This window comes from Oncorhynchus gorbuscha, unplaced genomic scaffold, assembly GCF_021184085.1.
Source record: "Oncorhynchus gorbuscha isolate QuinsamMale2020 ecotype Even-year unplaced genomic scaffold, OgorEven_v1.0 Un_scaffold_3335, whole genome shotgun sequence".
In the NCBI taxonomy this organism is placed as follows: Eukaryota; Metazoa; Chordata; class Actinopteri; order Salmoniformes; family Salmonidae; genus Oncorhynchus; species Oncorhynchus gorbuscha.
Window position 1 is genome coordinate 1 of NW_025747600.1, and position 50,955 is coordinate 50,955.

The following is a 50,955-nucleotide window of genomic DNA, read 5'->3' on the forward strand; positions in this document are numbered from 1 at the left end:
AGGTGTGAGTGATGCTCTGGGATCGTCTCCGGTCAGTAGGTGTGAGTGATGCTCTGGGATCGTCTCCGGTCAGTAGGTGTGAGTGATGCTCTGGGATCGTTTCCGGTCAGTAGGTGTGAGTGATGCTGTGGGATCGTCTCCGGTCAGTAGGTGTGAGTGATGCTCTGGGATCGTCTCCGGTCAGTAGGTGTGAGTGATGCTCTGGGATCGTCTCCAGTCAGTAGGTGTGAGTGATGCTCTGGGATTGTCTCCAGTCAGTAGGTGTGAGTGATGCTCTGGGATCGTCTCCAGTCAGTAGGTGTGAGTGATGTGGGATCGTCTCCAGTCAGTAGGTGTGAGTGTTGTGGGATCGTCTCCAGTCAGTAGGTGTGAGTGTTGTGGGATCGTCTCCAGTCAGTAGGTGTGAGTGATGCTGTGAGATTGTCTCCAGTCAGTAGGTGTGAGTGATGCTCTGGGATCGTCTCCAGTCAGTAGGTGTGAGTGATGCTCTGGGATCGTCTCCAGTCAGTAGGTGTGAGTGATGCTGTGAGATTGTCTCCAGTCAGTAGGTGTGAGTGATGCTCTGGGATCGTCTCCAGTCAGTAGGTGTGAGTGATGCTCTGGGATCGTCTCCAGTCAGTAGGTGTGAGTGATGCTGTGGGATCGTCTCCAGTCAGTAGGTGTGTTGATGTACATTAATAGACTGGTGTATTATGTGATGATATAATGGGGTTTCAGAAAGAGCGATACATCCAGATCAGCAAGGTGGACGACGAGGGAGAGGAAGAGGAGGGAACGGGCAGAAACAGGAGAGAGAACAGGTGACGTTCCTTCTACCGTTTTTTTCAACAACAAAAATAGAAGCAAACCCAACATTCCAGAACATTTCTCCCTGTGGTGTTCTAGATGGATAGTAGATAGCGGTCTAAACACAGTAACTCCAGAACATTCCTCCCTGTGGTGTTCTAGATGGATAGTAGATAGCGGTCTAAACACAGTAACTCCAGAACATTCCTCCCTGTGGTGTTCTAGATGGATAGTAGATAGCGGTCTAAACACAGTAACTCCAGAATGACACGACCAGTTGAATTTTCTTCTACTGTATCTAAAAAGCAGACTGTACATTTCTTCTTGAAATGTTCCAAACCTTCACCCCCCCTGAAGAAACACGATCAGGAGGCAATGTTTTGAATCTGGGAGATTACTTGTCCAGTAAGAGACATTCCTTTGTAGTTTCTTTGCAATGTTTTGAATCTGGGAGATTACTTGTCCAGTAAGAGACATTCCTTTGTAGTTTCTTTGCAATGTTTTGAATCTGGGAGATTACTTGTCCAATAAGAGACATTCCTTTGTAGTTTCTTTGCAATGTTTTGAATCTGGGAGATTACTTGTCCAATAAGAGACATTCCTTTGTAATTTCTTTGCAATGTTTTGAATCTGGGAGATTACTTGTCCAATAAGAGACTTTCCTTTGTAGTTTCTTTGCAATGTTTTGCTACGTTTCCTACTGAACATGACTCTCGTCAAACCTTCCAGGAGGAGCTGAATGACGCTGTGGGATTCTCCAGGGTCATACACGCCATCTCCAAATCTGTGAGTTACCCTGACAACCCGGTATCAAATTTTTTAGTTTTAATCTGTATCTTTTGTTATGTTACGATGTACAGTATATGCCAACTGCCTTTGCAATCCACCACTGAAACTATAAGGAATATTGTAGTTGAGTGAGTTCTCCTTTATCTCTCTTTGGGCGCTATGCCTTTAGGATGGGACTCATCTCTTTCCCCCCTCTCTCCAACCCAGGGAAAGTTGGTGGTTGGCCACAACATGCTGCTGGACGTCATGCACACCATCCATCAGTTCTACTGCCTACTGCCAGAGGTACAAAACACGCACCATTTTATATATGAACACAGTGGTTTATTTTTATATATTTTTAAATTTCACCTTTATTTAACCAGGTATGCCAGTTGAGAACAAGTTCTCATTTACAACTGACCTGGCCAACATAAAGCAAAGCAGTGTGACACAACAGTTACACATGGGATAAACAAACATACAGTCAATGAAACAATAGAAAAGTCTATATACAGTATATGCAAATGAGGTAAGATAATGGAGTTAAGGCAATAAATAAGCCATAGTGGTGAAATAATTCATATTTAGCAATTAAAACACTGGAGTGAAAAGATGTGCAGAAGATGAGTGTGCAAGTAGAGATACTGTGGGGCACAAAACGGATGGCACTGTGATAGACTGCATCCAATTTGTTGAGTAGCGTTTTGGAGGCTATTTTGTCAGTGACATCACCGAAGTCGAGGATTGGTAGGATAGTCAGTTTTACGAGGGTATGTTTGGCAGCGTGAGTGAAGGATGCTTTGTTGCGTAATAGGAAGCAGATTCTAGATTTCATTTTGTGAGTCTAGAAGGAGAGTTAACGGTTTAACCAGACACCTAGATATTTGTAGATGTTAGAGCAGTCCAGAGTAGTGATGCTGATGGGTGGGGCAGATGCTGGTAGCGATCGGTTGAAGAGCATGCATTTAGTTTTACTTGCATTTAAAAGCAGTTGGAGGCCACGGAAGCAGAGTTGTATGGCATTGAAGCTTGTCTGGAGGTTTGTTAAGTGTCCAAAGAAGGGCTAGAAGTATACAGAATGGTGTCGTCTGCGTAGAGGTGAATCAGAGAATCACCAGCAGCAAGAGAAACATCATTGATGTATACAGAAAAGAGAGTCGGCCCGAGAATTGAACCCTGTGGCACACCCATAGAGACAGTCAGAGGTCCGGACAACAGGCCTCCGATTTGACACACTGAACTCTTTCTGAGAAGTAGTTGGTGAACCAGACGAGGCAATCATTAGAGAAACCAAGGCTGTCGAGTCTGCCGATAAGAATGTTGTGATTGACAGAGTCGAAAGCCTTGGCCAGGTCGATGAATACGGCTGCACAGTAATGTCTCTTATCGATGGAGGTTATGATATCGTTTAGGACCTTGAGCGTGGCTGAGGTGCACCCATGACCAGCTCTGAAACCAGAATGCGTAGCAGAGAAGGTATGGTGGGATTCGAAATGGTCGGTGAGCTGTTAACTTGGCTTTCGATGACCTTAGAAAGGCAGGGTAGGATAGCTATAGGTTTGTAGCAGTTTGGGTCTAGAGTGTCTCCCCCTTTGAAGAGGGGGATTACCGTGGCAGCTTTTCAATCTTTGGGGATCTCAAACAATACGAAAGATGTTGAACAGGCTAGTAATAGGGGTTGCAACAATTTGGGCTGTAATTTTAGAAAGCGGTTCCAGATTGTCTAGTCCTGCTGATTTGTAGTGGTCCAGATTGTCTAGTCCTGCTGATTTTGTAGGGATCTGGATTTGGGTGAAGGAGAAATGGAGGAGACTTGGGAAAATTGCTGTGGGTTGTGTAGGGCTGTTGACCAGGGTAGGAGTGGCCAGGTGGAAAGCATGGCCAGCTGTAGAAAAATGCTTATTGAAATTCTCAATTATCGCAGATTTATCGGTGGTGACAATGTTTCCTAGCCTCAGTGCAGTGGGCAGCTGGGAGGAGGTGCTCTTATTCTCCATGGACTTTAGTGTCCCAGAACTTTTTGTAGTTTGTGCTGCAGGATGCACATTTCTGTTTGAAAAAGCCTAACTGCCTGTTTCCTAACTGCCTGTGTATATTGGTTCCTAACTTCCCTGAGAAGTTGCATATCGCAGGGTCTATTCGATGCTAATGCAGAACGCCACAGAATGTTTTTGTGCTGGTCAAGGGCAGTCAGGTCTGGAGTGAACCGAGGGCAGTCAGGTCTGGGGTGAACCGAGGGCAGTCAGGTCTGGGGTGAACCGAGGGCAGTCAGGTCTGGGGTGAACCGAGGGCAGTCAGGTCTGGGGTGAACCGAGGGCAGTCAGGTCTGGGGTGAACCGAGGGCAGTCAGGTCTGGGGTGAACCGAGGGCAGTCAGGTCTGGGGTGAACCGAGGGCAGTCAGGTCTGGGGTGAACCGAGGGCAGTCAGGTCTGGGGTGAACCGAGGGCAGTCAGGTCTGGGGTGAACCGAGGGCAGTCAGGTCTGGGGTGAACCGAGGGCAGTCAGGTCTGGGGTGAACCGAGGGCAGTCAGGTCTGGGGTGAACCGAGGGCAGTCAGGTCTGGGGTGAACCGAGGGCAGTCAGGTCTGGGGTGAACCGAGAGGGCAGTCAGGTCTGGGGTGAACCGAGGGCAGTCAGGTCTGGGGTGAACCGAGGGCAGTCAGGTCTGGGGTGAACCGAGGGCAGTCAGGTCTGGGGTGAACCGAGGGCAGTCAGGTCTGGGGTGAACCGAGGGCAGTCAGGTCTGGGGTGAACCGAGGGCAGTCAGGTCTGGGGTGAACCGAGGGCAGTCAGGTCTGGGGTGAACCGAGGGCAGTCAGGTCTGGGGTGAACCGACCGAGGGCAGTCAGGTCTGGGGTGAACCGACCGAGGGCAGTCAGGTCTGGGGTGAACCGACCGAGGGCAGTCAGGTCTGGGGTGAACCGACCGAGGGCAGTCAGGTCTGGGGTGAACCGACCGAGGGCAGTCAGGTCTGGGGTGAACCGACCGAGGGCAGTCAGGTCTGGGGTGAACCGACCGAGGGCAGTCAGGTCTGGGGTGAACCGACCGAGGGCAGTCAGGTCTGGGGTGAACCGACCGAGGGCAGTCAGGTCTGGGGTGAACCGACCGAGGGCAGTCAGGTCTGGGGGGGTGAACCGACCGAGGGCAGTCAGGTCTGGGGTGAACCGACCGAGGGCAGTCAGGTCTGGGGTGAACCGACCGAGGGCAGTCAGGTCTGGGGTGAACCGACCGAGGGCAGTCAGGTCTGGGGTGAACCGACCGAGGGCAGTCAGGTCTGGGGTGAACCGACCGAGGGCAGTCAGGTCTGGGGTGAACCGACCGAGGGCAGTCAGGTCTGGGGTGAACCGACCGAGGGCAGTCAGGTCTGGGGTGAACCGACCGAGGGCAGTCAGGTCTGGGGTGAACCGACCGAGGGCAGTCAGGTCTGGGGTGAACCGACCGAGGGCAGTCAGGTCTGGGGTGAATCGAGGGCAGTCAGGTCTGGGGTGAACCGACATGTTTTTAACGGGGCATGGTTATTTAAGATGGTGAGGAAAGCACTTTTAAAGAATAGCCAGTTATATTCTACTGACGGAATGAGGTCGGAAACACAGTGGTTTAGAAGAACCTTGTTTCTTTTCTATTTGACAGTCTTTTTCTTTCTTCCCCACAGGACCTGAATGACTTTAAAGAAGTCACTCAGTGTGTCTTCCCCAGGTAAATACATTCTGCTGTGTCAGGGTTTCGGTGAGTCTTCCCCAGGTAAATACATACTGCTGTGTCAGGGTTTCGGTGGATCTTCCCCGGGTAAATACATTCTGCTGTGTCAGGGTTTAGGTGGGTCTTCCCCGGGTAAATGCATTCTGCTGTGTCAGGGTTTAGGTGGGTCTTCCCCGGGTAAATGCATTCTGCTGTGTCAGGGTTTCGGTGGGTCTCCCCCGGGTAAATACATTCTGCTGTGTCAGGGTTTCGGTGGGTCTCACCCGGGTAAATACATTCTGCTGCGTCAGGGTTTCGGTGGGTCTTCCCCGGGTAAATACATTCTGCTGTGTCAGGGTTTGTGGGGTCTTCCCTGGGTAAATACATTCTGCTGCGTCAGGGTTTGTGGGGTCTTCCCTGGGTAAATACATTCTGCTGCGTCAGGGTTTGTGGGGTCTTCCCTGGGTAAATACATTCTGCTGTGTCAGGGTTTGTGGGGTCTTCCCTGGGTAAATACATTATGCTGTGTCAGGGTTTGTGGGGTCTTCCCTGGGTAAATACATTCTGCTGTGTCAGGGTTTGTGGGGTCTTCCCTGGGTAAAGCCATACTGCTACTACTTCTCTATGGGCCGTTCTGGCTCCGACAAGGCTTACCACTACTTTGACCTAACCTCTCTGGGAGTCGGTCTATTTATCTGGTGCGCTGTTCATCTAGAAACCTCTCCAGTAGCCCAGAGGTTGGAGAGGGGGACCAGCAGCTGGAAGAGCCGGCGACACACATGGGAATGAACTGGCAGCTGGAAGGCTGCTGCTCTGATCCCTCTGATCCCATCTCCTGCCATTGTGCAAAGCACTTAACCCACCACGTTTTTCACCCAGGAGCTCTGCTCTGCATCTGACTCTGTGCCCCTCCCCCTCAAAGCGGCGCCCCTTCCCCTCAAACGCGGCGCCCCTTCCCCTCAAACGCGGCGCCCCTCCCCCTCAACGCGGCGCCCCTCCCCCTCAATGCGTGTGTATATCTGGTGCTGTTGTTAAAGACAGATTTTCCTCTATAACCAACGGACCAAGTATCTTCTCTATTGTTTCCTCAGGCTGTTGGACACCAAGCTCATGGCCACTACGCAACCTTTCAAGGTAATACTATTTCCAGTATTTAGATGTCTGGTTAAAGGATGTCATAGCCTCCCGGGTGGTGCAGTGGTTCAGGGCCACCAGAGACTCTGGGTTCGCGCCCAGGCTCTGTAGCGACCGGGAGGTCCTTGGGGCGACGCACAATTGGCCTAGCGTCGTCCGGGTTTGGGAGGGTTTGGCCGGTAGGGATATCCTTGTCTCATCTCGCACCAGCGACTCCTGTGGCGGGCTGGGAACAGTGCACGCTAACCAAGGTCGCCAGGTGCATGGTGTTTCCTCCGACACATTGGTGGGACTGGCTTCCGGGTTGGATGTGTTAAGAAGCAGTGCGGCTTGGTTGGGTTGTGTATCGGAGGACGCATGACTTTCGACCTCCGTCTCTCCCGAGCCCGTACGGGAGTTGTAGTGATGTGACAAGATAGTAGCTACTAACAATTGGATACCACGGAATTGGGGAGGAAGAAGGGGGTAAAATTCAACAACAAAAAAAGGATGTCATGAAACCCCCTGTGGAAGTCTGAAGAATATTCATTGTGCCTTTGTTATTTGAACCCTTCTAGGAGTTGATCAACATCACGTCTCTAGCAGAGCTGCAGAAACAGCTGAAAGAGAGCCCCTTCAAATCTCCTAAAGTTGGTAAGAGAACATTTACATTTAAGTCATTTAGCAGACGCTCTTATCCAGAGCGACTAACAAATTGGTGCATTCACCTTATGACATCCAGTGGAACAGCCACTTACAATAGTGCATCTAAATCTTTTAAGGGGGGGAGGGTGACGACGACTACGCCACGTTTAAGGAACAGGAAGTTATTTCAGAAGCTAATCTAACAAAATAACTTCATCACATGAACTAAATCATATAGCTTTGAACATAATAGAAATGGTGGTACATTTTGAGTACAAAATTCTAACTTACTCAACTTTATACTCTCTATAGTCCAGGTCAAGATTCTACAGCAATGGTTCTCAACCAGGGGTACTAGGAGCCCCTGGCGGTACTAGACCTATCCACATGGGGTGCTTGAGAAGACTCCTAATACCATAGGCTTACTGTTAAAATGCTAGAGTGAGTTCTTCGGGTGTACTCCGGACAGAGGAAATTATACTTGGTATTTTAACCGAGGTTGAACCATTTTGATCTGTAGGACCTGTGTAGATACTGTGATGCACTGGTATTCAAAGTCTGGGAAGTGACCCCCAGGGCAACTGCAGTGGTATTCAAAGTCTGGGAAGTGACCCCCAGGGCAACTGCAGTGGTATTCATAGTCAGGGAAGTGACCCCAGAGCAACTGCAGTGGTATTCAAAGTCTGGGAAGTGACCCCCAGGGCAACTGCAGTGGTATTCATAGTCAGGGAAGTGACCCCAGGGCAACTGCAGTAGTATTCATAGTCTGGGAAGTGACTGCAGTGGTATTCAGTCTGGGAAGTGACTGCAGTGGTATTCATAGTCTGGGAAGTGACTGCAGTGGTATTCATAGTCTGGGAAGTGACTGCAGTGGTATTCATAGTCTGGGAAGTGACTGCAGTGGTATTCATAGTCTGGGAAGTGACTGCAGTGGTATTCATAGTCTGGGAAGTGACTGCAGTGGTATTCATAGTCTGGGAAGTGACTGCAGTGGTATTCATAGTCTGGGAAGTGACTGCAGTGGTATTCATAGTCTGGGAAGTGACCCCAGAGCAACTGCAGTGGTATTCATAGTCTGGGAAGTGACTGCAGTGGTATTCATAGTCTGGGAAGTGACTGCGGTGGTATTCATAGTCTGGGAAGTGACTGCGGTGGTATTCATAGTCTGGGAAGTGACTGCAGTGGTATTCATAGTCTGGGAAGTGACTGCAGTGGTATTCATAGTCTGGGAAGTGACTGCAGTGGTATTCATAGTCTGGGAAGTGACTGCAGTGGTATTCATAGTCTGGGAAGTGACTGCAGTGGTATTCATAGTCTGGGAAGTGACTGCAGTGGTATTCATAGTCTGGGAAGTGACTGCAGTGGTATTCATAGTCTGGGAAGTGACTGCAGTGGTATTCATAGTCTGGGAAGTGACTGCAGTGGTATTCATAGTCTGGGAAGTGACTGCAGTGGTATTCATAGTCTGGGAAGTGACTGCAGTGGTATTCATAGTCTGGGAAGTGACTGCAGTGGTATTCATAGTCTGGGAAGTGACTGCAGTGGTATTCATAGTCTGGGAAGTGACTGCAGTGGTATTCATAGTCTGGGAAGTGACTGCAGTGGTATTCATAGTCTGGGAAGTGACTGCAGTGGTATTCATAGTCTGGGAAGTGACTGCAGTGGTATTCATAGTCTGGGAAGTGACTGCAGTGGTATTCATAGTCTGGGAAGTGACTGCGGTGGTATTCATAGTCTGGGAAGTGACTGCGGTGGTATTCATAGTCGGGAAGTGACCCCCAGGGCAACTGCAGTATAGATTATTGTATGGGACTGTATACTAACAAAAATCTAAGTTTTTGTAGTCATTAGATTTTGGGGTCGTAAGCAGTAGCAGTGTGTGGACAATCTGTTTTTATAGTCATTTAGATTTTGGGGTCGTAAGCAGTAGCAGTGTGTGGACAATCTGTTTTTATAGTCATTTAGATTTTGGGGTCGTAAGCAGTAGCAGTGTGTGGACAATCTGTTTTTATAGTCATTTAGATTTTGTGGTCGTAAGCAGTAGCAGTGTGTGGACAATCTGTTTTTATAGTCATTTAGATTTTGTGGTCGTAAGCAGTAGCAGTGTGTGGACAATCTGTTTATAGTCATTTAGATTTTGTGGTCGTAAGCAGTAGCAGTGTGTGGACAAAATCTGTTTTTATAGTCATTAGATTTTGGGGTCGTAAGCAGTAGCAGTGTGTGGACAAAATCTGTTTTTATAGTCATTAGATTTTGGGGTCGTAAGCAGTAGCAGTGTGTGGACAAAATCTGTTTTTATAGTCATTAGATTTTGGGGTCGTAAGCAGTAGCAGGACAAAATCAATGGGGAAGCAGAGCCAGAAAAGAATGAAACCTATAACCAACCCCTGTTAGCATTTCCCAAACTCAACCCTCGGGGCCCCAATGGGTGCACGGTTTGGGGAGGGTGCACGGTTTGGGGAGGGTGCACGGTTTGGGGAGGGTGCACGGTTTGGGGAGGGTGCACGGTTTGGGGAGGGTGCACGGTTTGGGGAGGGTGCACGGTTTGGGGAGGGGCACGGTTTGGGGAGGGTGCACGGTTTGGGGAGGGTGCACGGTTTGGGGAGGGTGCACGGTTTGGGGAGGGTGCACGGTTTGGGGAGGGTGCACGGTTTGGGGAGGGTGCACGGTTTGGGGAGGGTGCACGGTTTGGGGAGGGTGCACGGTTTGGGGAGGGTGCACGGTTTGGGGAGGGTGCACGGTTTGGGGAGGGTGCACGGTTTGGGGAGGGTGCACGGTTTGGGGAGGGTGCACGGTTTGGGGAGGGTGCACGGTTTGGGGAGGGTGCACGGTTTGGGGAGGGTGCACGGTTTGGGGAGGGTGCATGGTTTGGGGAGGGTGCACGGTTTGGGGAGGGTGCACGGTTTGGGGAGGGTGCACGGTTTGGGGAGGGTGCACGGTTTGGGGAGGGTGCACGGTTTGGGGAGGGTGCACGGTTTGGGGAGGGTGCACGGTTTGGGGAGGGTGCACGGTTTGGGGAGGGTGCACGGTTTGGGGAGGGTGCACGGTTTGGGGAGGGTGCACGGTTTGCTTAATGGCTTTTGGCTTATGGTTCTCACCCCTACCATAGACTTACACAGTAATTATGACAACTTCCAGAGGGCGTCCTCCAACCTATCAGAGCTCTTGCATGAAGTGAGCTGACATGTTGTCCATCCAATCAAAGGATCAGAGAATGTCTGAATCTAGTACTGAAAGTAGAAGCTACAGCTAGCTAGCTTGCACTGCGGTGAATCTTTGACTCAAAGAGAGAAATGTAATAGTTGAACATTTTTAAAGAGGCTAGAGATGAACTATTTTCAGATTTACTCACATAGCTAGTGAATACAGTTACCTAGTTTTAGCCTACTGAAACACACTGCTCAAATAGAGGGATGCTATGCTAGCTAGCTGGCTAGGACTTTCCAACACAACACTGGAACTCTTCCAAGTCAAGGTACATTTTTGGTTTTACTAATTTATTTGCAATTGGGCCCGCCAATGTAAGTGCTAAACTGCTTACTGGCTGTACACTGTATCGCTACTGCATGATTGTAGCAGGTTTACTAACGCGCTATTGGCTGTGTTGACTATGACGTTACTTTAGCTAATATGGTGACGACAATGAAGTCCTTGTGTAGCGGTTATATGGTATGGCTTGGAAGTTTTTTGTTGTTGTCGCCTGGTCACACAGCGCGTGTGTTGTGCATTGAAGTCCACAAGCGAAAGGATAAGGTGAGAGGAGGAGAGCGCATCGATGTGAGAAGGAAAACAACGTGGCTGCTATGAAAGTCAACACGTGATAAGGGGTGTATTCATTTAGCTGATTCTGTTGAACTTATCTTAAACTGAAGCAAATCGAACAAAACGGGGTTACAATATACCTGAATTTGTCACCATTAATTTTCACCTTAAAACACCTTTTTGTTTCATCACAAAACCAGACAGCAACATCTGTCTGATGTCCACAAATAATGTTGTATGTAACAAACAGTTGCTTGACCATGCAGTCGGTCATGTAAGTTAATGTTTCCGACATTGTTGGACTGCTAAACATTATCGATGTCGAACCACGGAGCGTTACCACAAGTCGAAAATAAATCATGAGCTTTCCATGTTATCCAGCTGTGTATTGTAACATTTCACGTAAACCCTGTTTCCTGTCTGCATCGAAGTACCTAGCATGGAGCATGGTGGCAACACAGTAAAGAGGCTCAGAGAGAATGCCTGTTAAAGAAGTAGCGGGTCTTGTACCTAGCATCGAGCTTGGTGGCAACACAGTAAAGAGGCTCAGAGAATGCCTGTTAAAGTAGCTGGTCTTGTACCTAGCATCGAGCTTGGTGGCAACACAGTAAAGAGGCTCAGAGAATGCCTGTTAAAGTAGCTGGTCTTGTACCTAGCATCGAGCTTGGTGGCAACACAGTAAAGAGGCTCAGAGAATGCCTGTTAAAGAAGTAGCGGGTCTTGTACCTAGCATCGAGCTTGGTGGCAACACAGTAAAGAGGCTCAGAGAATGCCTGTTAAAGTAGCTGGTCTTGTACCTAGCATCGAGCTTGGTGGCAACACAGTAAAGAGGCTCAGAGAGAATGCCTGTTAAAGAAGTAGCGGGTCTTGTACCTAGCATCGAGCATGGTGGTGGCGGCACAGTAAAGAGGCTCAGAGAGAATGCCACCGAATCGCTTGTTCACAGCCTCTACTAGAGTACTTTTCCAAGTTAACCCCAAGGTCTGTGTCGGCAGTTTTGCTGAGCAGGCGCTTCAATGCCATGACAGAGGGTATCACGTCTGCTGCAGACGCAGGTGATGAGCTTATTTCTCCAGTCAGTTGTTTGAATGGCGCTAGGAGGGTGTTCCTGTTTCAAACATCTTCTCAAATGACATTGAAATGGCAGCAGCGGTATGAGAACCAGCACATTCTTGAGCAATATGTCGGTCCTCAGTAGGAAATCCTCGTCGACCCGCTGTGCTGTCAGACTCTCGTCGACCCGCTGTGCTGTCAGACTCTCGTCGACCCGCTGTGCTGTCAGACTCTCGTCGACCCGCTGTGCTGTCAGACTCTCGTCGACCCGCTGTGCTGTCAGACTCTCGTCGACCCGCTGTGCTGTCAGACTCTCGTCGGCCCGCTGTGCTGTCAGACTCGTCGGCCCGCTGTGCTGTCAGACTCGTCGGCCCGCTGTGCTGTCAGACTCTCGTCGGCCCGCTGTGCTGTCAGACTCTCGTCGGCCCGCTGTGCTGTCAGACTCTCGTCGGCCCGCTGTGCTGTCAGACTCTCGTCGGCCCGCTGTGCTGTCAGACTCGTCGGCCCGCTGTGCTGTCAGACTCGTCGGCCCGCTGTGCTGTCAGACTCTCGTCGGCCCGCTGTGCTGTCAGACTCTCGTCGGCCCGCTGTGCTGTCAGACTCTCGTCGGCCCGCTGTGCTGTCAGACTCTCGTCGGCCCGCTGTGCTGTCAGACTCTCGTCGGCCCGCTGTGCTGTCAGACTCTCGTCGGCCCGCTGTGCTGTCAGACTCTCGTCGGCCCGCTGTGCTGTCAGACTCTCGTCGGCCCGCTGTGCTGTCAGACTCTCGTCGGCCCGCTGTGCTGTCAGACTCTCGTCGGCCCGCTGTGCTGTCAGACTCTCGTCGGCCCGCTGTGCTGTCAGACTCTCGTCGGCCCGCTGTGCTGTCAGACTCGTCGGCCCGCTGTGCTGTCAGACTCTCGTCGGCCCGCTGTGCTGTCAGACTCTCGTCGGCCCGCTGTGCTGTCAGACTCTCGTCGGCCCGCTGTGCTGTCAGACTCTCGTCGGCCCGCTGTGCTGTCAGACTCTCGTCGGCCCGCTGTGCTGTCAGACTCTCGTCGGCCCGCTGTGCTGTCAGACTCTCGTCGGCCCGCTGTGCTGTCAGACTCTCGTCGGCCCGCTGTGCTGTCAGACTCTCGTCGGCCCGCTGTGCTGTCAGACTCTCGTCGGCCCGCTGTGCTGTCAGACTCGTCGGCCCGCTGTGCTGTCAGACTCTCGTCGGCCCGCTGTGCTGTCAGACTCTCGTCGGCCCGCTGTGCTGTCAGACTCGTCGGCCCGCTGTGCTGTCAGACTCGTCGGCCCGCTGTCAGACTCGTCAGTGCTGTCAGACTCGTCGGCCCGCTGTGCTGTCAGACTCGTCGGCCCGCTGTGCTGTCAGACTCGTCGGCCCGCTGTGCTGTCAGACTCTCGTCGGCCCGCTGTGCTGTCAGACTCTCGTCGGCCCGCTGTGCTGTCAGACTCTCGTCGGCCCGCTGTGCTGTCAGACTCGTCGGCCCGCTGTGCTGTCAGACTCGTCGGCCCGCTGTGCTGTCAGACTCGTCGGCCCGCTGTGCTGTCAGACTCTCGTCGGCCCGCTGTGCTGTCAGACTCTCGTCGGCCCGCTGTGCTGTCAGACTCGTCGGCCCGCTGTGCTGTCAGACTCTCGTCGGCCCGCTGTGCTGTCAGACTCTCGTCGGCCCGCTGTGCTGTCAGACTCTCGTCGGCCCGCTGTGCTGTCAGACTCTCGTCGGCCCGCTGTGCTGTCAGACTCTCGTCGGCCCGCTGTGCTGTCAGACTCTCGTCGGCCCGCTGTGCTGTCAGACTCTCGTCGGCCCGCTGTGCTGTCAGACTCGTCGGCCCGCTGTGCTGTCAGACTCTCGTCGGCCCGCTGTGCTGTCAGACTCTCGTCGGCCCGCTGTGCTGTCAGACTCGTCGGCCCGCTGTGCTGTCAGACTCGTCGGCCCGCTGTGCTGTCAGACTCGTCGGCCCGCTGTGCTGTCAGACTCGTCGGCCCGCTGTGCTGTCAGACTCGTCGGCCCGCTGTGCTGTCAGACTCGTCGGCCCGCTGTGCTGTCAGACTCTCGTCGGCCCGCTGTGCTGTCAGACTCGTCGGCCCGCTGTGCTGTCAGACTCTCGTCGGCCCGCTGTGCTGTCAGACTCTCGTCGGCCCGCTGTGCTGTCAGACTCTCGTCGGCCCGCTGTGCTGTCAGACTCTCGTCGGCCCGCTGTGCTGTCAGACTCGTCGGCCCGCTGTGCTGTCAGACTCTCGTCGGCCCGCTGTGCTGTCAGACTCTCGTCCGCTGTGCCGCTGTGCTGTCAGACTCGTCGGCCCGCTGTGCTGTCAGACTCTCGTCGGCCCGCTGTGCTGTCAGACTCTCGTCGGCCCGCTGTGCTGTCAGACTCTCGTCGGCCCGCTGTGCTGTCAGACTCTCGTCGGCCCGCTGTGCTGTCAGACTCTCGTCGGCCCGCTGTGCTGTCAGACTCTCGTCGGCCCGCTGTGCTGTCAGACTCTCGTCGGCCCGCTGTGCTGTCAGACTCTCGTCGGCCCGCTGTGCTGTCAGACTCTCGTCGACCCGCTGTGCTGTCAGACTCGGCATGCTCATGGGGATGACATCGCTGGTCCAAATGTCGGTCGTGAAGCTAATAGCAGTGAAGCCCGTAGCAAGTAGCATCTTGAATCCCATTATCTTGGCTTTAATGGATTGCGCCTTTGCGTCGTCTTGATGAAATGTACTTACTCTTTGAAATGTACTTACTCTTTGAAATGTACTTACTCTTTGAAATGTACTTACTCTTTGAAATGTACTTCCTCGACTTGAACTTGTTGTGTTGTTGGAAGTGTGCACTTACTGTTCTGCTGTATTCTTCGTGGCGTCATTACGTCATGTACTTCCGTTATATACCTACGCACGTCAGTAGAATAGGACAGGTCTCATCCATGGCTAATGTAGTGTCTGATTACAGTAGGACAGGTCTCATCCATGGCTAATGTAGTGTCTGATTACAGTAGGACAGGTCTCATCCATGGCTAATGTAGTGTCTGATTTATCCCTGCTTCTTTCCTCTGTGGCTCAGTGACGGCGGAGGGGTTCCCCAGCTACGATACAGCCCAGGAACAGCTCCACGAGGCGGGCTACGATGCCTTCATCACTGGTCTCTGCTTCATCTCCATGGCCAACTACCTAGGTACTGCCTTTTACACTGTGTACTGCTATGGGTTCTGCCTTCTACACTGTGTACTGCTATGGGTACTGCCTTCTACACTGTGTACTGCCATATGAACTGCCTTCTACACTGTGTACTGCTATGGGAACTGCCTTCTACACTGTGTACTGCTATGGGTACTGCCTTTTACACTGTGTACTGCTATGGGTACTGCCTTTTACACTGTACTGCCTTTTACACTGTGTACTGCTATAGGTACTGCCTTTACACTGTGTACTGCCTTCTACACTGTGTACTGCTGGCCTGTGGCTCTAACCCAACGACGCTGGCCCGTGGCTCTAACCTTAAGACGTTGGCCCTGTGGCTCTAACCCTACGCCCCGTGGCTCTGACCCTGCGCCCCGTGGCTCTGACCCTGCGCCCCGTGGCTCTGACCCTGCGCCCCGTGGCTCTGACCCTGCGCCCCGTGGCTCTGACCCTGCGCCCCGTGGCTCTGACCCTGCGCCCCGTGGCTCTGACCCTGCGCCCCGTGGCTCTGACCCTGCGCCCCGTGGCTCTGACCCTGCGCCCCGTGGCTCTGACCCTGCGCCCCGTGGCTCTGACCCTGCGCCCCGTGGCTCTGACCCTGCGCCCCGTGGCTCTGACCCTGCGCCCCGTGGCTCTGACCCTGCGCCCCGTGGCTCTAACCCGACGCCACTGGCTTGTGCTTCAATGGCCTTTTCTCATTTGGGCAAAAGTCTGCTCTCCTTGTTTCTCTCCTCCTGTGGTCAAAGATGTCAGTTGGTTCGTAGGGAACGGAAGTCCTCCCCTCCTCGACAGCCACCTTTTCATTGAGGATAGTGAAGTGTATCCTACCCTAAAGTCCTTCATGGAGGAGTTGATCTGCCTCCACAGCTTGTTGAGTCGGGTGTTGTCGGAGGAGACGAGCATGTACTCACTTAAAAACAACATGCTACTTATTGTTTTTATCTATAAAAAGTTTTGCTCAACCTAATTTGTTTTCATCACAAATATACATTTTTCTTTTGAGATCCACCCCTTGTAAACGTCAGTCTACTGGAGGACTCATTTCCATCCACGTTCCCTCATCGCTACCTCTCATGTGGTGCTACTGGAGGAGTCATTTCCATCCACGTTCCCTCATCGCTGCCTCTCCTCATGTGGTGCTACTGGAGGACTCATTTCCATCCACGTTCTCTCATCGCTGCCTCTCCTCATGTGGTGCTACTGGAGGACTCATTTCCATCCACGTTCCCTCATCGCTGTCTCTCCTCATGTGGTGCTACTGGAGGACTCATTTCCATCCACGTTCCCTCATCGCTGCCTCTCCTCATGTGGTGCTACTGGAGGACTCATTTCCATCCACGTTCCCTCATCGCTGCCTCTCCTCGATTTTTACCTCTGACCTTTTTTCAAAAGGAGGCAGGAGAGGAGGCGGGAGTTGAGAAAAGGCCATCTCCATGGTGACACTACTGGGAACAGTTGAGACAAGGCCATCTCCATGGTGACACTACTGGGAACAGTTGAGACAAGGCCATCTCCATGGTGACACTACTGGGAACAGTTGAGACAAGGCCATCTCCATGGTGACACTACTGGGAACAGTTGAGACAAGGCCATCTCCATGGTGACACTACTGGGAACAGTTGAGACAAGGCCATCTCCATGATGACACTACTGGGAACAGTTGAGACAAGGCCATCTCCATGGTGACACTACTGGGAACAGTTGAGAAAAGGCCATCTCCATGGTGACACTACTGGGAACAGTTGAGACAAGGCCATCTCCATGGTGACACTACTGGGAACAGTTGAGACAAGGCCATCTCCATGGTAACACTACTGGGAGCAGTTGAGACAAGGCCATCTCCATGGTAACACTACTGGGAGCAGTTGAGAAAAGGCCATCTCCATGGTAACACTACTGGGAGCAGTTGAGAAAAGGCCATCTCCATGGTAACACTACTGTGAACAGTTGAGAAAAGGCCATCTCCATGGTAACACTACAGGGGGAACAGTTCCATGGACAGCTTTGAATCTCTCTATGATGCCGTGTAGACTATAGCAGTAGCTGCTGTGATATGCGTATGGTCATCGTGGCTGTTTCTCAATCTTTCAAAACTTTCTCTTTCCTTCTCAGGTACTTTCCTGACTCCCCCCAGAGCCCACATCCCATCCCAATCGAAACTCATCCAACCCTTCGTCAACAAGTAAGATCTCGGTTCTCTCCCCTTCAGTTTCTTTCCCTCTCCTACAGGGGACCCGTGTATATATCCCTTACCTCAGCATGTCTTAGTGTAGTTATAACACATCTGTCAGCTGTATGAGGCGTTATAATGCTACGTTGACGTCTCGTGTTTTCGCCAGACTGTTCCTGATGAGGATCATAGATATTCCCTACCTCAACATCAGCGGACCAGACCGTGAGTAGTTCAATGGGATACTATATACTGTACAACACAGTAGTATTAGTAGTAGTTCAATGGGATACTATATACTGTACAACACAGTAGTATTAGTAGTAGTTCAATGGGATACTATATACTGTACAACACAGTAGTATTAGTAGTAGTTCAATGGGATACTATATACTGTACAACACAGTAGTATTAGTAGTAGGTCAATGGGATACTATATACTGTACAACACAGTAGTATTAGTAGTAGTTCAATGGGATACTATATACTGTACAACACAGTAGTATTAGTAGTTACATGGGATACTATATACTGTACAACACAGTAGTATTAGTAGTAGTTCAATGGGATACTATATACTGTACAACACAGTAGTATTAGTAGTTAAATGGGATACTATATACTGTACAACACAGTAGTATTAGTAGTAGTTCAATGGGATACTATATACTGTACAACACAGTAGTATTAGTAGTAGTTCAATGGGATACTATATACTGTACAACACAGTAGTATTAGTAGTAGTTCAATGGGATACTATATACTGTACAACACAGTAGTATTAGTAGTAGTTCAATGGGATACTATATACTGTACAACACAGTAGTATTAGTAGTTAAATGGGATACTGTACAACACAGTAGTATTAGTAGTAGTTCAATGGGATACTATATACTGTACAACACAGTAGTATTAGTAGTTAAATGGGATACTGTACAACACAGTAGTATTAGTAGTTAAATGGGATACTATATACTGTACAACACAGTAGTATTAGTAGTAGTTCAATGGGATACTATATACTGTACAACACAGTAGTATTAGTAGTAGTTCAATGGGATACTATATACTGTACAACGCAGTAGTATTAGTAGTTAAATGGGATACTGTACAACACAGTAGTATTAGTAGTAGTTCAATGGGATACTATATACTGTACAACACAGTAGTATTAGTAGTTCAATGGGATACTATATACTGTACATCACCATGTCCTACAGCACAGCAGCATTAGACACTACCTCGTCTGCATATAGTCGGCAGTGAAAAGAAAATGGAGAGGATCTATTAAAAATGGCATATAGAAATGGGCCGTGGCAATGATGTACATAAACCATTGGTCAGTGGTGACTGAGAACGTTCCTTGTTCCCCTCTTTCCCCCTCTTTATCCCCCCCTTCCCCCCTCTGTCCTTCCCTTCCCCCTCTGTCCTTCCCCTCTGTCCTTCCCCTCTGTCCTTCCCCTCTGTCCTTCCCCTCTGTCCTTCCCCTCTGTCCTTCCCCTCTGTCCTTCCCCTCTGTCCTTCCCCTCTGTCCTTCCCCTCTGTCCTTCCCCTCTGGCCTTCCCCCTCTGGCCTTCCCCTCTGGCCTTCCCCTCTGGCCTTCCCCTCTGGCCTTCCCCTCTGGCCTTCCCTCTGGCCTTCCCCTCTGGCCTTCCCCTCTGGCCTTCCCCTCTGTCCTTCCCCTCTGTCCTTCCCCTCTGTCCTTCCCCTCTGTCCTTCCCCTCTGTCCTTCCCCTCTGTCCTTCCCCTCTGTCCTTCTCCTCTGTCCTTCTCCTCTGTCCTTCCCCTCTGTCCCTCTCCTCTGTCCTTCCCCTCTCCTCTGTCCCTCTCCTCTCCTCTGTCCCTCTCCTCTCCTCTGTCCTTCCCCTCTCCTCTGTCCTTCCCCTCTCCTCTGTCCTTCCCCTCTCCTCTGTTCTTCCCTTCTCCTCTGCAGTCCAGCCCAAGAGGGATCATGTTCTGTATGTCACCTTCCCTAAGGAGTGGAAGACCAGTGACCTCTACCAGCTGTTCAGTGCCTTTGGTAAGACCCACCACATAATGATGATCTGTATCACTACCGCCTGGGCCAGGTCACTGCCGCCCGGGCCAGGCCACCAGGAAACCTTTTTAATTCCCATGTCTTCCCGCATGTCTCCTAGGTAACATCCAGGTGTCGTGGATTGATGACACGTCAGCATTTGTATCTCTGAGTCAGACTGACCAGGTTCAGATCGGTGAGTACTGGCCTATCCATAAGCCTCTTCCCTGCGCTACATTTGACCCAGAGACCGGCCCTGTTCCCTATATAGTGCGCTACGTTTGACCCAGAGACCAGCCCTGTTCCCTATATAGTGCACTATGTTTGACCCAGAGACCGGCCCTGTTCCCTATATAGTGCGCTACGTTTGACCCAGAGACCAGCCCTGTTCCCTATATAGTGCGCTACGTTTGACCCAGAGACCAGCCCTGTTCCCTATATAGTGCACTACGTTTGACCCAGAGACCGGCCATGTTCCCTATATAGTGCGCTACGTTTCACCCAGAGACCAGCCCTGTTCCCTATATATAGTGCGCTACGTTTGACCCAGAGACCAGCCCTGTTCCCTATATAGTGCGCTACGTTTGACCCAGAAACCAGCCCTATTCCCTCTATATAGTGCGCTACGTTTGACCCAGAGACCAGCCCTATTCCCTATATATAGTGCGCTACGTTTGACCCAGAGACCAGCCCTATTCCCTATATATAGTGCGCTACGTTTGACCCAGAGACCAGCCCTGTTCCCTATATAGTGCGCTACGTTTGACCCAGAGACCAGTACTGGACTTTGGCCGGAGCTCACATGATGGGAGTACCGGGCCAGCAGCACCTTAAATGTTCTACATCTTTATTCTGACCCAGACTCCCGTTCCCCCTCTGATGGGAGTACTGGGCCAGCAGCACCTCAAATGTTCTACATCTTTATTCTGACCCGACTCCCGTTCCCTAGAAAACAACTGAACATGTAAATGAGTCACAGTTTATATTAATTCTGACCCAGACTCCCGTTCCCTCCTCTGATGGGAGTACTGGGCCAGCAGCACCTCAAATGTTCTACATCTTTATTCTGACCCCGACTCCCGTTCCCCCTCTGTGTCCAGCGATGAACACCAGTCGCTATGCGGAGAGCTACCGTATCCAGACGTATGTAGAGTATGTCCAGGGCAGGCAGCAGGTCAGGGAGAGCCAGGGCCATTCTACCTCGTCCTGGGACGAGGACGGCTGGGTTAAACCGCACTACACCTCCCCCTCTACAGTTGGTGCTGGTCCTACTGGCTACAGCTACGGTCACAACAGGTACACACACACACACACACACACACACACACACACACACACACACACACACACACACACACACACACACACACACACACACACACACACACACACACACACACACACACACACACACACCTTCATTCGATGGACTTTTTAATGGAAGAGGGTTGTTGAAAGGTGTGTTGTCCATTAAAATGTCCCTGTTCTCTTATTAAACGAAGTGAAGGATGTTCTACAAGGTGGAGTCTCTAAGGCAGGTTGATGTTTTAACGGCCGGTCCGTGTGTTGTGGGCATCAGGCCGTCGTTGGGGAAACGCTGCGTCAGTCCGATCCAGGAGGAGCAGCCTACAGAGGGAGAGGCTCAGAGACACGCTGACGGATGGAGTGGTTACACACACTCTAACACACACTCCGACACGGGCAGCAAGAAGATCAGGACCGATGGTAAGGACACACACACACGCACACACACACTCCGACACGGGCAGCAAGAAGATCAGGACCGATGGTAAGGACACACACACACACTCCCCTGCTAGAAGACAGACAGTAAGGACACACACACACTCCCCTGCTAGAAGACAGACAGTAAGGACACACACACACACTCCCCTGCTAGAAGACAGACAGTAAGGACACACATACTCTCCTGCTAGAAGACAGACAGTAAGGACACACATACTCTCCTGCTAGAAGACAGACAGTAAGGACACACATACTCTCCTGCTAGAAGACAGACAGTAAGGACACACACACACTCCCCTGCTAGAAGACAGACAGTAAGGACACACACACACTCCCCTGCTAGAAGACAGACAGTAAGGACACACACACACTCCCCTGCTAGAAGACAGACAGTAAGGACACACACACACTTCCCTGCTAGAAGACAGACAGTAAGGACACACATACTCTCCTGCTAGAAGACAGACAGTAAGGACACACATACTCTCCTGCTAGAAGACAGACAGTAAGGACACACATACTCTCCTGCTAGAAGACAGACAGTAAGGACACACATACTCTCCTGCTAGAAGACAGACAGTAAGGACACACATACTCTCCTGCTAGAAGACAGACAGTAAGGACACACATACTCTCCTGCTAGAAGACAGACAGTAAGGACACACATACTCTCCTGCTAGAAGACAGACAGTAAGGACACACATACTCTCCTGCTAGAAGACAGACAGTAAGGACACACATACTCTCCTGCTAGAAGACAGACAGTAAGGACACACATACTCTCCTGCTAGAAGACAGACAGTAAGGACACACATACTCTCCTGCTAGAAGACAGACAGTAAGGACACACACATACTCTCCTGCTAGAAGACAGACAGTAAGGACACACACACACTCTCCTGCTAGAAGACAGACAGTAAGGACACACACACACTCTCCTGCTAGAAGACAGACAGTAAGGACACACACACACTCTCCTGCTAGAAGACAGACAGTAAGGACACACACACACTCTCCTGCTAGAAGACAGACAGTAAGGACACACACACACTCTCCTGCTAGAAGACAGACAGTAAGGACACACACACACTCTCCTGCTAGAAGACAGACAGTAAGGACACACACACACTCTCCTGCTAGAAGACAGACAGTAAGGACACACACTCCCCTGCTAGAAGACAGACAGTAAGGACACACATACTCTCCTGCTAGAAGACAGACAGTAAGGACACACATACTCTCCTGCTAGAAGACAGACAGTAAGGACACACACACACTCCCCTGCTAGAAGACAGACAGTAACTAAGTGTATATATCCACCAGAGTACAAATCAGGAACTAAATGTTTAAATACAAACACTGATAAAGAAACATCTGATCTGGTGTGGTCTGTGTCTCTAGGGGTGTGGTCTGTGTCTCTAGGGGTGTGGTCTGTGTTGTCTCTAGGGGTGTGGTGGTCTGTGTTGTCTCTAGGGGTGTGGTGGTCTGTGTTGTCTCTAGGGGTGTGGTGGTCTGTGTTGTCTCTAGGGGTGTGGTGGTCTGTGTTGTCTCTAGGGGTGTGGTGGTCTGTGTTGTCTCTAGGGGTGTGGTGGTCTGTGTTGTCTCTAGGGGTGTGGTGGTCTGTGTTGTCTCTAGGGGTGTGGTGGTCTGTGTTGTCTCTAGGGGTGTGGTGGTCTGTGTTGTCTCTAGGGGTGTGGTGGTCTGTGTTGTCTCTAGGGGTGTGGTGGTCTGTGTTGTCTCTAGGGGTGTGGTGGTCTGTGTTGTCTCTAGGGGTGTGGTGGTCTGTGTTGTCTCTAGGGGTGTGGTGGTCTGTGTTGTCTCTAGGGGTGTGGTGGTCTGTGTTGTCTCTAGGGGTGTGGTGGTCTGTGGTGTCTCTAGGGGTGTGGTGGTCTGTGGTGTCTCTAGGGGTGTGGTGGTCTGTGGTGTCTCTAGGGGTGTGGTGGTCTGTGGTGTCTCTAGGGGTGTGGTGGTCTGTGGTGTCTCTAGGGGTGTGGTGGTCTGTGGTGTCTCTAGGGGTGTGGTGGTCTGTGGTGTCTCTAGGGGTGTGGTGGTCTGTGGTGTCTCTAGGGGTGTGGTGGTCTGTGGTGTCTCTAGGGGTGTGGTGGTCTGTGGTGTCTCTAGGGGTGTGGTGGTCTGTGGTGTCTCTAGGGGTGTGGTGGTCTGTGGTGTCTCTAGGGGTGTGGTGGTCTGTGGTGTCTCTAGGGGTGTGGTGGTCTGTGGTGTCTCTAGGGGTGTGGTGGTCTGTGGTGTCTCTAGGGGTGTGGTGGTCTGTGGTGTCTCTAGGGGTGTGGTGGTCTGTGGTGTCTCTAGGGGTGTGGTGGTCTGTGGTGTCTCTAGGGGTGTGGTGGTCTGTGGTGTCTCTAGGGGTGTGGTGGTCTGTGGTGTCTCTAGGGGTGTGGTGGTCTGTGGTGTCTCTAGGGGTGTGGTGGTCTGTGGTGTCTCTAGGGGTCTGTGGTGTCTCTAGGGGTGTGTGGGTCTCTAGGGGTGTGTGGGTCTCTAGGGGTGTGTGGGTCTCTAGGGGTGTGTGGGTCTCTAGGGGTGTGTGGGTCTCTAGGGGTGTGTTGGTCTGTGGTGTCTCTAGGGGTGTGTTGGTCTGTGGTGTCTCTAGGGGTGTGGTGGTCTGTCTAGGGGTGTGGTGGTCTGTCTAGGGGTGTGGTGGTCTGTCTAGGGGTGTGGTGGTCTGTCTAGGGGTGTGGTGGTCTGTGTCTCTAGGGGTGTGGTGGTCTGTGTCTCTAGGGGTGTGGTGGTCTGTGTCTCTAGGGGTGTGGTGGTCTGTGTCTCTAGGGGTGTGGTGGTCTGTCGTCTCTAGGGGTGTGGTGGTCTGTCGTCTCTAGGGGTGTGGTGGTCTGTCGTCTCTAGGGGTGTGGTGGTCTGTCGTCTCTAGGGGTGTGGTGGTCTGTGTCTCTAGGGGTGTGGTGGTCTGTGTCTCTAGGGGTGTGGTGGTCTGTGTCTCTAGGGGTGTGGTGGTCTGTGTCTCTAGGGGTGTGGTGGTCTGTGTCTCTAGGGGTGTGGTGGTCTGTGTCTCTAGGGGTGTGGTGGTCTGTGTCTCTAGGGGTGTGGTGGTCTGTCTCTAGGGGTGTGGTGGTCTGTCTCTAGGGGTGTGGTGGTCTGTGTCTCTAGGGGTGTGGTGGTCTGTGTCTCTAGGCGTGTGGGGGTCTGTCTCTAGGTCTGTGGTGTCTCTAGGGGTGTGGGGGTCTGTCTCTAGGGGTGTGGTGGTCTGTGGTGTCTCTGGGGGTGTGGTGCTCTGTGTTGTCTCTGGGGGTGTGGTGCTCTGTGTTGTCTCTAGGGGTGTGGGGGTCTGTCTCTAGGGGTGTGGTGGTCTGTGGTGTCTCTAGGGGTGTGGTGGTCTGTGGTGTCTCTAGGGGTGTGGTGGTCTGTGGTGTCTCTAGGGGTGTGGTGCTCTGTGTTGTCTCTAGGGGTGTGGTGCTCTGTGTTGTCTCTAGGGGTGTGGTGGTCTGTGTTGTCTCTAGGGGTGTGGTGGTCTGTGTTGTCTCTAGGGGTGTGGTGCTCTGTGTTGTCTCTAGGGGTGTGGTGCTCTGTGTTGTCTCTAGGGGTGTGGTGCTCTGTGTTGTCTCTAGGGGTGTGGTGCTCTGTTGTCTCTAGGGGTGTGGTGCTCTGTTGTCTCTAGGGGTGTGGTGCTCTGTTGTCTCTAGGGGTGTGGTGCTCTGTTGTCTCTAGGGGTGTGGTGGTCTGTTGTCTCTAGGGGTGTGGTGGTCTGTCTCTAGGGGTGTGGTGGTCTGTCTCTAGGGGTGTGGTGGTCTGTGGTGTCTCTAGGGGTGTGGTGGTCTGTCTCTAGGGGTGTGGGGTCTGTCTCTAGGGGTGTGGGGGTCTGTCTCTAGGGGTGTGGGGGTCTGTCTCTAGGGGTGTGGGGGTCTGTCTCTAGGGGTGTGGGGTCTGTCTCTAGGGGTGTGGGGGTCTGTCTCTAGGGGTGTGGGGGTCTGTCTCTAGGGGTGTGGGGGTCTGTCTCTAGGGGTGTGGGGGTCTGTCTCTAGGGGTGTGGGGGTCTGTCTCTAGGGGTGTGGGGGTCTGTCTCTAGGGGTGTGGGGGTCTGTGGTGTCTCTAGGGGTGTGGGGGTCTGTGGTGTCTCTAGGGGTGTGGGGGTCTGTGGTGTCTCTAGGGGGTGTGGTGGTCTGTGGTGTCTCTAGGGGTGTGGGGGTCTGTCTCTAGGGGTGTGGGGGTCTGTCTCTAGGGGTGTGGGGGTCTGTCTCTAGGGGTGTGGGGGTCTGTCTCTAGGGGTGTGGGGGTCTGTCTCTAGGGGTGTGGGGGTCTGTCTCTAGGGGTGTGGGGGTCTGTCTCTAGGGGTGTGGGGTCTGTCTCTAGGGGTGTGGGGGTCTGTCTCTAGGGGTGTGGGGTTCTGTCTCTAGGGGTGTGGGGGTCTGTCTCTAGGGGTGTGGGGTCTGTCTCTAGGGGTGTGGGGGTCTGTCTCTAGGGGTGTGGGGGTCTGTGGTGTCTCTAGGGGTGTGGTGGTCTGTCTCTAGGGGTGTGGTGGTCTGTCTCTAGGGGTGTGGTGGTCTGTCTCTAGGGGTGTGGTAGTCTGTCTCTAGGGGTGTGGTAGTCTGTCTCTAGGGGTGTGGTGGTCTGTGGTGTCTCTAGGGGTGTGGTGGTCTGTCTCTAGGGGTGTGGTGGTCTGTCTCTAGGGGTGTGGTGGTCTGTCTCTAGGGGTGTGGTGGTCTGTCTCTAGGGGTGTGGTGGTCTGTCTCTAGGGGTGTGGTGGTCTGTCTCTAGGGGTGTGGTGGTCTGTCTCTAGGGGTGTGGTGGTCTGTCTCTAGGGGTGTGGTGGTCTGTCTCTAGGGGTGTGGTAGTCTGTCTCTAGGGGTGTGGTGGTCTGTGGTGTCTCTAGGGGTGTGTTGGTCTGTCTCTAGGGGTGTGTTGGTCTGTCTCTAGGGGTGTGTTGGTCTGTCTCTAGGGGTGTGTTGGTCTGTCTCTAGGGGTGTGGGGGTCTGTCTCTAGGGGTGTGTTGGTCTGTTGTCTCTAGGGGTGTGTTGGTCTGTGGTCTCTAGGGGTGTGTTGGTCTGGTGTCTCTAGGGGTGTGGGGGTCTGTCTCTAGGGGTGTGGGGGTCTGTCTCTAGGGGTGTGTGGGTCTGTGGTGTCTCTAGGGGTGTGTAGGTCTGATCTGTGGTCTGTGTTGTCTCTAGGGGTGTGTTGGTCTGTGTCTCTAGGGGTGTGTGGGTCTGTTGTCTCTAGGGGTGTGTGGGTCTGTGTCTCTAGGGGTGTGTGGGTCTGTGTCTCTAGGGGTGTGTGGGTCTGTTGTCTCTAGGGGTGTGTGGGTCTGTTGTCTCTAGGGGTGTGTGGGTCTGTTGTCTCTAGGGGTGTGGTGGTCTGTTGTCTCTAGGGGTGTGGTGGTCTGTTGTCTCTAGGGGTGTGTGGGTCTGTTGTCTCTAGGGGTGTGGTGGTCTGTTGTCTCTAGGGGTGTGGTGGTCTGTTGTCTCTAGGGGTGTGGTGGTCTGTGTCTCTAGGGGTGTGGTGGTCTGTGTCTCTAGGGGTGTGGTGGTCTGTTGTCTCTAGGGGTGTGGTGGTCTGTTGTCTCTAGGGGTGTGGTGGTCTGTTGTCTCTAGGGGTGTGGTGGTCTGTTGTCTCTAGGGGTGTGGTGGTCTGTGTTGTCTCTAGGGGTGTGGTGGTCTGTGGTGTCTCTAGGGGTGTGGTGGTCTGTGGTGTCTCTAGGGGTGTGGTGGTCTGTGGTGTCTCTAGGGGTGTGGTGGTCTGTGGTGTCTCTAGGGGTGTGGTGGTCTGTGGTGTCTCTAGGGGTGTGGTGGTCTGTGGTGTCTCTAGGGGTGTGGTGGTCTGTGGTGTCTCTAGGGGTGTGGTGGTCTGTGGTGTCTCTAGGGGTGTGGTGGTCTGTGGTGTCTCTAGGGGTGTGGTGTCTCTAGGGGTGTGGTGTCTCTAGGGGTGTGGTGTCTCTAGGGGTGTGGTGGTCTGTGGTGTCTCTAGGGGTGTGGTGGTCTGTCTCTAGGGGTGTGTTGGTCTGTGGTGTCTCTAGGGGTGTGTAGGTCTGATCTGTGGTCTGTGGTGTCTCTAGGGGTGTGGTGGTCTGTGTTGTCTCTAGGGGTGTGGTGGTCTGTGTTGTCTCTAGGGGTGTGGTGGTCTGTGTTGTCTCTAGGGGTGTGGTGGTCTGTGTTGTCTCTAGGGGTGTGGTGGTCTGTGTTGTCTCTAGGGGTGTGGTGGTCTGTGTCTGTAGGGGTGTGTAGGTCTGATCTGTGGTCTGTGTCTGTAGGGGTGTGTTGGTCTGGTCTGTGTCTGTAGGGGTGTGTAGATCTGATCTGTGGTCTGTGTCTAGGGGTGTGGTGGTCTGTGTTGTCTGTAGGGGTGTGTAGGTCTGATCTGGGGTCTGTGTTGTCTCTAGGGGTGTGGTGGTCTGTGTTGTCTGTAGGGGTGTGTAGGTCTGATCTGTGGTCTGTGTCTGTAGGGATGTGTAGATCTGATCTGTGGTCTGTGTTGTCTCTAGGGGTGTGGTGGTCTGTGTCTGTAGGGGTGTGTAGGTCTGATCTGTGGTCTGTGTTGTCTCTAGGGGTGTGTGTACGGACGTATGCAGGAGTAGTGGACAGTAGGACGTCAGAAGGCTGGCTGAAAACTCAGTAAGTAAAGATGTGTCCAGTTGAACACGTGACTCCAGTACTTTCAGTGCTGCCTTAAATTTGAAAAACTACCTGGGTGTTAGTTTAGCCTGTGATTTGGTTGCTGTTTCCTGTAGGTCTGAGTCTGATTCGTCGAGCATGAGTCCGATCCAGGAAGAGGCGGGGTCGGAGGCGGTAGACGACGCTAGTGATCCGGCGGCGGGCGAATGGCAACAGCAGCCTTCAACCAATCAGAGCAAGAAGAGCCGCAAGGACAACAGGATGAGGAAGAGTGATGGTGAGACGAGTGACGCTTCTGTTCTAACGACCGAACCACTAAAAAGCACCTTAAGGAAATGCAAAGCTACAAAGGTGTCGTTTAAAAATAAAAATGTCCAGTTTCGTCCCCCTCAGGTCCTCTAGCAGGTTATACCAGAGGCTGGGGTATAGTTACTACAGGCTGCCTCTTGGTCCCCCTCAGGTCCTCTAGCAGGTTATACCAGAGGCTGGGGTATAGTTACTACAGGCTGCCTCTTGGTCCCCCTCAGGTCCTCTAGCAGGTTATACCAGAGGCTGGGGTATAGTTACTACAGGCTGCCTCTTGGTCCCCCTCAGGTCTTCTAGCAGGTTATACCAGAGGCTGGGGTATAGTTACTACAGGCTGCCTCTTGGTCCCCCTCAGGTTCTCTAGCAGGTTATATCAGAGGCTGGGGTATAGTTACTACAGGCTGCCTCTTGGTCCCCCTCAGGTTCTCTAGCAGGTTATATCAGAGGCTGGGGTATAGTTACTACAGGCTGCCACTTGGTCCCCCTCAGGTCCTCTAGCAGGTTATACCAGAGGCTGGGGTATAGTTACTACAGGCTGCCTCTTGGTCCCCCTCAGGTTCTCTAGCAGGTTATACCAGAGGCTGGGGTTTAGTTACTACAGGCTGCCTCTCCATGCCTCTTGGTCCCCCTCAGGTCCTCTAGCAGGTTATACCAGAGGCTGGGGTATAGTTACTACAGGCTGCCTCTTGGTCCCCCTCAGGTTCTCTAGCAGGTTATACCAGAGGCTGGGGTATAGTTACTATAGGCTGCCTCTTGGTCCCCCTCAGGTTCTCTAGCAGGTTATACCAGAGGCTGGGGTATAGTTACTACAGGCTGCCTCTTGGTCCCCCTCAGGTTCTCTAGCAGGTTATACCAGAGGCTGGGGTATAGTTACTACAGGCTGCCTCTTGGTCCCCCTCAGGTTCTCTAGCAGGTTATACCAGAGGCTGGGGTATAGTTACTACAGGCTGCCTCTTGGTCCCCCTCAGGTTCTCTAGCAGGTTATATCAGAGGCTGGGGTATAGTTACTACAGGCTGCCTCTTGGTCCCCCTCAGGTTCTCTAGCAGGTTATACCAGAGGCTGGGGTATAGTTACTACAGGCTGCCTCTTGGTCCTCTAGCAGGTTATACCAGAGGCTGGGGTATAGTTACTACAGGCTGCCTCTCCATGCCTCTTGGTCCCCCTCAGGTCCTCTAGCAGGTTATACCAGAGGCTGGGGTATAGTTACTACAGGCTGCCTCTCCATGCCTCTTGGTCCCCCTCAGGTCCTCTAGCAGGTTATACCAGAGGCTGGGGTATAGTTACTACAGGCTGCCTCTCCATGCCTCTTGGTCCCCCTCAGGTCCTCTAGCAGGTTATACCAGAGGCTGGGGTATAGTTACTACAGGCTGCCTCTCCATGCCTCTTGGTCCCCCTCAGGTCCTCTAGCAGGTTATTCCAGATGCTGGGGTATAGTTACTACAGGCTGCCTCTTGGTCCCCCTCAGGTTCTCTAGCAGGTTATACCAGAGGCTGGGGTATAGTTACTACAGGCTGCCTCTTGGTCCCCCTCAGGTTCTCTAGCAGGTTATACCAGAGGCTGGGGTTTAGTTACTATATTCAATAGAAGAATCTGAAAGTGTTTAATTGTTAATCTTGCAGCCAGTGCAGAGACCTTTTAAACCGGTGTATAGTGTTCTCCTCAGTACCCACGCTGCAGAGACCTTTTAAACCGGTGTAAAGTGTGTTCTCCTCAGTACCCACGCTGCAGAGACCTTTTAAACCGGTGTATAGTGTGTTCTCAGTACCCACGCTGCGGAGACCTTTTAAACCGGTGTATAGTGTGTTCTCCTCAGTACCCACGCTGCGGAGACCTTTTAAACCGGTGTAAAGTGTGTTCTCCTCAGTACCCACGCTGCAGAGACCTTTTAAACCGGTGTATAGTGTGTTCTCAGTACCCACGCTGCGGAGACCTTTTAAACCGGTGTAAAGTGTATTCTTCGGAGACCTTTTAAACCGGTGTAAAGTGTGTTCTCAGTACCCACGCTGCAGAGACCTTTTAAACCGGTGTATAGTGTGTTCTCAGTACCCACGCTGCGGAGACCTTTTAAACCGGTGTATAGTGTGTCCTCCTCAGTACCCACGCTGCAGAGACCTTTTAAACCGGTGTATAGTGTGTTCTCAGTACCCACGCTGCAGAGACCTTTTAAACCGGTGTAAAGTGTGTTCTCCTCAGTACCCACGCTGCGGAGACCTTTTAAACCGGTGTAAAGTGTGTTCTCCTCAGTACCCACGCTGCGGAGACCTTTTAAACCGGTGTAAAGTGTGTTCTCCTCAGTACCCACGCTGCAGAGACCTTTTAAACCGGTGTATAGTGTGTTCTCCTCAGTACCCACGCTGCAGAGACCTTTTAAACCGGTGTATAGTGTGTCCTCCTCAGTACCCACGCTGCGGAGACCTTTTAAACCGGTGTATAGTGTGTTCTGCGGAGACCTTTTAAACCGGTGTATAGTGTGTCCTCCTCAGTACCCACGCTGCGGAGACCTTTTAAACCGGTGTAAAGTGTGTTCTGCGGAGACCTTTTAAACCGGTGTAAAGTGTGTCCTCCTCAGTACCCACGGCTGCAGCGTTCTGTATATATGGTTTTGCAGTTAACCGATGTCTTTCTTGGGTCGACCAGACAGCAGAGCATTACAGGAGTCAAGCCTGCTGGTACATGAAAGGATGCGTCTCTTATATCAAGGTTCCTTTATTGCTGGTGAATTTAAAATGTGTGGCCAGATTCTCTCTTGTCTTCGGCTCCAGTAATAAGAACTTCGGTCGTGATTTATCTGGAGGAAGTCGAACCGTCTAAAGTATTTAAAAATCACTAAATAGTCCAATTTATCTGTGGAGGGAACATCCTCTGGTGCCAGACCCTGATAAGTTGGAGCCTAACAGCTAAGCTTGGCTGTGCGTTTGCTCTCCGCTTCTCTCTATTGGAACAGTGGTCCGCAGCATCATCACCAGGACAACGAAACACCAGTGGTGTTCCTCAGGTTGACTGACTGGGACCGGTCTCTCTCTCTCTCTCTCTCTCTCTCTCTCTCTCTCTCTCTCTCTCTCTCTCTCTCTCTCTCTCTGTCTCTGTCTCTCTCTCTGTCTCTCTCTCTGTCTCTCTCTCTGTCTCTCTCTGTCTCTCGTCTTTCCCTCCCTCTAGGTGCAGAGACGACGTCTTCTCTGTTCGACGTACCTCAGGTCTGGTAGCGATGGAACCCGAGCTCCTGGCTCCTTACCACCTGGGTTCCTACTTCCTACCCCTGGCCACTTGACTCCTACCCCCTAGGACCGGGTTTGGAACGAGGCCTGAAGTTTCAACCAGCTGCACTTATCTGACTGGCTGAGAGAAACGAAGCCATAAATCATGATAGGAGTCCTCAGCATGTGGTATAGCAGGATATTCACCCTAATCCGTATATAGTACACTACTTTTAACTACGGCCAATAGAGCTCTGGTTCAAACTAGTGCACTATGGATTGTTGTGTCCCAAATATTTTTTCACTGCTTTTTTTGTTGTTGCTCGCACTGTTTTTCATTTCTGATTGATTGATAAATCCCTGTATCGTGATGGATTAGGTAGTTACCACTCTGCATGTTGTGGCGCTACTGGCAGCTGTTCAGTACAGAGAGAGAGAGAGAGAGAGAGAACTCACACCCAGGCTCTACTCTCCTAACCCACCAGGCTCTGAAATGGCAGCTTGATCTCTGTTCCACTACTCTTAACCAGGGTCTATAGCGCTCTGGTCAAAACTAGTGCTCTATATAGGGGAATGGGGGCCATTTGGTTCAGTCTGATCTCTGTTCCACTACTCTTAACCAGGGTCTATAGCGCTCTGGTCAAAACTAGTGCTCTATATAGGGGAATGGGGGCCATTTGGTTCAGTCTGATCTCTGTTCCACTACTCTTAACCAGGGTCTATAGCGCTCTGGTCAAAACTAGTGCTCTATATAGGGGAATGGGGGCCATTTGGTTCACAGCCTGGGTCTGTGTTCCATGAGGATCAACGTTATTCATCTAGAAATACACTATCTAGATTTGATGCACTTCTTTGTTCTATAGAAGAGGGAATTGTGTCATGGTGTGGTGTGTGTTTTCTACGTTGTATCATCCTGAACACCAGGCCAGGCTCGTTGTTCCACGACCTCCTAGTTACTGTCACCGAGTCTGAAATCTTTCCCCTCACTGTGTCTGTTACCGGTGCCAAACCGGTTTAGTTTTAACCGTAAAAAAATGTTGCCTCCGTGTCCCGTTCATCGTGAACCATCATTAAGTGTCTCTTAAACCCCCCCCCCCCCCCCCCAATGCCACTTGACTGATTCTAGTGTAACACTGTCCTGGTGCTGTAGTAGGATTTTAAATGTAGTTTAATTAACTTCCTTTTTTAAAATATGTATAAAGTTAAAGCCCCTCCCCTCGAATTTTATAGATCCTGCTGGAACCTTCTCTAATAGTGTGTTCTAAATGGCTCCCTGTGCAGTGTACTAGGAAATAGGGCCCTGTGTAGTGCAGTGTACTAGGGAGTAGGGCCCTGTGTAGTGCAGTGTACTAGGGAGTAGGGCCCTGTGTAGTGCAGTGTACTAGGGAGTAGGGCCCTGTGTAGTGCAGTGTACTAGGGAGTAGGGCCCTGTGTAGTGCAGTGTACTAGGGAGTAGGGCCCTGTGTAGTGCAGTGTACTAGGGAGTAGGGCCCTGTGTAGTGCAGTGTACTAGGGAGTAGGGCCCTGTGTAGTGCAGTGTACTAGGGAGTAGGGCCCTGTGTAGTGCAGTGTACTAGGGAGTAGGGCCCTGTGTAGTGCAGTGTACTAGGGAGTAGGAAGCCATTTTGTGAAACAACGAGGTGTTTTTTTTGGCGTGGTTGGTCTTTTCCCTACAACAGACAGTCTAGTGGCATTATTACTTTTGTATGGACAACTTTTTTGTTGTGGCGTTTAAATGTCTTTATTTTTGTGGTCTTTACTTTCCCCTCGTTGTAACGTCCTCCCCTTGCAACTGTGTCAAATATTGTATCAATGCAAAACGTGTTAAAGAATACGCTGTTTTTGTATGTAAAATGTCGAAACAAATATTTCCTTATGAACAGGAACAATTAAAGAACGTTTTCTTAGTAATCCAGTGTTTTTCCTTTTTCATCCATTTAGTAGTGTTCTATATCCACGGCAACGTTACAGTACTAAATAGATCCGACACCGATATGTAACGTTGCCATGGATACAGAACAGTACTAAATAGATCCGACGGCGACGGCTGAGATGTAACGTTGCCATGGATACAGAACAGTACTAAATAGATGCGACGGCTGAGATGTAACGTTGCCATGGATACAGAACAGTACTAAATAGATGCGACGGCGACGGCTGTGATGTAACGTTGCCGTGGATATAGAACATCTCACCTTGTCGGTGTAGGATCTATTTAGTACTGTTCTATATCCATGGCAACGTTACATCTCAGCTTGTCGGTGTAGGCGTTTTCTTATTGTTCAGTTTTTGTGTATTTTTTTTTTCCAACAAACATGTATGGACAGATCCACATCACCTACGTCTTGACAATTATAATCAAACCTTAAGGTATCATGTGTTTTTATTAGAAATGGGCTTCAATTTCTAGAAGTGGAAGATGTTTTTTCTAAATGTCTTGTCAGTTTGCCTGTGCAGTGCCAAGCCTGGTCATGGACGTGATGGCGCAGACCTGATCACAATTTAAATGTTTCTTACGTCGCTGCCAATGAAGGCGCCCAACTGCCTGGCACTTCAGGCTAGAACACCAGGAGCAATTATATCTGGACAGTGTTAGTCTGAATGACATGTATATAATTATACAACTGCCTGGCACTTCAGGCTAGAAAGCCAGGAGCAATTTTATCTGGATAGTGTTAGTCTGAATGACATGTACATAATTATCTAACTGCACCTCCAATTAATACGCTTCATGTCAAATTCAAATCAAATGTATTTATATAGCCCTTCGTACATAAGCTGATATCTCAAAGTGCTGTACAGAAACCCCAAACAGCAAGCAATGCAGGTGGCTAGGAGAAACTCCCTAGAAAGGCCAAAACCTAGGAAGAAACCTAGAGAGGAACAAGGCTGAGGGGTGGCCAGTTAATAAATAATATTAAGAATTTATAATTTATTTTAATAATAATAATCACAGGCAGAACGGTTGAAACTGGAGTAGCAGCACGGCCAGGTGGACTGGGGACAGCAAGGAGTCACCATGCCAGGTCGTCCTGATGTCCATATTGATCATCTCTGGCTCTGCTGTAAAACTCTCCACTGACTAGACAGTCAAATAACTGAAGACAAAAACTACAACCTCGAATTCAGTTCAAACACGTTTACTGTCACGGTTTCCATGATGTTTTTCCATAAGACTCAAAAAACAGCCTTTTGAAACACACAACATTCCTCAATATCATCTGCCAAAGTATATACACTTAGGCCTAGATTCAATGAGATCATCAACCGACATAGCGGATGTTTTGGTGGCGTCTGAGGGGAACTGTTGGAGCCGTCGACATAAAGAATACACTCGGATTTAAAAATGATTCAACTGGCTGTAGATGACATCACATTTCAGTGTTCTGTTGCCATGTCTCAGTGTTCCAACGTCTAAACAAGGTGCTGCGTGGGATTTCTGTGACTGTGCAAAACCGATTGCAATGTCCGCTTTAGTTCTGTTTTAGGTATAATGCCAGGAGCCACTTATGGATTTGACAGCTCTTACACAGTTCTACCTCTGACACCAAAGAAAAGAACAGCCAATCAATAAATGAATCAGTTCTACCTCTGACACCAAAGAAAAGAACAGCCAATCAATAAATGAATCAGTTCTACCTCTGACACCAAAGAAAAGAACAGCCAATCAATAAATGAATCAGTTCTACCTCTGACACCAAAGAAAAGAACAGCCAATCAATAAATGAATCAGTTCAACCTCTGACACCACTAAAGTGGATCTGATCGAAACGGAGCCCTAAAAATGTAAAACAAAAACACGATTTGCTATACACAACTGTGAAACATGTCAATATACTTTAAGTTCATTGAGTCTCTTAGGTATGTGTGTGGTGGAGGGGCACTTGTTTCTTGTGCAAATGTTATCTTCGAGGACAAAGAACAGTCAATCAATAAATGAATCCAATGGTTGTCAATGGTAGCTGTGTAGAATGCTATGGGCAGCTTTCTGTTGCCATGTCTATGAATTTGAGGTTGTTTACCCCACCCCCCCCCCATTCCCATCCCTCAGCGTTCTGTTGCCATGTCTATGAATTTGAGGTTGTTTACCCCCCCCCATTCCCATCCCTCAGCGTTCTGTTGCCATGTCTATGAATTTGAGGTTGTTTACTCCCCCCCATTCCCATCCCTCAGCTTTCTGTTGCCAAGTCTATGAATTTGAGGTTGTTTACCCCTCCCCCCCCATTCCCATCCCTCAGCTTTCTGTTGCCATGTCTATGAATTTGAGGTTGTTTACCCCCCCATTCCCATCCCTCAGCGTTCTGTTGCCATGTCTATGAATTTGAGGTTGTTCCCCTCCCCCCATTCCCATCCTCAGCGTTCTGTTGCCATGTCTATGAATTTGAGGTTGTTGTCCCCCCATTCCCATCCCTCAGCTTTCTGTTGCCATGTCTATGAATTCGAGGTTGTTGTCCCCCCCATTCCCATCCCTCAGCTTGTTTATACCGAAGATGGTGTTGATCTCATCATCTTGGTGTTTTCAACCAAATTATCTTTGGTTGAAAGAATGATCTTCTCATGCTCTTGGTGCAATTACTCTTTAAAAAATATATATATATTATGTTATATAATTGAGAAAAGTCTCAATACAACAAAACAAAATTGCTTTAATTAAAGCAGAATTCGCATACTGAAGGTTGACATAGTGTGAAGGGGAAAAGCCTGAAGAACTGTTTGCCAAAACAAGACACAATCCTATCTGCCCTGTTTAAACGAGGTCCTGGGCTCATCTGACTGGGGGTCAATACTGAAGCCCTGTCTGAGTCTTTATAAAGAGATCTGAGTCTCTCCTGTCTTGGTCTGAGTCTTTAAAAAGAGATCTGAGTCTCTTCTGTCTTGGTCTGAGTCTTTATAAAGAGGTCCTGTCTTGGTCTGAGTCTTTATAAAGAGGTCCTGTCTTGGTCTGAGTCTTTATAAAGAGGTCCTGTCTTGGTCTGAGTCTTTTATAAAGAGGTCCTGTCTTGGTCTGAGTCTTTATAAAGAGGTCCTGTCTTGGTCTGAGTCTTTATAAAGAGGTCCTGTCTTGGTCTGAGTCTTCATAAAGAGGTCCAGTCTTGGTCTGAGTCTTTATAAAGAGGTCCTGTCTTGGTCTGAGTCTTTATAAAGAGGTCCAGTCTTGGTCTTGGTCAGAGTCTGAGTCAGTATTAGAGTGTTGCGGGTCTTGACTCCATCGCTGCAGTATACCGGACCAATAGGGGGCGCTGTCTCTCCTGTGTGTCTTCTGGTGTTTCGTAAGAGCTCTTTTCTCTGAGAAACACTTGCCACAGTCAGGGCATTGGTACGGCTTTGCTCGAGGGCTCCCGTCTTGACTCAATCTCAGTTTTTTACCAGGCAAAGAGAAAGCAGAGTTGTGTGCCCCTGACCCGTGTGTGTTGCTGTGTGTCTCTGTTCCGTGTGTGTTGCTGTGTGCCCCTGACCCGTGTGTGTTGCGCTGGTGTTTCTTCATGGCTTTCTTTTCAGTGAAACGCTTCCCGCAGTCGGGGCACTGGTACGGTTTCTCTCCGGTGTGCGTTAGTATGTGTGTTTTCAGCGTATTTGACTGAGAGAAACTCTTGTCGCAGTAAGTGCAGTGGTACGGTTTCTCACCTGAGTGTATTAGACGGTGCCGTATTAAAGATGCACCATGCGAAAACTTCATGTCGCAGACGGAGCACTGGAAAGGTTTATCTCCCGTGTGCACCGTTTGGTGACGTTTCATGTATGACTTCTCAGTGAAGCATTTGTCGCAATGGGAGCATTGGTAAGGCTTCTCTCCTGTGTGCTTTCGCTCGTGGATTACCAATCTATGCTTTGAATTGAATTCCTGGCCGCAAGTAAGGCACAAGAACGGATTCTTCTCTCTTACTTCCTTGTTCGTTTTTTGATGCTTGGTTCTCTGATGATTTGACAAGGCCTGAACCACCCTGAAGGTCTTCCCGCAGTCGGGACAGAGGTGCTGTTTCTCCTCGTGGGTCACCACATGTTTCTTCAGCGCTCCAGATTCCATGAAACCTTTTCCACAGACAGAGCAGACGTGCGGCTTCGCTACTTGCTCTCCGTGCTGCGTTTTCTGATGTCTTCTCAAAGCTGAGTGGAAGCCGAAGCTCTTGCCGCAGTCGGCGCAGAGGTGAGGTTTCTCTCCAGTGTGGGTCCGCAGGTGAGTCTCTAACCCTGCCTTAGAAGCCAGCCTCTTCCCACATTGAGGGCATGGCTCAGAGACCTGTGTCTTGCCTACCTTCTCTCCTTTATGTCTTCTAACATGTGTTCTAAGATTCGAAGAGTCGTTAAATTGCTTCCCGCAAAGGGGGCAAATGAAGGGTTTCTCCCAGTGTGCATACGAAGGTGCCTTTGATAACTACTTGAGTGAGAGAAGCGTTTGTGGCATTGGGAGCAGCGAAATGGTTTCTCCCGGTATGCGTTCTCTGGTGGCTTGTCAGCCTTTCCTTTGTTGGGAAATGGCGTTTGCATTCAGGGCATTGGAATTGGTCTCTGTTTAAACGATGCAATTTGGAATGATTCGTTAAGGTAAATAAGGATGCAAAAGTCTTTCCACAATCAGAACAGAGGTGAGGTTTCTCTTCCGAATGGATGGCTTGATGTTTTATTAAGTATCCAGAATCTCTAAAGCCTTTCCCACAGACAGAGCACATGTGGGGCTTCGCACTACCTGCTGCGTGAAGTGCCTGATGTCTTTTCAGAGACGACTGAAAAGAGAAACTCTTCCCACAGTCAGCACAGAGGTGAGGTTTCTCTCCAGTGTGGGTTCTTTGATGGGACCTCAAGGCTCCTGGTTGATTAAAGACTTTCCCACAGACTGAACATTCGTGCCGTTTCACTCCTCCGTGCTCTGAATGACTAAGTTTCTGATGTTTGGTCAAGGAGGGACGGAAAGCAAAGCTCTTCCCGCAGTCGGGACAGATGTGAGATTTCTCTACAGTGTGGGTCTTCAGGTGAATCTTTAGTCTTGTCTTGGTTGACAACTTCTTCCCACAGTGAGAACATGGATGAAGGGCTGGCTTCTTTACGGTCTCCTGTTCTGAAGAACCAACATTGTTTTTGGAAGGTTTCTCTTTGGAATGTTCTCCGAGTGAGTTCTTTTCATGTGTTTCTTCAAGTTTCCTGGATCATTAAAAGGCTTGCCACAACGAGGGCAAATGTATGGTTTCTCCCCAGTATGAGTTCTCAGATGCCTCTTAAGACTAGACAATTCCTTGAATCCCTTCCCGCAGTCAGAGCACTGGTGAGGTTTCTCTCCTGTGTGGGTTACCAGGTGCTCCTCCAAAGCCTTCTTTGTGGGAAACTTCCCCCACAGTGAGGACACGGTTCACGGTAGAGCCTCTCCACACCCAACTTCTCTCCTGGGTGAGCTCTCCTGATGTGTTTCTTCAAGTTTCCTGGATCATTGAAACCTTTCTTACAACGAGGGCAAACGTACGGTTTCTCTCCAGTGTGAGTTAGCAGATGTCTCCTAAGACTGGAATGTGTACTGAATGTCTTTCCGCATTCAGAGCATGTGGTTTCAGAAACATGACATTTCTCTCCAGTGTGAGTTTTCAGATGTCTGGTAAGGCTGGAAAATGTACTGAATACTTTTCCACATTCAGCGCATATATTCTTCTGTTTCTCTCCAGTGTGAGTTAGCAGATGTCGCTCCAGAATGTCTTTTGTGGCAAAACTCTTCCCACACTGAGCACAGGAGTGGGTTTTCTTGGAGGTTTTCTGCCCCGGCGTTTTCCTGCAGTCCATCAGCTGCACAGACACCCTCTTCAGACCCCAAATTAAGGCGGTACCGGGAGAGGCACGACACAGGGTCTTCGGTGGGCCACGCTTGTCCTAGAAATCAGAAAAAAAAGAGACTTAATTAATCAGGATGGGAAACCCTCTCCTGCCTGTCAATGAACTTTGAAGTCTTTCAATTCCTTGATTACTCAACCTCATCCTTCTCAATAAAGGAGAAAGTCTAAGAGGAAGAACATCCAATATTCTCCCAAAGCCTTGCGTAAGTTGTTGAGGAATCAATGAAAGCATTGAGAAACAAACTAAATACTCACTTTCTGACTGGGAAAATAAATATTCATCTTCTGCTCTGGTGTATGCTTCTCTGGAGATAACTCCACCTCCAGCCCTTCCCTGACCTCCCTGTCCAATTCTTCATCGCAGTCTGCAGCATCACAATCACCGGACTGGCTGGGACTCGTGGACTCTGCCTCCAGCCCATTGCTAGGCAACCAATCCGTGTCCCCTGCGTCACAGTCTGCAGTGTCATTATCATCATCCGATTGGCTGGGACTCATGGGTTCCACCTCCAACCTGTTGCTAGGTAACCCAGCCCCTCCCTCTCCGTTCCATTCTTCATCGCAGTCTACAGGATCATCTTCATCCGATTGGCTGGGACTCACGGGTTCCACCTCCAACCTGTTGCTAGGTAACCCAGCCCCTCCCTTTCCGTTCCATTCTTCATCTGATTGGCTGGGACTCACGGGTTCACCACTAGCATCCTCCAGTATCCTTCTGATGTCCTCTTTCAGTTGGACTAACCAAGACGTTCCCTGCTCCTCTGATTTCATTGAATCCGTATTGTCCCACATTTCCTCCATGATTTTACGCCGCAACGAGCGGTGATCCATTCCTTTAACTTCGGATGCATCTTGGCCATAACGTTCACAAAGGGAGCGTAAATTGTCCTCAGTTAAATTCCATAAACTCTTTTCGATTTCATCCATCAATGTTCCCTTCTTTTGACTCATATTGTCTGTCGAGTTAGAATGTTTCTTGGTTAAAAAAAAACAGCAATAATAAATAAACCTGGGTATTGTATGGAGCCGTCACAAGTTTGATGTGTCTCTCCTCCCGCTGGGCACAGACGTCAATTCAAGGTCTATTCCATGTTGGTTCAAAGTAATTTAATTAAAATGATGTGAAAACAATGCCGATTCAAATCAGTGTGTGTCAAGAGGGCTGTGTTTATTCACAAGTCTTCTAGAACTGGAGTCTCATAACACCAGATCTTGTATGGTCACCTGTGTACAAAGGAGGATATGGAGTGAAACAACTGTTTGTACCATTCAATATCTACATGTATATTTCGATTCTACTTTTGTCAAGTGTGTCAAATATGTACCTTTTTTATAATGAATTTGTATCTTTAGTTAATAGAACAATATCAATGAGACATTTATTTACCGATTTAATGAAATTTCAATGTTCCCATGAGGGATTTTATTTTGAAGGATCCAACCCGGAAGCATTATTCCGCTAGCTAACAGGCTAAGAAAATAGGAACATCAAGTACAACAGTAACTAATTGATTATGCACAGCTACAATCGATCTGCATGTAGCTACCAGTCAGCAGAAAACAATACTTGTATTATTATATTGTATTATTATATCGACTCAATTTGAGCACAGCTTCAAATAAGTTAGCAGGAGCAATTAGCTAGCTACTACCAAGCTAAACAGAGCAGGTAGCTAGCCAACCTAACGGTTATGCAAACCTACCAACTAATTACAACGTTTAGACGACCTTCATGACTGTTGGTAGATACCTAGTACTCAACTTACCAGCTCGATTTAAGAAAACATATTTCCCTGTATTTAGCAGTGTACTATTAGCTAGCTTTTCAAACGCGACCTGTTCACGTTCGAGGAGAAAAGAAACAAAGGGGCGGGGACAACAGAAAGTACGGAGGCTGAGAAAGGACATGACATGAGAGCAGTGGTTCTCAACCAGGGGTACTAGGACCACTCCTGCGTTGTCTTGGCTGTGTGTTCAGGGTCGTTGTCCTGTTGGAATGTGAACCTTCGCCCCAGTCTGAGCTCATGAGTGCTCTGGAGCAGGTTTTCATCAAGGATCTCCCTGTACTTTGCCTCGATCCTGACTAGTGTACCAGTCCCTGCCGCTGAAAAACTTGCCTACAGCATGATGCTGCCACCCTCATGCTTCACCGTAGGGATGGTGCCAGGTTTCCTCCTGGCGTAATACTTGGCATTTAAGCCAAAGAGTTCATTCTTGGTTTCATCAGACAAGAGAATCTCGTTGCCTTTTGTCTGTCATGTGTCTTTTTACTGAGGAGCTGCTTCTGTCTGGCCAATCCACCATAAAGGCCTGCTTTAGCAGAGTGCTGCAGAGATGGTTCTCCTTCTGAAAGTTTCTCCCATCTTCCACAGAAGAACTCTGGAGCTCTGTCAGAGTGACCATCAGATTCTTGGTCACCTCCCTGACCAACGACCATCTCCCCTATTTGCTCAGTTTGGCTGGACGGCCAGCTTTAGGAAGAGTCTTGGTGGTTCCAAACTTCTTCCATTTAAGAATGATGGAGGCCACTGTGTTGTTGGGGACCTTCAGTGCTGCAGACATTTTATGGTTCCCTTCCCCAATCCACCTTGTGACCACAGGTGGACAACAATCAAGTTGTAGATACATCTCAAGGATGAGCAATGGAAACAGGATGCACCTGAGCTCAATTTAGAGTCTCAGCAAAGGGTCTTAATACGTATGTAAATACTGTATTTCTGTTTTTGCTTTGTCAATATGGGGTATTGTGTGTAGATTGATAAGGAAAACAATTAATTTAATCAATTTTATAATATGGCTGTAAATGTAACAAAATGTGGAGAAAGGGGAGGGGGATGGGAGGGGAGGGGGACGGGAGGGGATACACACGGCAGTGACGATGACCAAATAAAACCATTTTCATGAAGTCGGTATGTGATGGTGAGGTATTTCAGATCAGGAGAACAGAGGCACTTCAGTTGCTGTACATTACCACAATCACACCATGTAACAACAACTCCTTTACTTAACTAGGCAAGTCAGTTAAGAACAAACTTTTATATTCAATAAAGGCCTAGGAACAGTGGGTTAGCTGCCTGTTCAGGGGCAGGACGACAGATTTGCACCTTGTCAACTCGGGGATTTGAACTTGCAACCTTTAAGGTACTAGTCCAAAGCTCTAACCACTAGGCTACCCTGCCGCCCCCTACACTCTAACCACTAGGCTACCTGCCGCCTCTACACTCTAACCACTAGGCTACCCTGCCACCCCTACACTCTAACCACTAGGCTACCTGCGGTCCCTACACTCTAACCACTAGGCTACCTGCGGTCCCTACACTCTAACCACTAGGCTACCTGCCTCCTCTACACTCTAACCACTAGGCTACCCTGCCTCCTCTACAGACTAACCACTAGGCTACCCTGCCTCCTCTACACTCTAACCACTAGGCTACCCTGCCTCCTCTACACTCTAACCACTAGGCTACCCTGCCTCCTCTACACTCTAACCACTAGGCTACCCTGCCTCCTCTACACTCTAACCACTAGGCTACCCTGCCTCATATACACTCTAACCACTAGGCTACCCTGCCTCATATACACTCTAACCACTAGGCTACCCTGCCTCCTCTACACTCTAACCACTAGGCTACCCTGCCTCCTCTACACTCTAACCACTAGGCTACCCTGCCTCCTCTACACTCTAACCACTAGGCTACCCTGCCTCCTCTACACTCTAACCACTAGGCTACCCTGCCTCCTCTACACTCTAACCACTAGGCTACCTGCCTCCTCTACACTCTAACCACTAGGCTACCTGCCTCCTCTACACTCTAACCACTAGGCTACCCTGCCTCCTCTACACTCTAACCACTAGGCTACCTGCCTCCTCTACACTCTAACCACTAGGCTACCCTGCCTCCTCTACACTCTAACCACTAGGCTACCCTGCCTCCTCTACACTCTAACCACTAGGCTACCCTGCCTCCTCTACACTCTAACCACTAGGCTACCCTACCTCCTCTACACTCTAACCACTAGGCTACTCTGCCGCCCACCTGAGTGGTTAATCATGAAACAAACCCTTCCGCCTCACTTTAATAAGAGAACACTCATTTCGTATGTACATTCGGTATTCTATTCAACTATTGCTGTACATATACTATTCTATCCTATGAATTCTACAGATATACAAAAGGAACCTGCCAGTAGCATTTTTGTCTTCAGCTATGAACTCTCGCGAACCCTGCAACTTTTCTGCCGCAACCACAATATGTCCAGTTTTTTTCGATTATTGTGCTGTACAATTATTTACTGGGGCAACGAGCATAAAATACACCTTTTTCCACACACCGTCCCCGGTTCTCTCGACTGACAACAAACATTATCAATGGATACCTTACCTAGCCTAGCTTCACATGTAGGGAGGTGAATGGATGGATACCTTACCTAGCCTAGCTTCACATGTAGGGAGGTGAATGGATGGATACCTAGCCTAGCCTAGCTTCACATGTAGGGAGGTGAATGGATGGATACCTTACCTAGCCTAGCTTCACATGTAGGGAGGTGAATGCATACCTTACCTAGCCTAGCTCCGCATGTAGGGAGATGCTCTTTATCAAAAAACAATAGAACCAACCACACCTTAGATTATTTTCTTGAGGTATTCATTCTCAACTGCCAAAGACACCCCGGAGATGACTTGAGGTATTCATTCTCAACTGCCATAGACACCACGGAGATGACTTGAGGTATTCATTCTCAACTGCCAAAGACACCTCGGAGATGACTTGAGGTATTCATTCTCAACTGCCATAGACACCACGGAGATGACTTGAGGTATTCATTCTCAACTGCCAAAGACACCTCGGAGATGACTTGAGGTATTCATTCTCAACTGTCATAGACACCACGGAGATGACTCCTTTAACAGGGAACCTACTCTGACGTTCAAAGCACGTTACTTTGGAATTTGCGACGGTTGCGAGTCCTAGTGGAATTGTATTGTTCTTCAGAAATACAATGAATCAGAACCAGCTGACTTCTTGTCAGCCTGGCCTCATAGATTAGAAGTAACAAAGTGAACGTAAATCCGGGGACACTCAAATTAGTATGATATGTTACGTTTTGGTATGGTTTACATAAGACAGTATACTTAAGGCAAAAATTTATGCAAACATCTAGCAACTGTGGTCCTGTGTAGCTCAGTTGGTAGAGCATGGCGCTTGTAACGCCAGGGTAGTGGGTTCGATCCCCGGGACCACCCATACGTAGAATGTATGCACGCATGACTGTAAGTCGCTTTGGATAAAAGCGTCTGCTAAATGGCATATATTATATATTATTATTATAGCAACTCAAAGGTTGCGTGTTTGAATTTCATCACAGACAACTTCAGCATTTTAGCAACTTTGCATGTTAGCCAACCATTACCTAACCTTAAAAGGTTAGTGGAATTCGTAGTGTAACATACATTTTGCAAATGTATACCATATCGTACCAATTTCCATTCGTAACATATCGTACGGATTTGAATTTGTGACATATCGTAAGAAATGGATAACGGACATCCACAAATGAATATGCACCATATCATACTAATTGGACTGTTTCCATTTACTATGTTACGTCTACCCATGAGTCCAGGTTGCATCTGGTTACTTTGACTCCACTTTTCATGTACTAAAGGGAACTGGTGGCCCATCAATTTCCAAAACAAATGTTTTTAATTAAGATTATTATTATTATTATTTATTTCTTTTGGGGGGGGGACTCAGTCGGGGTATCAACTTACTGTTGAGAGTTAGTAGAGCACACAAGGTGACATTTCAATATTTTATAGATATTTTATAAACTCTGCAGATTTTCTCTCGTTATGTCAGTCTCCCAATTAGCCCATGACAGCTTACATTTTTTAGATCAGTAAATTAGTCTAACCAGCTATATAAACTTCTTGTAATCGTGGGTCAATTACCGACCGCTGGGCCCCCCATTGATTTTGTTAAGTCACTCAAATATTATATTAAAAACAGCAAACCTTTCTCTCCACCCTATGGTAAGCTGTGTAGAAGGAAATTTGCTGTAAAACGGCCAGTGGTTTTCTCTGTCCCATAGCAAAATGAGTAGAATTCCATGTAATTAGATATCAAATTACAAAATCTTCTCTCTGTCCCATGTCAAAATGTGTAGAATTGCAGCCAACTTACGTTAAAACCTCAACATCCTCGGTCGGGGGGGTGGGGGTGTGTGTGTGTATGGATTAGGTAATGCAGACCCTTGAGCCACTGTGAACCCTTTATGATGTTCAGATTGTTTGTGGCCCCCACCCCCCATCCAAGTGGCCCCCACCCCCATCCAAGTGGCCCCCACCCCCCATCCAAGTGGCCCCCACCCCCATCCAAGTGGCCCCCACCCCCATCCAAGTGGCCCCCACCCCCATCCAAGTGGCCCAGAACATCGTTAGATACAGTCTCCAATCTTTTTATATAAATCTTTTGTACTTCCAAAGATTGTGGATAAATAAGATTCATGCCGTTTACCGTTACAAAAAGATTCCTGTCAGTGTAAGTGAGCTCATTGCTATTGGCTGGCTCTGGTCGACTTATTGTCCCCTCCCCGCTTGCCTGCCCAGAAGATATTAGGCAGTGAAATGTCTCGCTATCAGTCTCTCTCCTACTGACCACACTGTATCAGTCTCTCTCCTACTGACCACACTGTATCAGTCTCTCTCCTACTGACCACACTGTATCAGTCTCTCTCCTACTGACCACACTGTATCAGTCTCTCTCCTACTGACCACACTGTATCAGTCTCTCTCCTACTGACCACACTGTATCAGTCTCTCTCCTACTGACCACACTGTATCAGTCTCTCTCCTACTGACCACACTGTATCAGTCTCTCCTACTGACCACACTGTATCAGTCTCTCTCCTACTGACCACACTGTATCAGTCTCTCCTACTGACCACACTGTATCAGTCTCTCTCCTCTCCTACTGACCACACTGTATCAGTCTCTCTCCTACTGACCACACTGTATCAGTCTCTCTCCTCTCTCCTACTGACCACACTGTATCAGTCTCTCCGACTGACCACACTGTATCAGTCTCTCTCCTACTGACCACACTGTATCAGTCTCTCTCCTACTGACCACACTGTATCAGTCTCTCTCCTACTGACCACACTGTATCAGTCTCTCTCCTACTGACCACACTGTATCAGTCTCTCTCCTACTGACCACACTGTATCAGTCTCTCTCCTACTGACCACACTGTATCAGTCTCTCTCCTACTGACCACACTGTATCAGTCTCTCCGACTGACCACACTGTATCAGTCTCTCCGACTGACCACACTGTATCAGTCTCTCCGACTGACCACACTGTATCAGTCTCTCCGACTGACCACACTGTATCAGTCTCTCCGACTGACCACACTATATCAGTCTCTCTCCTCTCAGACTGACCACACTGTATCAGTCTCTCTCCTACTGACCACACTGTATCAGTCTCTCTCCTACTGACCACACTGTATCAGTCTCTCTCCTACTGACCACACTGTATCAGTCTCTCCTACTGACCACACTGTATCAGTCTCTCTCCTACTGACCACACTGTATCAGTCTCTCCTACTGACCACACTGTATCAGTCTCTCTCCTCTCCTACTGACCACACTGTATCAGTCTCTCTCCTCTCCTACTGACCACACTGTATCAGTCTCTCTCCTACTGACCACACTGTATCAGTCTCTCTCCTCTCTCCTACTGACCACACTGTATCAGTCTCTCTCCTACTGACCACATTGTATCAGTCTCTCTCCTACTGACCACACTGTATCAGTCTCTCTCCTACTGACCACACTGTATCAGTCTCTCTCCTATTGACCACACTGTATCAGTCTCTCTCCTCTCTCCTACTGACCACACTGTATCAGTCTCTCTCCTACTGACCACACTGTATCAGTCTCTCCTACTGACCACACTGTATCAGTCTCTCTCCTCTCTCCTACTGACCACACTGTATCAGCCTCTCTCCTACTGACCACACTGTATCAGTCTCTCCTACTGACCACACTGTATCAGTCTCTCCTACTGACCACACTATCAGTCTCTCTCCTACTGACCACACTGTATCAGTCTCTCTCCTACTGACCACACTGTATCAGTCTCTCTCCTACTGACCACACTGTATCAGTCTCTCTCCTACTGACCACACTGTATCAGTCTCTCTCCTACTGACCACACTGTATCAGTCTCTCTCCTACTGACCACACTGTATCAGTCTCTCTCCTACTGACCACACTGTATCAGTCTCTCTCCTACTGACCACACTGTATCAGTCTCTCTCCTACTGACCACACTGTATCAGTCTCTCTCCTATTGACCACACTGTATCAGTCTCTCTCCTATTGACCACACTGTATCAGTCTCTCTCCTACTGACCACACTGTATCAGTCTCTCCTACTGACCACACTGTATCAGTCTCTCTCCTACTGACCACACTGTATCAGTCTCTCTCCTATTGACCACACTGTATCAGTCTCTCTCCTATTGACCACACTGTATCAGTCTCTCTCCTATTGACCACACTGTATCAGTCTCTCTCCTACTGACCACACTGTATCAGTCTCTCTCCTACTGACCACACTGTATCAGTCTCTCTCCTACTGACCACACTGTATCAGTCTCTCTCCTACTGACCACACTGTATCAGTCTCTCTCCTACTGACCACACTGTATCAGTCTCTCTCCTACTGACCACACTGTATCAGTCTCTCTCCTACTGACCACACTGTATCAGTCTCTCTCCTACTGACCACACTGTATCAGTCTCTCTCCTACTGACCACACTGTATCAGTCTCTCTCCTATTGACCACACTGTATCAGTCTCTCTCCTATTGACCACACTGTATCAGTCTCTCTCCTACTGACCACACTGTATCAGTCTCTCCTACTGACCACACTGCATCAGCACATGGTCCACTGTCTCTGTTTCCTGTCAGTAATCACATCTTCCTGTTGGATGCTTTCCTATCACATTTAAAAGAGGTGAGAGAACGAATGAAGATATCCTCATTGAGGACATGGACACGGTTTACATTGCATCGTGGCTAAATAAAACGTAACATTACTCAGTAGGATGATTTGAGTTAGTACACATGAATGATCTGTTTGATCCACTTTGGGTAATAGCCCATGTAATGATGATACATCACAGAAAGGAGTGTTCAGTTTGCTGGTGATTTTCACTAGTTTGTTTAGAATGTCTATGATTTGCAATTTGCCAAAACCAGCAAATGAATGTACACTTTAAAGCAATTTGCCAAAACCAGCAAATTGATGCACACTTTAAAGCAATTTGCCAAAACCAGCAAATGAATGCAATAGTATTATTGAAATATCAATATATAAATCCATGTTTCTATCCACTTCAAACCACTTTAGCTTCCAGAGGATTAATCTATACAGTTAAACATTCAAAAATAAACATCACCATTCAAGACCAGAAAATGTTCTGAGCTCCAATTCATGACTGTATCCAAACCAGACTCACAGTTGGGGCCAAGTGGAGAAAAAACAAACTATTTTAAAAAGCACATGTTTATTTTAAAACATTCTCAAACCTTCAGATCAAAATGAAACCATAAGGGGCGCTGTCGCTCCGGTGTGCCTTCTGGGTTTTCACAAGAGCTCTTTTCTCCGAGAAACATTTTCTTCAGTCAGGACATCGGTAGGGCTTTGCCCGAGGGCTCTGGTCTTGACTCAATCTCTATGAGAAAGCAGTGTGTTGCTGTGTGCTCCTGTCCCGTGTGTGTCGTGTTGGTGTTTCTTAATGGCTTTCTTTTCAGTGAAACCCTTCCCACAGTCGGGGCACTGGTACGGTTTCTCTCCGGTGTGGGTTAGTATGTGCGTTTTCAGCGTGTTCGACTGAGAGAAACTCTTGTCACAGTAAGTGCAGTGGTGCGGTTTGTGACCCGAGTGTATTAGCCGGTGCCGTATTAAAGAGGCGACTTGAGAGAACTTCATGTCACAGACCGAGCATTGGAATGGTTTCTCTCCTGTGTGCACTGTCTGGTGACGTCTCATGTTAGTCTTATCAGCGAAGCACCTGCCACACAGAGAGCATTGGTAAGGTTTCTCTCCTGTGTGCTTTCTCTCGTGGATTACCAATCTATGCTTCGAATTGAATTCCTGGCCGCAAGTAAGACAGAGGTATGAATTGTTTTCTCTTACTTGCTGATTTGTTTTCTGATGCTTGGTTCTCTGATGAATCGACAAGGCCTGAAGCACCTAAAACTCTTCCCGCAATCGGAGCAAAGGTGCTGTTTCTCCTCGTGGGTCACCACATGTTTCTTCAGCGCTCCAGACTCCACAAAGCCTTTCCCACAGACAGAACAGACGTGCGGTTTCGCTACTTGCTCTCTGTGCTGCGTTTTCTGATGTCTTCTCAAGGCGGAGAGGAAGGTAAATCGCTTGCCGCAGATGGCACAAAGGTGAGGTTTCTCTCCAGTGTGGATCCGCAGGTGAGTCTCTAACCCTGCCTTAGAAGCCAGCCTCTTCCCACAGTGAGGGCATGGCTCAGAGACCTGTGTCTTTCCTACCTTTTCTCCTTTATGTCTTCTAACATGTGTTCTAAGGTTTGAAGAGTCATTAAATCGCTTCCCACAGAGAGGACACACAAAGGGTTTTTCACCAGAGTGCATGCGAAGGTGCCTTTGATAACTATTTGAATGAGAGAAGCGCTTGTGGCATTGGGAGCAGCAGAACGGTTTCTCCCGGTGTGCGTCCTCCGGTGGCTTGTCAGCCTTTCCTTTGTTGGGAAATGGCGCTTACATTCAGGGCATTGGAATTGGTTTCCATCTAGACGATGTGATTTGGAATGATTTGTTAAGCTAAGGAAGGACGTGAAAGTTTTTCCACAATCAGAACAGAGGTGAGGTTTCTCTCCGGAATGGATAGATTGATGTTTTTTAAGTATCCAGAATCTCTGAAGCCTTTCCCACAGACAGAGCACACGTGGGGCTTCGCACTGTCTCCTGCGTGGAGTACCTGATGTCTTCTCAGAGACGAACGAAAACAGAAACTCTTCCCACAGTCGGAGCAGAGGTGGGGTTTCTCTCCCGTGTGGGTTCTTTGATGGGACCTCAAGGCTCCTGGTTGATTAAAGATTTTCCCACAGACTGAACATTCGTGCCGTTTCACTCCTCCGTGCTCTGAATGACAAAGTTTCTGATGTTTGGTCAAGGAGGGACGGAAAGCAAAGCTCTTCCCGCAGTCGGGGCAGACGTGAGGTTTCTCTCCAGTGTGGGTCTTCAGGTGAATCGTTAGTCTTGTTTTGGTTGACAACTTCTTACCACAGTGAGCACATGGATGAAGGACTTGTTTCTTCACGGGCCCATCATGTTCTGAGGAACCAACATAGTTTTCGGAAGGTTCCTCTTCAAAATGTTCTCCTGAGTGAGTTCTAAAGATGTGTTTCTTTAAGTTGCCTGGATCATTTAAATTCTTCCCACGAGGACAAACGTACGGTTTCTCTCCAGTGTGAGTTAGCAGATGTCTCCTAAGACTGGAATGTGTACTGAATGTCTTTCCGCATTCAGAGCATGTGGTTTCAGAAACATGACATTTCTCTCCAGTGTGAGTTTTCAGATGTCTGGTAAGGCTGGAAAATGTACTGAATACTTTTCCACATTCAGCGCATATATTCTTCTGTTTCTCTCCAGTGTGAGTTAGCAGATGTCGCTCCAGAATGTCTTTTGTGGCAAGACTCTTCCCGCCTTGAGGACAGGAGTGGGTTTTCTTGTGTGTTTTCCTGCAGTCCACCAGCTGCACAGACACACTCTTCAGACCCCAAATTAAGGGGGTACCGGGAGAGGCACGACACAGGGTCTTCAGGAGAGTGGAGGGGGGCGGGAGAGACGTGTCCTGTAAATAACAAAAATAGAGACTGAGTTAATCAGGGTGGGAAATGCTCCTCTACCTGTCAAAGGAAGTCTTTAAATTCCCCTCATCCCCGATTACGTCAAGAGGAGGAACCTCAGATATTCTCCTCCAATGTCTTTTCTAGAAGGAAGTTGAGGAATCAATGAAGGACTGTTGAGAAACACTTTGACTGGTACAATACATACTCCCTTTTCGACTGGGACAATAAATACTCCCTTTCCGACTGGGATAATAAATACTCCCTTTCCGACTGGGA

At 49.5% G+C, this 50,955-nt stretch overlaps 2 protein-coding genes across 2 annotated transcripts; one reads left to right on the forward strand and one right to left on the reverse strand.

Annotated features, from left to right (window-relative positions):
• The first annotated feature begins 773 nt into the window (after window positions 1-773).
• LOC124027532 (poly(A)-specific ribonuclease PARN-like) lies at window positions 774-32,874 on the forward strand. Its single transcript, XM_046339942.1, has 16 exons — window positions 774-800; window positions 1,516-1,572; window positions 1,783-1,860; window positions 5,211-5,254; window positions 6,328-6,370; window positions 6,928-7,003; window positions 14,842-14,952; window positions 17,070-17,139; window positions 17,297-17,352; window positions 19,061-19,147; window positions 19,266-19,340; window positions 20,245-20,440; window positions 20,724-20,869; window positions 27,396-27,462; window positions 27,579-27,739; window positions 30,926-32,874. The coding sequence occupies exons 3-16, from the start codon at window positions 1,807-1,809 to the stop codon at window positions 30,970-30,972; spliced, it is 1,233 nt and encodes a 410-aa protein (XP_046195898.1). The 5' UTR covers window positions 774-800; window positions 1,516-1,572; window positions 1,783-1,806; the 3' UTR covers window positions 30,973-32,874.
• A 5,370-nt stretch (window positions 32,875-38,244) lies between these two features.
• On the reverse strand, window positions 38,245-40,644 carry LOC124027531 (gastrula zinc finger protein xFG20-1-like). The gene is made up of 3 exons (XM_046339941.1): window positions 40,544-40,644; window positions 39,033-40,001; window positions 38,245-38,814 (listed from the first exon to the last, which is right to left on the reverse strand). The coding sequence occupies exons 2-3, from the start codon at window positions 39,726-39,728 to the stop codon at window positions 38,245-38,247; spliced, it is 1,266 nt and encodes a 421-aa protein (XP_046195897.1). The 5' UTR covers window positions 39,729-40,001; window positions 40,544-40,644.
• Between the last annotated feature and the right edge of the window lie 10,311 nt (window positions 40,645-50,955).

Coding starts and splice junctions, on each gene's coding strand:
- LOC124027532 (XM_046339942.1), top strand. CDS start 1,807: ATGCTGCTGGACGTCATGCACACCATCCATCAGTTCTACTGCCTACTG. Junction 7,004..14,841: donor CTTCAAATCTCCTAAAGTTG/GTAAGAGAACAT, acceptor TCTGTGGCTCAG/TGACGGCGGAGGGGTTCCCC. Junction 17,140..17,296: donor ATCCAACCCTTCGTCAACAA/GTAAGATCTCGG, acceptor TGTTTTCGCCAG/ACTGTTCCTGATGAGGATCA.
- LOC124027531 (XM_046339941.1), bottom strand. CDS start 39,728: ATGAGTCAAAAGAAGGGAACATTGATGGATGAAATCGAAAAGAGTTTA. Junction 38,815..39,032: donor TTTATTTTCCCAGTCAGAAA/GTGAGTATTTAG, acceptor TCTGATTTCTAG/GACAAGCGTGGCCCACCGAA.